Source organism: Phocoena phocoena, chromosome 15 (assembly GCF_963924675.1).
Source record: "Phocoena phocoena chromosome 15, mPhoPho1.1, whole genome shotgun sequence".
Lineage (NCBI taxonomy): Eukaryota > Metazoa > Chordata > Mammalia > Artiodactyla > Phocoenidae > Phocoena > Phocoena phocoena.
The window spans coordinates 55,314,377-55,386,465 of NC_089233.1; positions in this window are offsets into that span (position 1 = coordinate 55,314,377).

Sequence of the window (72,089 nt, forward strand, 5' to 3'; positions counted from 1 at the left end):
AGATAATAAAACCCATCTTCTCCAAGGCCTTAGGGCAATGTGGTAAACATATCCTCCTTTTGCTATCAAAGTGATTGTTATGGCTCCCTCACTGCTCTCTGAAAAAAAGAGAAGCTCTTACCTTCTGTTCCCTGATAATGTCCAGTTATAAATACCCATTATCAGGAAGTCCTTTGAGCAGACTGAAATCCATTAACCTCCAAAGAAGACAATGAGTCAGTTGTTCCTAAAGTTCCAAAGGGCAAAACCAACCTCTCAGGAGGGTGAAATGGGAGGCTACCTATTAGGTCATTTGAACAGCTCAAGGTAGAACATTCTGCCTCACAGTATCTTTCATCATTTTGTAAGTGAAGTTCCACCTTTAGAAATGCATTCCTTTGAAACATGTGGAGCCCTCCTTAGAATGAGAGTACTTTCCCATCAACTCTCCACACTGGCAGTCAGTTCGAAGTTGAATCACTAGGAATAATGCCTAGAAGGCCCCTGGTCCTCGAGTCCAGAGGTGTGAGGGGCCTGCCCAGGAGAGAGACATAGACCATCTTGCCTTGGGCCACCCTAGGATCCCAAGGGCTCTAGACCTTCCAGGTCAGCGTGTGCCTACATAAACAAGGACAGGCTGACAAGCTGCTTTCCAACTGCACGGAAACCTCCAGCTTTGGCTGGGTTCCCCTGAAGTCTCCTCCCTCCCCACCTGGGAACAGCAGTTTCCCAGCACAGAACTGGACTCGGGCAGTGCTTAGATGTAGACCTGAGCTTCCCAGCCAGGACACTTAGAGGCTTTTCCTTCCTTTGAACCCCAGAAGACTGTTTTTATTTTGTTTTGTTTTTCTTCTTTGAAATTATACTGTTACTACAGATTTCCTAATCCTTTCCACAGAGAATGGGTCAATATTCTGCTCTAATTAAGGATCATTAAGTCCTCAATAAGCATACCTTTTCCCCTGTACAAAAAGAACTCACTACATCCACATTCTTTCTCTGGACATATAGCCTACCATCCCCTAAGCTCCAACACTGCCAAACTAAGGGCCATTCCCCCCACCCCGGGTGAGAAAAGGTTTTCATAACAGAAAAACATGAATGCACATTTAATCTATAGAACGCATGGGGCTGGGGGACGGGCAAGGCGGGAACTAGCAAACTGCAGATGTTTATTTAGATGTTTACTGCCCCACAGTCAGTCATCCAGCCAGTTGAGAGGCAGACACACCCCATGTACCAGCCCCTTCAGAAAATCATCTCGGAGATTAATAGCATTAGGAAGAATTAGGACTTTGAGCTCTGGACAAGGATTTTCTCAGCCAGCCATGTCACAAAAGGCAGTGAGCTCTAGTAGTTTTCTGGTAGCATCTTTAGGATTCTCTATGTATAGTATCAAGTCATCTGCAAACAGTGACAGCTTTACTTCTCCTTTACCGATTTGGATTCCTTTTATTTCCTTTTCTTCTGTGATTGCTGTGGCTAAAACTTCCAAAACTATGTTGAATAAGAGTGATGAGAGTGGGCAACCTTGTCTTGTTCCTGATCTTAGTGGAAATGCTTTCAGTTTTTCACCATTGAGGACGATGTTGGCTGTGGGTTTGTCATATATGGCCTTTATTATGTTGAGGAAAGTTCCCTCTATGCCTACTTTCTGCAGGGTTTTTATCATAAATGGCTGTTGAATTTTGTTGAAAGCTTTCTCTGCATCTATTGAGATGATCATATGGTTTTTCTCCTTCAATTTGTTAATATGGTGTATCACATTGATTGATTTATATATATTGAATCCTTGCATTCCCAGAATAAACCCCACTTGATCATGGTGTATGATCCTTTTAATGTGCTGTTGGATTCTGTTTGCTAGTATTTTGTTGAGGATTTTTGCATCTATGTTCATCAGTGATATTGGCTTGTAGTTTTGTTTCTTTGTGACTGGTTTTGGTATCAGGGTGATGGTGGCCTCGTAGAATGAGTTTGGGAGTGTTCCTCCCTCTGCTATATTTTGGAAGAGTTTGAGAATGATAAGTGTTAGCTCTTCTCTAAATGTTTGATATAATTTGCCTGTGAAGCCATAATTCAAAGAGTCATGTTCATTTTGAATGAATATTTTGAATGAACATTGAATTCAAAATGTTCATTGCAGCTCTGTTTACAACAGCCAGGACATGGAAGCAACCTAAGTGTCCATCATTGGATGAATGGATAAAGAAGATGTGGCATGTATATATAATGGAATGTTACTCAGCCATAAAAAGAAACAAGGGCTTCTCTGATGGCACAGTTGTTGAGAGTCCACCTGCTGATGCAGGGGACGCGGGTTTTTGCCCCAGTCCAGGAAGATCCCACATGCCACGAAGCAGCTGGGCCCATGAGCCTGCGTGTCTGGAGCCTGTGCTCCGCAACGGGAGAGGCCACAACAGTGGGAGGCCCGTGTACTGCAAGAAAAAAAAAAAAAAAAAAAAGAAACGAAATTGAGATATTTTGTAGTGAGGTGGATGGACCTAGAGTCTGTCAAACAGAGTGAAGTAAGTCAGAATGTGAAAAACAAATACCATATGCTAACACATATATATGGAATCTAAGAAAAAGAAAAGGTCATGAAGAACATAGGGCTAAGTCGGGAATAAAGACACAGACCTACTAGAGAATGGACTTAAGGATATGGGGAGGGGGAAGGGTAAGCTGTGACAAAGTGAGAGAGTGGCACGGACATATATACACTACCAAACATAAAATAGATAGCTAGTGGGAAGCAGCCGCATAGCACAGGGAGATCAGCTTGGTGCTTTGTGACCACCTAGAAGGGTGGGATAGGCAGGGTGGGAGGGAGGGAGATGCAAGAGGGAAGAGACATGGGAACATATGTATATGTATAACTGATTCACTTTATTATAAAGGAGAAACTAACACACCATTGTAAAGCAATTATACTCCATAAAGATGTTAAAAAAAAAAAGAATAAAGTTGACCATACACAAAAATAAAAAAGGCAGTGAGAGCCTGCTCTGATTTAAAAGTGATAAGATAAACTTATTGCTAGTCTTCTAACAGTTGTCCCTAACATTCCTCCCAGGATCTTCTTTCTCTGCCTCTCTCTGTGGCTGATATTGCTCACCTGTTTTACTGGGGAAATTTAATGAATTGGACATAATATTTTTCATGTAAATTAACTGCTTCCTGCTGACTGGTACTTCTTTTCCTCCCTCCTTCTGGTTCTCCAGGAAAAAAGTTCTTATTTATTTATTTTTTTTGGCCATGGGGTCTTAGTTCCCTGACCAGGGATCGAATCCGGCCCTGGCAGTGAAAGGGCTGAGTCCTAACCACTGGACCACCGGGAAATTCCAGAAAAACGTTTCTCACAAAGATGGAGTTGAATTAGAAAGAACTTCTTTTCCCTGAGGAGACAACAGAAAGTCAAATAACTCAGTTTTCAAGGACTGCCAGGGAAAGTCACTCATGGAGTACAATGGCTCCTTTGTAAATTCACCCTCAACAACTGCACTCACCCAACAAGGTGTGGTCTTTCCTTGCATTTCTCTGGTCAGTGCAGGCTCCTCCCCTTCATTTCAAATTTCTCTCCTCTCCCTCTCAGCTGCTAACTTGCTTCCTAATGCTATTAAACCTCCAATACCATCAAGATCCAGACCACCTTCTCCTCTTTCCCTCCATTTAACACAGAAGTTGCTAACAGTCCCTTTTTATCTTTCTTTGCCCTGTCCTCTCTCCCACAGTTTCACAGGACGTTGGTCACCCTAGCGATCTTCTTTCCCTGCTCCCTTTCTCTGGCCAATTGCTCCCTGTCAACTGATCCTTCACATCTACGTCTATATATCCATTCCTTTACCTGTAATACACATAATATATATAATATGTGTTGCAAATGTTTTCTCCAAGTTTGTCATTAGTCTTTTGACTTTGTTTATAGTTTTTTTGTTTGTTTGCTTGCGTATTGTTTTAGCCATGCAAAAGTTTCTTCTTTTTAAATAATTCTGTTTATCAATCTTTTCTTTTATTGCATCTAGATTTTGAGTTGCAAATACCTTTTCCTGCCCTGAAAATATAAAGGAATTCACACACGTTTTCTTCTAGAACTTACATACTTTCCTTTTTACATCCAGTCCATTTGGAATTTATTCTTGTATATAATATGAGATGTGGATCCAGTTTTATAATTTCCACATGGCTATTTAGGCATCCCAACACCATTTATTAAAAGATATTTTAATATCTTTATATTAAAAAGATTTGAGAGATTTGAGACGCCACCTTTATCATATTCTAAATTTCCATTTGTATGAGTCTATTTATGGATTTTCTGTTTGCTCTGTCTATTCATGTCTGCCATAATAACAAAACAAAACAAAACAAAACCAACCATCCCTCAGCCTTACATGCTTCTCTAGATTTTGCCTTAACTCTCCGTCCCCTTCATAAACTTTTCAAAAGAATTTTCTATACTCTGCTTCCATTTTCTTACCATTCACTCCTCAGTTCCCTCCAATCTGGCTTTCACCCTCATCACTCCATCAAAAGATCTGAGCTTGAGTCATCGCTATAGGCAGATTTCGGCCTCACCTTATTTGACATTGTTGAATACTATTTCTTTGAAATGCTCTCCTGATTGGCTTTCAAGTCTCTACCAGCTCTTGGTTTTCTTCCTTTTTCCCTGGCCAGTCTGGCACACTTTCCTCTGCAAGTTCATGCTACCCTACCAGGCCATTCAGGATTGGTGAATTGAAAACTCACTTCTTACCCCTTTCTACACATTCTCTCTAGGTGATCTCCTTCCTGCCCACAGCTCCAGTTCTTTTATTTATTATATAGCAGGTTTTTATTAATTATCTATTTTATATATGTTAGTGAATATATGTCAATCCCAATCTACCAACTCACCCCCCACCCAGGTTTCCCACCTTGGTGCCCATACATTTGTTCACTACATCTGTGTCTCTATTTCTGCCTTGCAAACTGGTTCATTTGTACCATTTTTCTATATTCCACATACATGTGTTAATATGCAATATTTGTTTTTCTCTTTCTGACTTACTTCACTCTGTATGACAGTCTCTAGATCTATCCATGTCTCTAAAAATGACCCAATTTCATTTCTTTTTATGGCTGAGTAATATTCCATTGAATATATGTACCACATCTTCTGTATCCAGTCATCTGTTGATGGGCCTTTAGGTTACTTCCATGACCTGGGTATTGTAAATAGTGCTGCAATGAACATTAGGATGCATGTGTCTTTTTCAATTATGGTTTTCTCTGGGTATATGCCTAGTAGTGGGATTGCTGGGTCATATGGTAATTCTATTTTTAGTGTTTAAAGGAACCTCCATACTGTTCTCCATAGTGACTGTATCAATTTACATTCCTACCAACAGTGCAAGAGGGTTCCCTTTTCTCCACACCCTCTCCAGCATTTATTGTTTGTAGATTTTCTGATGATGCCCATTATAACAGGTGTCAGGTGATACCTCATTGTAGTTTTGATTTGCATTTCTCTAATAATTAGTGATGTTGAGCAGCTTCTAATATGTTTGCTGGCCATCTGTATGTCTTCTTTGGAGAAATGTCTGTTTAGGTCCTCTGCCCATTTTTGGATTGGGTTGTTTGTTATTTTAATATTGAGCTGCATGGGCTGTTTATATATTTTGGAGATTAATCCTTTGTCCATTTGCAAATATTTTCTCCCCTTCTGAGGGGGTCTTTTCATCTTGTTTATGGTTTCCTTTGTTGTGCAAAAGCTTTGAAGTTTCATTAGGTCCCATTTGTTTAGTTTTGTTTTTATTTTCATTACTCTAAGAGGTGGATTGAAAAAGAACTTGCTGTGATTTATGTCAAAGAGTGTTCTTCCTATGTTTTCTTCTAAGAGTTTTATTTTTGTGTATGGTGTTAGGGAGTGTTCTAATTTCATTCTTTTACATGTAGCTGTCCAGTTTTCCCAGCACCACTTATTGAGGAGACTGTCTTTTCTCCATTGTATATCCTTGCCTCCTTTGTCATAGATTAGTTGACCATAGATTAGTTGACCCTTATCTCTGGGCTTTCTATCCTGTTCCATTGACCTATATTTCTGTTTTTGTGCTAGTACCATATTGTCTTGATTACTGAAGCTTTGTAGTATAGTCTGAAGTCAGGGAGTCTGATTCCTCCAGCTCCATTTTTTTTTTTTTTTGCAATACGCGGGCCTCTCACTGTTGTGGCCTCTCCCGTTGCGGAGCACAGGCTCCGGACACACAGGCTCAGTGGCCATGGCTCACGGGCCAGGTTGCTCCACAGCACGTGGGATCTTCCCGGACCGGGGCATGAACCCGCATCCCCTGCATCAGCAGGCAGACTCTCAACCACTGTGCCACCAGGGAAGCCCTCCGGCTCCATTTTTTTTCCCTCAAGACTGCTTTGGCTATTCAGGGTCTCTTTGGTCTCCATACAAATGTTAAGAATTTTTGTTCTAGTTCTGTAAAAAATGCCATTGATAATTTGATAAGGATTGCATTGAATCTGTAGATTGCTTTGGGTAGTATAGTCATTTTCACAATATAGATTCTTCCAATCCAAGATCACAGAATATCTCTCCATCTGTTTGTGTCATCTTTGAATTCTTTCATCAGTGTCTTATAGTTTTCTGAGCATAGGTCTTTTACCTCCTTGGGTAGGTTTATTCCTAGGTATTTTATTCTTTTTGTTGCAATGGTGAATGGATTTTTTCCTTAATTTCTCTTTCTTATCTTTCGTTGTTAGTGCATAGGAATGCAGGAGATTTTTTGTGCATTAATTTTGTATGCTGCAGCTTTACCAAATTCATTGATTAGCTCTAGTAGTTTTCTGGTGGCATCTTTAGGATTCTCTATGTATAGTATCATGTCATGTGCAAACAGTGACAGTTTTACTTCTTCTTTTCCAATTTGTATTCTTTTTATTTCATTTTCTTCTCTGATTTCTGTGGCAAGGACTTCCAAAACTATGTTGAAAAATAGTGGCGAGGTGGACATCCTTGTCTTGTTCCTGATCTTAGAGGAAATTGCTTTCAGTTTTTCACCATTGAGAATGATGTTTCCTGTGGATTTGTCATATATGGCCTTTTTTATGTTAAGGTAGGTCTTCTCTATGCACACTTTCTGAAGAGTTTTTATCATAAATGGGTGTTGAATTTTGTCAAAAGCTTTTTTTGCATCTATTGAGATGATCATACGGTTTTTCTTTTTAAATTTGTTAATATGGTATATCACATTGATTGATTTGAGTATATTGAAGAATTCTTGCATCCCTGGGATAAATTCCACTTGATCATGGTGTATGATCCTTTTAATGTGTTGTTAGATTCTGTTTTCTAGTATTTTGTTGAGGATTTTTGCATCTATATTCATCAGTGATATTGGTTTGTAATTTTCTTTTTTTGTAGTATCTGTCTGGTTTTGGTATCAGGGTGATGGTGACCTCATAGAATGAGTTTGGGAGTGTTCCATCCTCTGCAATTTTTTGGAAGAGTTTGAGAAGAATGGGCGTTAACTCTTCTCTAAATGTTTGATAGAATTCACCTTTGAAGCCATCTGGTCCTGGACTTTTGTTTGTTGGAAGATTTTTAATCACAGTTTCAATTTCATTACTTGTGATTGGTCTATTCACATTTTCTATTTCTTCCTGGCTCAGTCTTAGAAGGTTATACCTTTCTAAGAATTTTTCCATTTCTTCCAGGTTGTCCATTTCATTGGCATAGTGTTGCTTGTAGTAGTCTCTTATGATGTTTTGTATTTCTGCAGTGTGTTGTAAGTTCTCCTTTTTCATTTCTAATTTTATTGATTTGAGTCCTCTCCCTCTTTTTCTTGATGAGTCTGGCTAATCGTTTATCAATTTTATTTATCTTCTCAAAGAATGAGCTTTTAGTTTTATTGGTCTTTGCTATTGTTTTCTTTGTTTCTATTTCATTTATTTCTGCTCTGATCTTTATGATTTCTTTCCTTCTGCTAACTTTAGGTTTTATTTGCTCTTCTTTTTCTAGTTCCTTTAGGTGTAAGGTTAGATTGTTTATTTGAGGTTTTTCTTGTTTCTGGAGGTAGGATCGTACTGCTATAAACTTCCCTCTTAGTTTTTTTGTTGATCCCAGAGGTTTTGGATCTTTTTTGTGCTTTCATTATCAATTGTCTCTAGGTATTTTTTGATTTCCTCTTTGATTTCTTCAGTGATTTCTTGGTTATTTAGTAACTTATTGTTTAGCCTGCATGTGTTTGTATTTTTTACCTTTGTTTCCCTGTAACTGATCTCATAGCATTGTGGCCAGAAAAGATGTGTGGTATGATTTCAATTTTCTTAAATTTACCAAGGCTTGATTTGTGACCCAAAATATAATCTATCCTGGAAATGTTCCACGCTAGAGAAAAGAGTGTAATCTGCTGTTTTTGGATGGACTGTCCTTTAAAAGTCAATTAAATCCACCTGGTCTATTGTGTCATTTAAAGCTTGTGTTTCCTTATTAATTTTCTGTCTGCATGATCTGTCCATTGTTGTATGTGAGGTGTTAAAGTCCCCCACTATTATTGTGTTACTGTGAATTTCCTCTTTTATAGCTGTTAGCAGTTGCCTTATGTATTGAGGTGCTCCTTTGTTGGGTGCATATATGTTTATAATTGTTATATCTTCTTCTTGGATTGATCACTTGATCATAATGTAGTGTCCTTCCTTGTGTCTTGTAATGTTCTTTACTTTAATGTCTATTTTATCTGATATGAGTATTGCTCCTCCAGCTTTTTTTTGATTTCCATTTTCATGGAATATCTTTTTCCATCCCCTCACTTTTGGTCTGTGTGTGTCCCTAGGTCTGAACTGTGCCTCTTGTGGACAGCATATATATGGGTCTTGTTTTTGTATCCATTCAGTGAGCCTGTGTCTTCTGCACCACCCTCTGACTCCCTTCCCCAGCCCCTTCCGTGCTTGCCTGAACTAGAATCAATGCTCCCATCATATCCTCTCTGGGTACCATGTACCTCACCTTGGAAATGTTATAATCACAGTTAGAATTTTATGTTTACATGGGAGATTTATTTTTAATATCTGTGAAGACAGGACCACATCAGTCGTTTTTGTCAATTTATCCCAACATGTACCTCTGGGCCTGACATATGGTAAATAAGTGAATGAACATAAATAGACTCTAATTCTTTCAAACTTTATTTTCTTTACTTTAAACTTTTAAAGTGGGAGTTCCTTGGCGGTCCAATGATTAGGACTCATTGCTTTCACTAAGATCCTGCAAGCTGTGTGGTGCAGCAAAACAGCAACAACCAAAAAAACAAAAACAAAAAAACAAAAAACCCAACCAAACAAACAAACAAACAAGAAAAAAAAACAAGAAACTTTTAAATAAATAAGATTTTATTTTTTGAGATGTTGTTATGAAACATGGGATAGCAGCCAAGTGTGGAATTTGTTATTATGGCTAGGATATTGGGAATCAGGAAACTCAACTTCTAATTCCAGTCTTATAAACTTCAGTGGTGAATTCAGAAAAAAAATTTTAAATATTGCATACTTACACAAAGCATACAAAATATGGCATCCTTGCTTCTCTTTTTATTATGTTAATTGCTTTATATTCCTCTCTCCCACTGGATTGTCAATTTCTTAATGGAATACTCCATGTTTTACTGATTTTTGTGTCTCCCTGGTGTCCACCACTAAAGAGTACATAGAAGGTGCTAAATCAATGTTGTATAATTTAATTAATAAAATGTAACATATGATGGCATGGTTATGAATAGCACTGTGAAAATAATGCTGTGTTAAAAATAGTTGAGGAAGGATCAAGGGACTTTCCATTACAATTTAATCAGAAGTAAAATATAAGCAGAATTGCACCAAATATAATAAACCATTAGTCAGAGATTTGAATAAGCAGAGCTGATGTCAGGTCAAACCATGGGTATCTGTTAAAAAAGACATTAGAATAAGCTTAAACAGGAGGTTGAGGAATACAGATGCATCTGGAATTGACAGTATATAAATGTAGGTGAGGCTCTTCAAGAGAGCAGTAAGTATGCACAGTCTAGTATTAGCTTCAGCTATATATAACAGAAAATTTATTTAAAAATAATAGAAGAGTTTTCTTCATGTAAATGAAGTCCAGAGGCAGGTGGTCCAGTGATTGTCTGGGACTAAAACTCCTTTTATCTTGTTGCTTTGTCATCTAAACATATAGGCTTCTCCCTCCTTATCCAGAATGGTTGCTTGGGTTCAAGCCATTGTATCTGCATTCCATCCAGAGAGAAACAAGAAGAGAGAAAGATAGCCATACCCAATCCTTAAAGGACACTTACTGGCATGCATATTCCATTAGTCACATGGTCACATCTAGTTGCAAAGGAAGCATGGAAATGTAATCTTTGCTCAACAAAGCCACATGCCCAGTTAAAAGTTAGGGAGAATGAATAATGGAGGTCAAACAACAGTCTCTTCCCCAGCATGTAATCAGAAGAACTAAAAGAGGGGTTTGTATTGCTGAGAATGAAATTAGGAGAAACTTCATGGATTGAGCCAATATTCACATTTCTGGTCCCTACACACCGACTGCCAGGTGCTACACAGCTGCACAGGTAGTAGCCAAATGAGTGTTCAAGGAGACTTAGGTGGATCTCAGCACCCCAGTTAATCCTTCACTGGGGCCTGGTCAGCTCCCTCCTTCACTCCCATAGAGGCTGTTCCAAACCTTCACCATTCTTCTGAAGCCACTGTTCTCCCACCTCTCTGACCTCTGTCAACCCAGAAAAAGTGAACGCTTTCAAGTATGGGTACCTCAGCATTCCATCCCCATATTTACAGCTTTATCTCTATCATTCACCCCGAAAACACCTATCCTCTAGGTTTTTTGCTTGTTTTCTTTCTTTCTTTGTTTTATGATGCCCTCTCTCCTGGTCAAGATAATTCCTGCCCCTCAGGAACCACTCTCTATATTGAAAAGATCTTGAGATGGAGAGATTATCTTAGTGGGACCAATGTAATCACAAGGTTCTTATAATAGGGAGGTAGGAGGGTCAGAGTTAGAGAAGGAGATGTGAGAAGGGAAGCAGAGGTGAGAGAGTGAGAGAGAAAGAGAGTTAGTTGAAGATGCTACCCTGCTGGCTTCGGAGATGGAGCAAGGGGTTACAAACCAAAAAATGCAGGCAGCCCCTTGAAGCTGAAAAAGGGAAAGAAAGAGATTCTTTCCTAGAACTTCTAGAAAGAGTCCAGTCTTGCTGACCCATTTTAGACTTTTGACATCCAACACTGAAAGGTACTAAATTTCTGTTATCTTAAACCACTAAATTTGTGGTAATTTGTTACAGCAGCAATTGATAAAAACCACTTATTTTTGTTGTTTGTTTCAGAAACTAAACAAGACTTTTGGTAAAAGCATTTGGGGAAGAATTCTTTTACAAATATTTACAGATTAAGATTGGGTCAATGTGACAGGGAGTTTAAATGAAGCCCTGGACAGTGACTTTTGGAAGCAACACATGAAGTTATTGAGAAGAACAACAGTCTGATATCACTGTTGGAAAATCAACTATCCTTCTGCTTAGGACACAAATACTTACGTGGCATGTAACGTAAATATACAACATTTGAAACATGAACTGGTTAAGCTTGTTGTGACGGGCCTGGATTATATTTATGTAAATCAAAATAAGCTTTAAATTTGTCCGGGAATTTATTCACACTTCTGACTCTGCGTGTATGAAACGGTGATGAATAACAAATCTCAATAGACTATTCAAATCTCTGGAGTAATACTGTGAAATTGGGCATGCCCAAATCCTACAATTCCCTACAACTAAAAAACGGAATAATTTACTTCTTCATATCTGTGCTGGGGTATGTGAATAACAAGATTCTCTTGAGAATCCCTCCCTTCCTAAAGCCTTCCTACATCCGGCTCCGGGTCTGTGAATTATGCTGATATAGGGTATAATATAGGTATAAATTCCCCCTTGTCTCTTAAGTTAGCTCAGGTAACTTCTGTAACATACTACAGATAGTCAATTAATCCAGAAAGTACCATAAAATTACACCCACACTCTCAGTGAACCAGAAAGTTCTGCTCCACTACACAGCCTGTGAGAATTTCTTTCTCACAGTCCTGAAAACACAATGATTGTTAATCTCTTCACAGGTAAATGAACAAGTTTTCAACTACCCTCTGGCATTCACAAAACCTGACCTGAAGACCTGGCCATCACATAGAGCAAGATGTTTGTGGTCTAAGGCAACCCAGCATGGAACAATTTATTCCCTAATTACTCTGGCTAGAGCAGTGCAAGCTCACCAAGCTGCCCAAGATTTAGTGATACGTGGCAGGAGGAGGAAGTCAGAGGAAGTCAAACATGCATGAGCAGGAACAGACTGATATCAATTCTGCAAGCTCCCCAACTCCTACCTGCTACCTGACAGGATTCTGAATCCTAACCTCTCTATCTCTACTACTGGGCCACCTGCATTTTGATGTCATAGGTAGCCCTCTATATAATGCTATTTTGGGAGAGGAGCAGTGTTCTGACCAAAAGTATCCTCTTTCTAGCAGCCTATCATGGTTCATAAAATTCTCATTATTGACTTGTGCTCTTGGTTAAGATATTATGTCTAGAATGTCACTGCTAAAGTATGGATATACTATAAAAGTACAGAAAAAGTCTGGAAGCATAGTCATTACCGATTGAGCTCTGCCATTCTGGATAGGCCATGGAGCAGCTTGGTGACCCCAGGCTTATTGGCTGAGATCCTCACTACCACTCCATCCTCCATAGATGTCCATCCACACAAATCTGTCCCATTGAGGTCCTGCCACCTCTTGGGAAATCTCGCATGGACAGGGGCTGGCTCCACCTCCTCTTCTTCTCCCAATGGGAAGGTGGAGTTTAATGTGGTCAGAGTGGGAAATCCAACATCATCCTCCATCTTATCCTGGAAAAAGAAAATCTCTTTCTCTTCCCTCTCTGGGACAATCGATATAATGCCCCAATGGACCACCCCTTCTAAACAAAAGTTGGAGACTGGGGAATGTCTTCAACCTCTATGTTCCTGGTCAAAGGAAACTTGACCAGCATGTCCTTGCTGTTCAGGGTAGGGTGGCAGCAGATATATTTCTTTTCATACTTTTTGGTGATCAAGAAAGGGATTGCACAAAAGGAGAAGCATTAAAGTGTCTTAAACTCGGTTGGAATTAGATTCATTCATTTGTTGAGTGCCTACAGTAGACAATGGGAATACAAGAAACAGGCTCCGCTTTTGTGAAACTTAGAGATTAAAGGAGACGGATATAGATCAAATAGTCACTCCAAGATAGTGTTTCCAACGAGGGGCAATTTTGCCTTCCAGGGGACATTTGAGAATGTCTGGAGACATTTTTGTCACAACTGGAGGAGTTGCTACTGGCATCCAGTAAGTAGAGGCCAGGAATGCTGTTAAATGTCCTCTAATACACAGAACAACCTCTCCATAGTAAAGAATTATCTGGCTCAAAATATCAATTGAAAGAAGGATGAGAAACCCTGTACTAAGACAGTGGTTCTCAAGTTCTCAGCATCAGCTGGGAACTTGTTAGAAATGCAAATTCTTCGGCCCTACCCTAAATCTACTGAATCAGAAATTCTGGGGTGGAAGCCAGCATTCTGTGTTTTAACAAGCCCTCCAGAGGATTTTGAGGGACACTAATGTTTGAGAACCACTGAATTAAGGAATGAAAGAATCTGGGGCTTCCCTGGTGGCACAACAGCTAAGACTCTCAGCTCCCAATGCAGGGGGCCTGGGTTCAATCTCTGGTCAGGGAACTAGATCCCACATGCATGTCGCAACTAAGAGTTTGCACACCACAACTAAGGAGCCAGCAAGCTGCAACTAAGGAGCTGGTGAGCCACAACTAAGGAGCCCACCGGCTGCAATTAAGGAGCACACGTGCCACAACTAAGGAGCAGATGAGCCACAACTAAGGAGCCCACCTGCCACAACTAAGACCTAGTGCAACTAAATAAATAAATTAATTAATTAAAAATACACTTTTAAAAAAGAATCTATCATTACAAAATGAAGTAAATGCTCTGAAGGAAAAGTACCCTGCACCAGTGCTACTCAAAAAGTGGTTTGTCTACTACTGGCAACATCAGCATCATCAGAGAGCTTGTTAGAAATACAAAGCCTTGGGCCTCAGCCTAGACTGCCTGAGTCATGGGGAGATATGTAGGGGCCAGATCAAAAAAATCACTGGAGGCCATTCTAGGTAATTAAGACTTTACATGATGGGAAATTGGGGATCTCTGAATGATTCAAGTTCTGGCAATAAACAGGAATAGGTTGGAGAAAAGATTAGAGGCAGGGAAGCCAGTAGGGAGGTTAATGAGGTGGCTCCATAGGCGTGTGATCTAAGGCAGAGATAGCAGGGATAGAATGAAGTATATGAGAGAAAACCTTGGGAGGTAGAGTGCAGAGGATGTGATGACTGATTGGATTAGGGTATGAAGGTGTGTCAGGAATTCTTTTGATTGCAAGTAACATGGCTTTACAAAAGAGTTTATTTTTCTTTTATAACAAGAAGTCTACACTGAGGCCACTGCCACCTTTAATTCAACAATATCAATTTGGTGATTCAGCAATACCACGGTTGGTGTCCTTGTGATTCTCTTGGCCTTTCCTTAATATTTGTCACCTCATAGTCACAAGATGGTTGCTGCCTCTCCAGATATCTTTTCTGTGTTCAGGGACAGAAGGAGGAAATAAGAAAGACAGGGTGTGTTCCTTTGTTTTTTTTTAAAGATTGTTTTATCACTTTATTATTTTTTACATGTTTTCTTGGCTGCAGGCTTTCTCTAGTTGCAAAAAGCAGGGACTACTCTTTTCTGCAGTGCATGTGCTTCTCATTGTGGTGGCTTCTCTTGTTGCAGAGCACAGGCTGTAGGCATGTGGGCTCAGTAGTTGCAGCTCATGGGCTCTAGAGTTCAGGCTCAGTAGTTGTGGCACATGGGCTTCATTGCTCCATGGCATGTCGGATCTTCCTGGACCAGGGATCAAACCTTTGTCCCTTGCATTGGAAGGCAGATTCTTAACCACTGCACCACCAGGGAAGTCCCTGGGGTGTGTCCCTTTTAATAAGAAAGCCAAAGTTTTTGCAAAACCACTTGTGGATTTCTATTTATTGGAGTGTTAGAAAGTGTTTCTCTCCATAGAAGAGAAAGTTTTTGGGAATTAAGCCATTCACCTATAGTACTTGTAAGGGAGGAAAGAGTAAACTAGAATGACTCTGGCTTGAGTGAATGGGGAGACACTGGCACCATTCCCTAGGCTAAGAAAGACATGAGAAGGAAGAAGGTTGGAACAGGAAGAGTCACCCCTGCAAATTCCCTTTGCCAGGTAAGGGAACATATTCAGAGGTCTCAGGGATAAGGACATAGATATCTTGGAGGGCCATAATTCCACCCACCACATTGTTATTGGGGTTATTCCCTTGATATCACAATTTATAAACATCTCAAATTAATTTAGAAGGAGGAGCTCTGTCACTGTACACATTTTCAGGTGATTGTAGGAACCCCTATAGTGTTCACATTTACCAGCAGAAATTTACAGGAAATGCAGTGGGCTGAGAAAGCACTATCACCCAGCAACTCACCAGAGGTGCTTGCCCCTTTGGAGTTGAGAATGAATTTGGAATAGAGTTGGGTGCCAGAGAAAGCAGGAGGAGCAGGAGAAATAGGGGCAGAAAACTCTCTTTCAGCCAGCTGCAAAGAGTTGTTGCACGGAGCCTCTAAACAGGTAGAAAATTTGGTTCTGGGAGGGAAAAAAGGATATTAGGCATTAGTGCTGCATTTAACCTAAGGATTCATTTGTTAGTTTGGGAGTGATTCTTCAGAGAGACTTCCTGCTTCAGTGATTCTTGGCTTTGCCAAATTTTGTTTTACCCAAGCTTCTCCCCAAGTCTGCTGTTATTCTGACCAAGTTTCCCATCCCACTCACTCTAACCGCTCTCAGTTTAGGTTTAATATATTTCCAGGTTTAAAGGATACTTTTTATTATCAAAGTATGTGTACCAGTCATTCTCACTTTATCTTGTCTCTTTATCAATAAGCAAAGGGTTATATTTTTCCCTTCACCAGTCTATAGGAAAAAAAATATTAATTATTTTTGTTTAAACTAAGCAAACAGATTCATAGGCCAGAGATATTCTTAGTCTCTACACTACCATATGAGAAAAATTAAGATACATTTTATGCCCAGTATGGCACCTTGTATTTTCCTATTTTCCAAACATGGTCATAATTAACATCTCCCTTCTCCCTCATTCTTATGATGTAACTGACACTCCTTCCCTCAAGAGATGTAGCCTGTGTTCCCTGCCCTTCAATCTGGGTGAGCATGTGACTGTGGTGGAACTAACTCTGTGTGACCTCTAAGGCTAGATCATAAAGAATAGCACAGCTTTGCTCAGGTTCTCTTGGGATACTCACTCTTAGAACCCAGCCTCCTTGTTGTGAGGAAACCCAGAGACGAGGACAGACCATATGCTGGTGTCCCAGCCCAGCCCTGCCCAGCTGAGTTCTCAGCCAACAAGCACTGCCACGTATGTGAGTAAGAAAAGCCCCAAATAATGTCAACTTCAAAATGTCAAGTCACTCCCTTATGTTTGAATCTTCCCCGATGGGGCCCCAAGCCCTATGGAGCAGAAACAAGATATCCCTCTGTGCCATTTCTGAATTCCTGATCCCTTGGATTCATAATTATAAAAAATGGTGGTTGTTTTGTGCTATCAAACTTGGAGCAGTCTGTGAGCAGTGATAGCTACTGCAGCACTCAGGTTAGACACAAATGTAGAAAGATGCATTCTCACCAGCAAATGCAATAACCTTAACAAGATGCCCGAATCTTACCGTTTTTGCAACAGCTTATTTCTTAAAAATAACAAAAGTCTCAACCCCATTGATTGAATCTAGAGCTAGCCTTTCCTTCTTCCTCCAATGCAATTCATCTTTTCCAGAAAAGAAATTCATGTGGCCAGAGCTCAATGCTATAGAGATTTCATGAAACCTCACAGAACCCAGAAAGAAATCTTATTTGAAATGATACACTTAGTTTTTCTTAAAAATTATTTTTGTAAGATGTGGTCAGTGAGGCAACAAAGCATGAGGGAAACTCCTTTTCTGGGGGGTGAAGGGGAGAGGAATAGAACCAAAAGACAAAGACAGTGAGGTTACAAATGATGATAGCTATTCAGTGGAAATAAAATACTTATTTTCACTTTTCTGAGGTTTCCCCATGCTTAGAATATTAGTGATTACAGATCTGTTGGAATAGAGCCCTTTCCTGAGATAGTTTTTGGATCTATTTTGCTAGGTTAAATCTCCCTTCCACTCTGTCCACCCTTCAAGAATATCTGTAGGGGCTTCCCTGGTGGTGCAGTGGTTAAGAATCCGCCTACCAATGCTCAGGACACAGGTTCAAACCCTGGTCTGGGAAGATCCCACATGCCGCAGAGCAACTAAGCCCATGCACCAAAACTACTGAGCCTGCACTCTGGAGCCCACGAGCCACAACTACTGAGCCAGGGTGCCACAACTACTGAAGAATGCACACTTAGAGTCTGTGCTCTGTAACAAGAGAAGCCACTGCAATGAGAAGCTGACACCACAATGAAGAGTAGCCCCCGTTCGCCCCAACTAGAGAAAGCCTGTGCACAGCAATGAACATCCAACACAGCCAAAAATTAAAAAAAAAAAAAATCTGTAGACTCTGAGTTCAGGGAGTAATTGTTCCTGATAAAGTGTTTTGTGAGGTTAGTTATATGGAGGAAGCCATTCATTCTTTCATTCAACAAATATTTGTGTTAACTCTGTCCACAGGAGGGACGATGAGGAGAGATGATGGTTGAGATGTGCATTTTGGGTGAGCAGATGGATGATTTTATCAATCTTAAACAAAGTATGTGTGATTTAATTAAGTGCTCCTATGCTGACACTAAGGAATTTGCTCATTTCTCTGTAGAATCATTTAAACTTACCTTGTGTTCTTTGAAATTCTTTTAAAGAATGTGAAGTAGAGAATTGGCTTATTTAATAAAGCCTCTTGAATAATTATATCAGATACTTATTCTTTTTAATGTCAGCTACTTATTCTTTTGAATGTAGCTACTTTTTTTGATGGATAGCTCAAGAAAGCCAAAGCTGGCTTACGTGTGTGTGGGTTGATGGATACAGACTGTGATTTCATAACAGTTTATTAATGCTTGATTTCACTCAAAAACACAGCTTATGGGAAGAGGAAACTGAGAAAGTTGATGACTGAAATCCTCTGACATTCCCTAAACCACAGTATTGACACTGTCCACCTCTTCCCCCTAGCCTTATATAGCAGATAGCGATTTGCAGATAGGCTGAGAACTGTTCCACTACCCTCCTTTCCCTGAGCTGCTGCTGCTGCTGTCAATCAGGAATAAAAAAGGTGACAGTCTTTTTTTTTTCAATATCTATGTAATATCTTTAAATTTATTTATTTATTTATTTATGGCTGTGTTGGGTCTTCGTTGCTGCCCGCGGGTTTTCTAGTTGCGGCGAGCAGGGACTACTCTTCGTTGTATTGTGCAGGCTTCTCATTGTGGTGGTTTCTTTTGTTGCGGAGCATGGGCTCTAGGTGTGTGGGCTTCAGTAGTGGTGGTGCACAGGCTCAATAGCTGTGGCTTTCAGGCCCTAGACTGCAGGATCAGTAGTTGTGGCACACAGGCTTAGTTGCTCCACGGCATGAGGGATCTTCCTGGACCAGGGCTTGAACCCGTGTCCCCTGCATTGACAGGCAGATTCTTAACCACTGCGCCACCAGGGAAGTCCTGGTGATAGTCTTTTTGATGATACTTAGGGACACAAATAATCGTTCTCATGACACACCAGCATCTCTAAGAAGGCTTCAGATTGTTGCTCATTGGTTCTATCCCAACCAGGGCTCAGAACTTCAGAAATATTAACTCATTTAGTCCAAGTAACAATTATAAGGGATAGATTACATTATTGCATCCCATTTAAAGATAAGAACATGGAGGCACAGATAGGCTAACTAACTTGTCTGAGGTCACAGTGAGTGGAAAAGTCAGGATTTGAACCCTGAACTCTGGCTCCACAGTCCATGATCTTAGTCATTACACAATGATTCTATTGAGAGTTCATGTCCCTCTTTATTTAAAAACAAACAAACAAACAAAACATACCCCCAAGCAAAAATTCTAAGAGGCCAAATTGCTGATGCATTTGGTATTTGTTCTAGATTCATCTATCCAGTAATTGATGGAAACAACAATTCTACTCTTTTGTAGTTATTTTTAACCAAAGAGCATTAAAACCTACTGTTTTGGAGGGCCCATTCTTGGAAAGAACACATTTATGACTAGCAGACAGCAGGATCTCATTTGTACAACATTTTCCAATGAAACAGTTGGTTTTCAGAAGCTGCCAGGGCTTCTAAAACAAAACCTGGGGCAATGTTCATAATGGAAATACGCAGAGACCAGGAAATGGCTAACTAACCTTTCACAACCATCTGAGGCAAACTGGGAGGACTCAACTGGTCATTTACATACATGATCTCATTCCATTGTATCTCTATAACTTTACATACCCCCATCATTGTGGTTGTGCATTTATTGCTAAGGCCAAGTGGAAGTTTCAAAATAGTTATAGGGAATTCGGTTCATTTATATTATCAACATTAGCTGGCTTGTCTGCAGCATTCCCCTTGAAAATCTCTACCATCACCTCACCCCATCACCCCCCCACCCCACCTACACACACACACACACACAATGATTTACTGGGAAAAAAACAGTCTCAGTGTACTGTAACTTTTCCCATCAAGAGATGGAGTCATTTTTTTTGTGTGTTTTGAATCTGGACTTGGCTATGTAACTTTCTTTGTTCAATGTTATATTGCAAATAGGATGCAAACAGAGGCTTGAAAAGTACATTGCAATGGGGCTTACCTCTGGTGCTGGGAGCCTCTTCTACCATCAAGTAAAACAAGCCCAGGCTAACCTGTTGGATGATGAATGACATATGACCAAGTCATCTTGTCACCCCAGCTGATATCAAAACAAGTACCAGATGTGTGAGTGAACTGCCTCCCACTACTCCTCCCCCAACCCCGAAACCAATCAGCTTACCAACCAGCAGAAAACTGAGTGAGGTCATCCTAGACTATCCAGGCCCAACTTAGCAGGCCCAGGCAGACAAAATGTCCATTTGACCAGCAGAATTGTGAGCAAATAAAACGGTTGCTGTTTGGGGATGGTTTCTAAAATAACAAAAGTTAACTGATACCCATCTTTACCTCTCCACATGGCTATTTGAGAACCTGTATTTTCTTACATGATTTGCTAATCCTCCCTCCCTTTCTTCACTCAGCCACAGCTGATTGGCTCAAGGATAGTGATTGACCTAAGCTTGGCCAATCAGATTCTAGCCCTGAGATTTTTCAAACTGCACCTAAGAAAAAGAAGTAGTCTTCCTCTAATAGTAGAATTTTTAAGTGTGAAATCGGGGATTTGTTCATAGTCCTGTTTCCTACCATGTAGACCATGTTTCCTACCGTGCTAGTCTGTGGTGAATAGGAATAAAGCCAGCACAGAGAAGAAAGTAGAACTGAGAGATGGAGAGAAAATTTATTTAAATACTTAAACATCATTCCTGATATTCCCACAGTTGGATGAGTTAACCCTTCTTTGGGTTTCATTAGCCAAAAATTTCCACATTTTCCCTAAACAGTTTGACTTGGGCTTCTATCACTAGCTCCCAAAAGAATCCTGATCGATATATCCTGTTCATTTACATATATAACCATTATTTATGCAATAAACAGATCAATGGTTATTTCCATCCTTATGTTTAGTAGGACTTCAGGGACTGTTTTTATTATCAATTACTATTAAACAAATCACCCCAGAATTAGCAGCTGAAAACAACCACCATTTTATTAGCTCTCATGGATCTGTTGGTTGACTGGGATCAGCTGGGTGGTTCTTCCATTGGTTTCATTTGGGGATTTGAATGTGGTGTAGTCAGATGTGACTGGGGTGGAGTCATCTGGAGGCTGAAGCCTCAGTTGGCTGAAACATACAAAATGGCTTCTTCACTTACACATCTGGGATCTCAGGGCTGCTCCACATGGCCTTTATCTCCTCATGGCAACTAATCATCTAGGACCTGTTCACAGTTTCTCTCTTTCCAGTAGGATAGCTAGACTACTCATACAATTTCCAGTTCTCTATATTTCAGAGGAGGGAATTAGACTCTACCTCTTGATGATGAGTGGCAAAGAAATTGCAGCCATTTTAACCTACCACAGTAACTTTCTGATTTTAACAGATGTTAGTTAAATTTCAGCTTCAAGGTGTATGGTATTTGGAGATTCAAAGTAAAGAAAACCTAAACTTTAAAAAATGTTAATGGTCAATAAAAATTCCCCTTACAGCCTCATATTTCTATGTCTATGTATTTTATTCTAGACTGGCACCAGCTTCAAAAAGACTTTAACAGATCTGTTAAATATAACTTTTCCCCCAAAGTGAGTTATTTGTGTATTTATATGTTTAATGTTAGCCTCCCTCTCTAGCCTAGGAATTTTGAGAAAGTACCACATTCCATTGGTACACAGTGTCTCCCTGTCACATGATGAATGTTCCTTAAATGTTTCTTGAATGAATGAATGCACTGATTCTAAACCAAAAGTGATTTTGCCCCCAGGAGACAGTTGGAAAAGTCTGGAAACATTTTTGGTTGTCACAACTGGGTGGGTTGTTGCTATTGGCATCTTGAGGGTAGAGGCTAGGGGTGCTGCTAAACATCTTACAAAGCACAGAACAGCTCCCCACAACAAATAATTGTCTGACTCAAAATGTCAGTAGTGCTGAGTTTAAGAAACCGTGGATGAATGAATATATTAACGAGTGAATAGGATGTGAAACTGATTGTGTTGTCATAGCCTAGTCTATTTGGAGTCTACCAAGCCATGGATTTCTCAGTCTTGTCTGCATTATCCCAGTTGATTACCCCTGGTTTTCCGGATAACATTGGTTCCACAGTGGGAGAGGAGCCAGGACTGGAATCCCATGCCAGCCCTTACCAGCCACCTCCTTCTGGGGTCCTCATTGTCCTCCTTCCGCTCCAGCCTCAAATATATCTTATATCTGCGCAATTGTCCAATCTCAACATTTCTCCATTCTGCTCTATGCCCTAGAAAGTTGGGCTTTGTGGACTGCTTCAGTGGACCCCTTCTCTCTGGCTTCCCTTTGGGTTCAGCCAAGAAAAGTGATAGCAGAAGGAGAGTAAGACTGGAGAACTTATTTTCCTGGACTCCTCCCTAGGGGTTGCTGTAGATTGGCTGTATCCTTCTGCTGAAAGCCAAAGCTTCTACTAAGAGGCTGCTGCTCTCTAACTGTAACTGCTACTGCCTATTGACCCTTCAGGTTTAGGGCTGCGAGTGTCTCCCCACTCTTGCTAGCCTCATTACAATGCCCCATCCATTTTGATTTCCGTTGATCTGTCCACATCTTTGTAAACAGTCTGTGAAATTATTCTCAGTTACCCAATTTGTGTGTGCCACCCATTTCCTTCTGGGAAATACACTGGAAATTGCAAGACTGCCAGATGCTTTATTTCAAGGAAGATTTTCCATCTATAAAGACCCACTGCCTTGTCTTATCTGTTGGTTTTTATCACCTTGGATACTAACAAGGAACCTAAGTGAGCCGAGCATGCTATGCTCCTTTGGATAATGAATAGGCTGTGGTGTTTCTCCACCTTGAGTTGAATCCTGCAGTCAATCCCCCTTCCTTCCCTTACTACCCACCATTGCATCTTAACATGCCAGGTCCCAGGACTAAATAAAACTAGGTCCTTCCCTTTACCCAAGTGCATTATGCTGCTGAGGCTGGCAAGCACCAGGGACCTGTTTCCTGTTGAGTTGTGATGTGTTGGCCTTGAATGACCCATCCTTTCCTTACCCTTTGCCCAGTTCTGAACTCTTGGCACCTGCCTGCTGACATGAAAGCTGCTGTGGCTTTTTCAAAGATGACTGTCTCTCTGCCCCTGCTCCCTTGCCTCTCTCTGTGGTATATATATATGATGTAATACTTGTTACAATTACTTCCACATCTGTTGTCCTTATAGATTCCCAACATTATCAGATGCTTTCTCTGGCATCTTAATAAGTTTTTCAGAGTAATCTCAGAAAGAGAAGAAGAACTAATTTCTGTAGCTTCGTGTCATATTTGCTTTAGCAATTATTATGGCTGTGTAAAAAAGTATCTCAATATTCAGCAGTTTAAAACAACCACTTTATTCTGTTCACAGATTCAATGGGTCAGGATTTCAGATAGAATGGGAGTGATTTGTCTCTGCTCTATGATATATGGAGTCTTAGCTGTGAAGACTTGAAGGCCAGTGATGACTTGACAGCTGGGCCTGAAATGATCTGGAGTTCCATTCGCTCATCTGTCTGACTCTTGGGCCAGGATAATGAAAGACTGGAATTGCCAACTGGAGGGTTTACATGTGGCCTCACTATGTGTCACATATGGCAGACTTCTTACATGGCAGCCCAGGGCTCCAGGAGTGAATGTTCCAATGAACAAGGCAGAAACTGCATGGCCCCTTATGAAACAGTCTCAAAAGCCAAACCACATCACTTCTGTTTGTTGTTGGTTGAAGCTATCACAAACCTGCCCAGATTCACAGGGGGAGGAATTAGACTGCACCTCTTGGTGAGGGAATGGTGAGGTCACGTTGTAGAAAAATAAATGAGACAGAAGATACTGTTCAGGGACTTCCCTGGTGGTGCAGTGATTAAGAATCCACCTGCCAATGCAGGGGACATGGGTTCGAGCCTTGGTCTGGGAAGATCCCACATTCCGTGGAGCAGCTAAGCCCGTGCGCCACAACTACTGAGCCTGCACTCTAGGGCCTGTGAGCCACACTGAAGCCCGCATGCCTAGAGCCCTGTGCTCCGTGATAAGAGAAGCCACCGCAATGAGAAGCCCGCACACAGCAACAGAGTAGGCCCTGCTCACCACAACTAGAGAAAGTCCGTGCGCAGCAACGGAGACCCAGTGCGGCCAGAAAGAAAGAAAGAAAGGAAGGAAAGAAAGAAAGAAAGAAAGAAAAAGAAAGAAGGTATTGTTCAGCCATCTTTGGAAAGTGCAATCTGCTCCCAAAACCTTCAAAGTAATTGTTCTTTTAATCTCAACAACTCTGAGAAGTAAGTGGTGTTTCTCACATTTTACAGATAAGGAAACAGAGGCAAAGACGTTGAGGAACTTGCCCAAAGGGAACGTGGCAGACAGGAAGTAATGCTGATCATTGAATTATAAAGCCCACTCTTTTAATATATCAGAACTATATATTATATATGATATTTGTTTAAATTAGGATGTTTCCTTTAAAGGAGAAGCACCTAATAATATTGAAATCACATATATTTAAGCCTTTTCCCCCTTCAAATATAGTATTAAAGATCTGGATTTCTAGGTTTCCCCTGGCTTCCTGTAGAACATTATAGCAATTTGTATTTTCTCAAAATGGCCAGAACCATATTGCCAGTCCCACAAGTTCTTCCAGAACTTGCAACTCTGCTATCAAGAGGTAGATTCCATTTCTTTTCCTCTTGAAGCTGGGAGGGCTTGCAACTCTTCCAACCAGTTGAGTACAGCAGAAGTCGTGCTGCTGTGTGACTGCCAAAGCTAGGTCATGAAAACCTCTGCCTGGCTCTCTCTTTGTGGGATGCTTACTCTGGGGAATCCAGCCACCATGCTACGAGAAGCCTAAACTAGCTCAATGCAGAAGACCGCATGGAGAAGCCTGAGTAGAAGGAACCAAGATCCTCCAGTCCTCCAGCCCATAGCCAGCATCACCCTTCAGAGATGTGAGCGAAGGAGCCTTCAGATGATCCCACTCCAGACTTTGACTCTTTCAGCTGAGGCCCCAGACACTGTGGAGCCATCACATTCCTGTTTGAATTCTAGAGTGTAATAATCTGTGAGCATAAGAAATAGTTGCTTAATACTACTGAGCTTTGGGGTAATTTGCTATGCAACCATGATAACTGGAACACTATTTAGAGCATATATTTTTAAAAAATAAATAAATTTATTTATTGGCTGCATTGGGTCTTCGTTGCTGCCCATGGGCTTTCTCTAGTTGCGGCAGGCAGGGCTACTCTTCGTTGTGGTGCGCGGACTTCTCATTGGGGTGGCTTCCCTTGCTGCAGAGCATGGGCCCTAGGCATGTGGGCTTCAGTAGTTGTGGCTTGTGGGCTCTAGAGAGCAGGCTCAGTAGTTGTAGCGCTTGGGCTTAGTTGTTCCGTGGCATGTGAGATCTTCCCAGACCAGGGTTTGAACCTGTGTCCCATGCATTGGCAGGCGGATTCTTAACCACTGTGCCACCAGGGAAGTCCCAACTGGAACACTATTTAATCTCCTTATGATTTGTTTTGCTTTATTGGTTTTGGTTTTGCCTCTTCATAACCAAATAATTCTCCCCAAATTATTAATAAAATGATTCTTAACTCTGACGTTAATATAGGATTACAGGTTATAGAAGATTGAGAGTTGAGATTCATGGCTAATATCAGGAAATCCCTGAAGCTTCTTTTTTTAAACATTGGGATATAGTTGACACTTAACATTATATTAGTTTCAGGTGTACAATATAACGATTCAATATTTGTATATATTGAGAAATGATCATCATGAAATGTCTAGATAACATCCATCACCACACATAGTTACAACATTTATTTTTCTTGTAATGAGATCTTTTAAGATACAGGGACTTCCCTAGTGGTCCAGTGTTTAAGACTTGCACTCCCAATGCAGGGGCCCTGAGTTTGATCCCTGGTTGGGGAACTAGATCCCACATGCTGCACCTAAAGATCCCGCATGCTGCAACTGAGACCCGACAAGCCAAATAAATAAATAAATAAATAAATCTTAAAAAAAAAAGATCCACTCTCTGAGTAACTTGCAAATACAATACAGTATTATTAGCTGTAATCACCAGGCTGTACGTTCCATCTCCAAGACTTATTATTTTGACCACCTTCACCCGTTTCACCTAGCCCTCCAACCCCGTCTCTGGCAACCACCAATCTATTCTCTGTATCACTCTGTATCTATGAATTCTTTTTATTTTATTTTTTTGTGATTCCACCTATAAATGAGATCGTACAGTATTTGTTTTTCTCTGTCTGACTCATTTCACTTAGCATAATGACACATTGTCACAAAAGTCAGGATTTTCTTCTTTTCATGGCTGATTAATATTCCACTGCATGTGTGTGTAAAAAAAAACATTTCTTTATCCATTCATCCATCAATGGACATGAATTGTTTTCATGTCTTGGCCATTGTAAATAATGCTGCAATGAACATGCGGGTGCAGATATACGTTTGAGTAGTGTTTTCATTTCTTTTGGTTAAATATCCAGAAGTGTAATTACTGGATCATATGGTAGTTCTATTTTTTAATTTTTGCAGAACCTCTATACTGGTTTTCATAGTAGCTGTGTCAATTAACATTCTCACTAACAGTACAAAAGTTTTCTCTTTTCTTCCCATGCTCGAGAACATCTATCTCTTGTCTTTTTGATAATAACCATTCTAACAGGTGTGAATGATATCTCATTGTGGTTTTTTGCATTTCCCTGATGATTAGTGATGATGAGCATCTTTTCATGTGCCTGTCGGCCATTTGTAAGTCTTCTTTGCAAAAATCTCTATTCAGGTCTTCTGCCAGTATTTTTAATTGGGTTGTTTGTTTTTCTGTTATTGAGTTGTACATGTTCTTTATATATTTTGGATATTAACCTTTTGTCAGATATATAATTTGCAAAATGAAAAGATTGCATTTTCATTTGGTTGATGGTTTCTTTTGCTGTGCAGAAGTTTTTTAGTTTCCCTGAAGCTTCTTTATGATTGAAGGACAGAAATATCTAAGTGGCAAGGTTGATTAAGAAGGTGGAAACAAATAGCAGAATTAACCAGCAAGTAATATTCAACTGCTTCTTACCCCAGAAGTTCAGGCACATACATAGCATGAGAATTTTTCAAAGGTGATAGTATAAATATAGACAGTTATCCATGATTATAAGAGGTGAGAAGAATCTAAGAAACTGAAACCTAAAGGTATAAAAAAACAAATATTTTAGAGTCACTGGCACAGGAATTCTCTCTCCTTGAGTAAGAAATCAGATCAGATAGGAGGGATTTGAAGAACTGTAACTGCACTCATTTCCCATAGAAATCAGAATTTCTGGTAATGTTTAAACATGTGGAAAATCACAATATTTCTTTGCATGGTGTATTTTATTTGGATTATTTATATTTCTTTTCCTTGATGTGAAAGATGAAAAAAACAAAAATTTCAAGATTTACCTTTGTAATCAATTTTGTATTGCTTTTAGTAGGCTTCTTAATAGATGGTTGGTATACATGCAACAACATGGATGAATCTTACAAGCATCATTTTGAGCAAAAGAAGCCAGGCACAAAATGATGCCAGACTGAATTATTTCATTCATATAAAGTTTAAAAACAGGCACAATCAATAGTGATAAAAATCAGAACAGCCTTTGTTGTTATCCTCTAAATTTAACTTTCCAACAACAATTTGCCAGAGAGAACATATTTTGAAATTTCAAACTTGGCCTTGTTTCAGATGCTTCTTAGTAATTGTGTTCAACTCATCTCTGGGGATGCTCTGGGGTTCCATGGGAGACTGGAATCCTGTCTGTTGTCTCTGATGTGCTTGGTGGATATGATATTTCCTCTCATGGACTGGCTCCCAGCACTTGCCTCACCTCTTCTCCAGGGCAGACCTATTCCAGAGTCTCTCCAACTCCAGTCTGCCCCACGCTGCAGTAGGAGATGCCCTGGCCAGGAACCAGAATATAACAACTACCACAGGACTAGGAATACAGAACAACCTGCAGGCCTAAATACCTGTCGGCATAACTTTAGACTCAAATCAATGATTATTAGAAACATTGTCTCATTCTGAGTGCTCCCAAAAGCAGACCTTGAGACAAGGTGTTGGGTGCAGGTCATTTATTTGGGAGGTGACTCCAGGAAGATCAGTGCGAGGGGAGGGAAAAAAGCCATGCAAGGGTAGATTAACAAGCGAGTCACAATTTAGGGCAATTTGGGCTCAATTCCCCTGGGGACCTTCTGAGAAACTGTGTAGAACATGCCTCAGACACATCACTCTGAGAAGGTGTGTGGGGGCGTATGTACTGTTATAGACTGAATCTCTGTGTCCTCCTCGAAATTAAAAAAGCTGAGTTAAGGGACTTCACTGGTGGTCCAGTGGGTAAGACTCCATGCTCCCAATGCAGAGAGCCTGGCTTCAACCCATGGTTGGGGAACTAGATCCCACATGCATGTTGCAACTAAGAGTTTCAATGCCTCAACTAAGAAACCCACATGCTGTAACTAAGAAACCCACATGCTGCAGTGAAGATCCTGAGTGCCGCAACTAAGACCCAGTGCAGCGTAAATAAATATATAAATACAGAAAGCTGAGTTTAAAAGAGTTAACTCTGGGTGTGGCTGTATTTGGAGATGGGGCTTTTAAGGAAATAATTAAGGTTAAATGAGGTCATAAATGTGGGGCCCTGACATAATAGGATTAGTGTCCTCATAAGAAGAGACACCAGAGCTTGCTCTCACGAGCTCTTTCTCTCCCTCTCCCTCTGCCCACACTTGCTGAGGAAAGCCCATGGGAGTACATGGTAAGAAGGCAGCCATCCGCAACTTAGAAAGCAAGCCCTCACCAGAAACTGAGTTGGCCAGACCCTTGACCTTGGACTTCTGTCATCCAGAACTGCAAGGAAATTAATTTCTGTGTTTTAAGGCATGCACTCCTTTTTTTTTTTTTTTTTTTTTTTTTTGCAGTACGCGGGCCTCTCACTGTTGTGGCCTCTCCCGTTGCGGAGCACAGTCTCCGGATGTGCAGGCTCAGCAGCCATGGCTCACAGGCCTAGCCGCTCCATGGCATGTGGGATCTTCCAGGACTGGGGCATGAACCCGTGTCCCCTGCATCGGCAGGCAGACTCTCAACCACTGCGCCACCAGGGAAGCCCAAGGCATGCACTCTTTTGTTACTATTTTATTCCATTCTTAGTGACTGAGGGTTGTCCTTGAGGGCATTTCAATTGGTTTGAGGTGGAAAGTTTGTCAGAACATACAAAACTTTCCACCTTGGCTGCAAGTGAACTCAGAGGTGAACCATGGGAATATGGCAAGTCAAGACAGTGTCTGCTGTACCATTGTTTCCAGTCTTCGACTTGCACAAAGCACTGCTACACTGACTTTCCTTGTACATATGCCATTTTACACGTGTTGAAGAATAAACTACGACTAAGTTTGCTCACTCAAATGGTATGGGCATTATAAATTGCTATAGATATGACAAAAATTTTTCTCCTAGAGGATTGTATTATTTTACATTCCATCTGCAATGTCTGTTTCTTCAGGACCTTTCTAACACAGCCAGCCTCATAGGTACAACATAGTGTCTCACTGTAATTTTCATGTGTAAATTTATTTTGAATCAGTGTAAGGAGTATGAGACAAAGGTGGGGGAAGGAAGCATTCCTGCTTCATTGTTAACCTCAGATCATACATCTATTTTTCACTGAGGGTGTGGATATACCAGCAAACTCAAAAGTTGTAGTGTCTTTGTCCTGGCTGGGGCAGGAAGGAAATCCCCTTAAGTATAATCTGGTCTAGGTATCACTTGACATTAGTGGTCGCCATGGTAACAGTAGCAGTAGTAACAAAGGCCACAGAATTAGTTTCAAACCATCAAAGACCTTGGAGAAGATTAAAGCCCAGGAAACCACAGTGAGGGTAAGGTTGGGAGGTAGTAGTGCATACTGCTTGGTAGCTATGTTTGTGAGCTTACCAGAGTTATTCCTGCCCTCTCCCAGCAGAGGTAGGATCAGAGACAGAGAAAAGCCATGTGTGGTCTTACAGTGTTCCTGTATTTTTATCTCTGCATTGGGTCCACGGTTATTTTGCTGGGCTTCATCAAAGCCACTATATTCCTCTAGAAGGAAAAAGGATCATAACATTCAGGCAGTTGAAAACATTATTTGTTGTCACCTCCACTGTTCCTGTACACAAATCAGAGATGGAGTGACTGTGGGGAACGCTGGAGAGAAGTCATAAAGCCACACTGGCCGGCATTCCCTTCTTTCCTCTAGATGCCAGTTCTTCATTGTATTCCAAAGATTGGAACTCATTTCCCCATATTAATTAAAGGGATTCTATTCAATTTCTGTTCAGAAACTTGTGCTTTATAAGAGTCTGTTTTTAATGACACAAGAAAAGCAGTAGAGAACCAAGGAACACCGGGGCCTTTGGGGAGAGCTCAGACACCAGATATCAGTGGCATTTCCGAACCTGCTGCCTGCTTATTCCTGGAAGTCTCTGCAGGGTTGCCAGCCAGAGGTATCTTTTTCTCTCTGTCATCCCGTCTTTGATGCATGGTATTTGTTCCACGCTGATCGCATTACTGGGTGTTCTATTTTAGGCTAACCTTGAATGACTTGGGTTGTTTTGCTAATACAGAATCAAATAATTGGATTACTTACAACAGGCCTTCTGATTTATTTGCTCCATCAATGGGGCAGACTATCAAAAGGACACCTACAGCATATGGTGAGAAAGCCAAAAAGACCCCTCTGTTTTCAGGAAAGAGAGCTACATCCCAGCCTGTGCACAACAGATGCTTGTGCCCCTAAAATCTGCATGTTCTGTAATTAAAAATGCACACTTCCTTTTTCTCTGTACTGAGCTGATTCCAGGCAAATATCATCTGATACAGAGAAAGGAACGAGCTATTCTTGCAGCTCAGCCGCATAAGAGAATAGTAGCCTCCAATTCCCAAGCCTTCTGGAGCTTACCTTGAGAACTGTAGGACAGTTGACCTCACAGCCTTTTTCTCCTTTGCCTTTTCACCACTTTCACCATCCCCTGACACCCCTGTTTTTCTAGACACAAGTTCTAACACTTAAGTTTAGGGATCCCTGTGAAACTGCCGCTAGAGAAGATGTGGCAAGGTGATTTATTCAGCAACATTTCCTGTGTTGTTCCCTTTTCCCACATAAGTCCTTTAAAATTTTTCTAGTGGGGAAAATATTTAGTCCCAAACTCTGGTCAAGATGAGGTCAACACACAGGGTGGAGAGGGGAATCTGGGATGACATGAAGGAGTAGCATTGACATATATACACTACCAAATGGAAAATGGATGGCTAGTGGGAAGCTGCCGCATAGCACAGCGAGATCAGCTCGATACTTTGTGACAATCTAGAGGGGTGGGATAGGGAGGGTAGGAGGGAGGCTTAAGAGGGAGGGGATATGGGGATATATGTATACATACAGCTGATTCACTTTGCTGTACAGCAGAAACTACCACAACATTATAAAGCAACTATACTCCTAAATATATATATATATAAATGAGGTCAACGATTTTTAGAAAAATAGTGAAAATATTTTTTGCAAAATAAAATTTCTTTTTATTAGTTATCAATTTTATACACATCAGTGTATGCACGTCAATCCCAATCGCCCAATTCAGCACACCACCATCCCCACCCCCCTGCCTCTTTTCCCACTTGGTGTCCACACGTTTGTTCTCTACATCTGTGTCTCAATTTCTACCCTGCAAACCAGTTCATCTGTACCATTTCTCTAGGTTCCACATATATGCGTTAATATATGATATTTGTTTTTCTCTTTCTGACTTAACTTCACTCTGTATGACAGTCTCAAGGTCCATTCACATCTCTACAAATGACCCAATTTCATTCCTTTTTATGGCTGAGTAATATTCCTTTGTATATATGTACCACATCTTCTGTATCCATTCGTCTATTGATGGGCATTTAGGTTGCTTCCATGACTGGCTATTGTAAACAGTGCTGCAATGAACATTGGGGTGCACGTGTCTTTTTGAATTATGGTTTTCTCTGGGTATATGCCCAGTAGTGGGATTGCTGGGTCATATGGTAATTCTATTTTTAGTTTTTTAAGGAACCTTCATACTGTTCTCCAGAGTGGCTGTATCAATTTACATTCCCACCAACAGGGCAAGAGGGTTCCCTTTTCTCCACACCCTCTCCAGCATTTGTTGTTTGTAGATTTTCTGATGATGCCCATTCTAACTGGTGTCAGGTGATACCTCATTGTAGTTTTGATTTGCATTTCTCTAATAATTAGTGATGTTGAGCAGCTTTGCATGTGCTTCTTGCCCATCTGTATGTCTCCTTTGGAGAAATGTCTATTTAGGTCTTCTGAACATTTTTTGATTGGGTTGTTTGTTTTTTTAATATTGAGCTGCATGAGCTGTTTATACATTTTGGAGATTAGTCCTTTGTCCGTTGATTCATTTGCAAATATTTTCTCCCATTCTGAGGGCTGTCTTTTCATCTTGTTTGTGGTTTCGTTTGCTGTGCAAAAGCTTTGAAGTTTCATTAGGTCCCATTTGTTTATTTTTATTTCCATTTCTCTAGGAGCTGGGTCCAAAAATATCTTGCTGTGATTTATGTCAAAGAGTGTTCTGCCTATGTTTTCCTCAAGAGGTTGATAGTTTCTGGCCTTACATTTAGGTCTTTAATCCATTTTGAGTTTATTTTTGTGTATGGTGTTAGGGAGTGTTCTAATTTCATTCTTTTACATGTAGCTGTCCAGTTTTCCCAGCACCACTTATTGAAGAGACTGTCTTTTCTCCATTGTATATCCTTGCCTCCTTTGTCATAGATTAGTTGACCATAGGTGCGTGGGTTTATCTCTGGGCTTTCTATCTTTTTCCATTGATCTATGTTTCTGTTTTTGTGCCAGTACCATATTGTCTTGATTACTGTAGCTTTGTAGTATAGTCTGAAGTCATTGAGTCTGATTCCTCCAGCTCTGTTTTTTTCCCTCAAGACTGCTTTTGCTATTCAGAGTCTTTTGTGTCTCCATACAATTTTAAGATATTTTGTTCTAGCTCTGTAAAAAATGCCATTGGTAATTTGATGGGGATTGCATTGAATCTGTAGATTGCTTTGGGTAGTATAGCCATTTTCACAATATTGATTCTTCAAATCCAGGAGCATGGTATAACTCTCCATCTGTTTGTATCATCTTTAATTTCTTTCATCAGTGTCTTATAGATTTCCGAGTACAGGTCTTTTGTCTCCCTAGGTAGGTTTATTCCTAGGTATTTTATTCTTTTTGTTGCAATGGTAAATGGGAATGTTTCCTTAATTTCTTTTTCAGATTTTTCATCATTAGTGTATAGGAATGCAAGCAATTTCTGTGCATTCATTTTTTTATCTTGCAACTTCACCAAATTCATTGATTAGCTCTAGTCGATTCCTGGTGGCATCTTTAGGATTCTCTATGTATAGTATCATGTCATCTGCAAACAGTGACAGTTGTACTTCTTCTTTTCCAATTTGTATTCCTTTTATTTCTTTTTCTTCTCTGATTGCCTTGACTAGGACTTCCAAAACTATGTTGAATAATAGTGGTGAGAGTGGACATCCTAGTGAAAGATATTTTTACTTAATTCAGGATAAAGTTAGATTTGTTCATCTTTTCTAGCGTAATTTATTGAATTAATTACAATGTACAAATTACTTTTGTGATTAACAGATTTTGTTATTAAAAGAAGTCAAGAAGAGTTTGGCCAGGTAATGTGGCATTGACTTTATGTCCCTTTGTTGTCACACTGTGTTGTGCTGCTATTACCAACAGCACATTATCATTAACAATGATAATTTAATTCAACCATACTCTGAATACAGTTTGTATTATAATTTTTTGATAAATGCTGTGCAACCACACATGGTATCAGTAATATAATATTTAGTATTATATATAATACAATATAAATATAATATAAAGTTGTTATGGTAGATTCAATGCCCATAGGTTATAAGCCAATAATTGAAGAGAAAGCCAGAATTAAGGGATGAAGGAGAGAGAAAGCCATTAATATGTCAATTTTTTAAACCTTCATATTTTTTAGCCTTCTTGAAATGGTGCAGGAGGTAGTTAACCCACCAAATTAGTGGTGGATTAACCTGGTGCAGACCATTCTGCAGGTTTTCCAGCAAGGATGCAGTCGACTACTGTAACATCATCTTTGTTTCACTGATCAGGTAACTGATAGAGAGGTTAAGCAGATCACCTAAGGTTCTACACCGTGAGTCAGTAACAAAACCAGCATTCAAACCAAGCAGCATCTGACACTCAGTGGGATGTGTCAGTTACATCTTCTGTGAAGCGGCAGCCTTGCAGTATTCTGAATGCGACCTTTCTTTATCTCATATTCTGAATGTTAATGTAACCCTTTGTTTTCAGAATTTTCTTCTCCAGAGAATAAAGAGTTTGAACACACACAAAAAAACAAATAAACCCCACAAGGCAAAGGCTTTTTCTGAAGGAACCGTTCTTAGGAATGGAAAGACTTCAGCAAAATCAGTCTTGACTTCCCACATTAATTTTTTTCCTGATGAAATCAGATTTAAAATGATGTCAGTTTCAGCCCTACAGGGTTAAAGAGAGAGAGAGAGAGCTTGAGAGAGAAACAGCCCATCTATTTCTTTTTTTTTTTTCTTTTTCTCCCATATGCAGGCAGTTTATGGGCTGAAAGCCACACTCTAGGAGAGCTACCTTTTAGTGGAGCCACGTTCCAGGAAAGTTGTCTCCACAACTTGAGTCACAGGTCCACGTCCTGATTTGTCCTACCTTAGGCACATGCATGTATTGATAAAGTACATGTGTGTACATATTTTTGTAAGCCAGTCCCTTGCACTATGTCCTGCAGCTGAATTTAAAGTCCATTAAATAATAACACAAGTTCAGCTACTCCCACCTGACCCATGACCCTGTATGTGACACCCAAGTGTGCTCAGGGTGCAACAGGCTGCTGCAGCCTGAGATGCACAACATCCCAACCCCATAGGGTCACTGATGGATGAGTTTCAGTCTCCACCCACCTCTTGGGAATCTTCTCTTCTTCCAAACTGAGAACTTGAAAAAAGACAACTTCTAGCTTGATTACATCCTGGGTCAATCATCTCCCCCAGATACAATGTGCAACAAGCCAGCTAAGAGAAGCAATCAGGCACATAAGCTTTACTGTTAGATCTGAGTTCAAATCCTGCCGCTGTCACTTAGTAGCTATGGGACATTGGGCAAGTTACTTAATTGCTCCAATGTCCTGTTTTGTGTTCACTGGAAGCAGACACTGAGGCCAAAATTCAAGTGCAAGGAATTTATCCGGCTGATGATCCAAGTAACACTAACAAGTGAGTAGGGGAAATGAGAGCAGAAAGGGAAGGCAGACAAAATAGGAGAGGCTGTTGTTGGAAAGGAAGATATTTTCCTCTACCTTCTAGGTTCTCCTGGCTCATCTAAGGATTTAATTGACATGAGACAGATTAACAGGAGAAAGTCAAACAAAAGTTTAATAATATGTATACCTAGGAGAGACCCAGGAAAACTGAGTAACTCATCAAAATGGCTGAAGCCCTCACCTTAAATACCATCTTCAGCTAAAGATGAAGAGAATGTTTAGGCAGTGGTTTGGGACTTCAAAGTGGAGGAAGGCAATTCATGGAGATGGAAAAGCAAACATTTGGTAAACAAATGTTTGCTCGGCCAGGAAGAGACAATGGGACACAGAGTGGACTCTGATCTCTAGGCCCTGCTCCCCCCACCACACCCAGGCTGTATTCTTTTCAGAGATCTCCAGAGATAGTTCTAGTCTGGGAACAGGCCCTCTATCAAAAAATTTTTAAGGCAATTAGAGGGAAAGTTTCTTCTCCAGCCTTTTGGGTCTTGTTGATTGTTTTCAGTTTGAAAGAATCCCACACCTAAGAGACATTGAGGGTGGCAAGCTGTGCTCACCTAGAGTGTGTTATCCACATGTTACCACTTGAGACAACTGGAGCTCGACTCCACTGGGGCCTCCAGGAGACTGTGCAGGACACGCCCCTAAGAGTTTTCCCAACCAGAGGGCGAGGGGGTGGGGTCTTTATCAGGCCTTGGCTGAGGTCTGCTTGGGGACAAGGGGAACATTGATTCCTTGGCACTTGTAGCCTCTCACCCTCCCTCCACATGGGCAGGACAGACTCTGGCAGCCAGACAACACCCTCGGGCAGATAACTGTGTGGGCAGTTGGAACTCTGGCCCAGATATGATAAGTGTGAGGCCATGTGGGCCGAGCACAGACAGCATCTACTACACCCAGCTGTATTTTCTGTTATCTCTAAAACCCACCTTACAGGGCCCACACGTAGTGCCCTTTAAGCCATGGAAGCCGCTATCACTACAGCCAGAATCAAGTGGGGAAGCTGAGGGAAGGTGTGGTAAACTGAGTAAAGTCCTCTCCCCCAATATATCCACATCCTAATGCTCAGAAACGTGAGTATGTTACCTTACATGGGAAAAAAAAATCACATACAGATGTGATTAAACTAAAAATCTTGAAATAGAAAGCTTATCCTTCATTATCCACGTGGATCCAATGTCATCACAAGGGTCTTTGTAAAAGGAAAGCAGGAGAGTCAGAATCAGAAAAGGAGATGTCATGATGGAAATAGAGAATCGAGTGATGTGGGGCCATGAGCCAAGGAATGCAGGCAGCCTCTAGAACCTAAAAAACGTAAGGAAATGTAACGTCCCTCAGGACCTCCAGAAGGAAGGAATGCAGCCCTGCTGACCCATTTTAAACTTCTGTTTAATTAAGCAAAGAGGTCATTATACGGGCTACCTCTAATACTTTAGCAGGCAACGTAAGTTAACCAAAACTTTAGGCTGTAAATGATTCCTGGTAAGAAATCAATATCTAAGGACAACCCATCACAAACAGCCAGCTAGACTTTCCCAACTGAGTCAACCACTTAAGCTACAGCCAATTGCTTAATTGCCTTGCTTTACTTCCACCTTTTCTCTATAAGACTATAGAGAAAGATATAAAAGTCTATAAGACTGAAAGACTATAAAAATCTTTCTCTGAGCTCCTGTCAGTGGAGCGCTCTTAACCACTTCCGGTTTGGTGCTGCCCAGTTCGAATTTATTTTTGCTCAAATAAACTACTAAAATTTCTAACTTGCCTCAGTTTATCTTTTAACAGTTCTGACCTGCAGCACTCTAAGATAATAAATTTGTGTTGTAAGCCACTAAACTGGTAGTTATCTGTCACAGCAGCCATAGGAGACTAATACAGAAGGGCGCACTAGAGATAAGAATAGTTAACACATAATATTTCCTATGAGTTGGCACTAAGCCCTTGAAGTTTAACTCCTTTAATCCTTAAGCTAGCTGTAGGTATATTTGCTACATGGACTTTAACTCATTTTACTGTACTGAACATCCTTTCGTACCCATTATTTTCTATAGCTTAATGATAAAAAGCTTTAAATTAATTTTATCATTATGGTTTCCTGAGACATACAACCAATTCTCTTCTGGAAAAATATCTGATGGCAAAAACTTCTTCTCCCTGCTGATAAAAGAGTGAAGGTTGACACAGTTCCACTTGGCAAAGGTAGAATAAAAACTGGCCTAGGATCTTTTAAATCCACCTGATTACAAGTGGATATTTCTTACCCTTTGCAGTTGCTTCTGATTTAGTAAAGTCATTTAATTATTAAGAGGAAGGCTCCAAGGTATTTTCACTGTAGAAGTTGCAGCTTGGAGGATATTGGTTCAAGATGGCAGAGTAGAAGGATGTGCACTCACTCCCTCTTGCAAGAGCACCAGAATCACAACTAAATGCTGAATAATCATCAACAGGAAGACACTGGAACTCACCAAATAAGATACCCCACATCCAAAGACAAAGGAGAAGCCACAGTGAGACAGTAGATGGGGTGCAATCACAATAAAATCACTTCACATAACTGCTGGGTTGGTGATTCACAGACTGGAGAACACTTATACCACAGAAATCCACCCACTGGAGTGAAGGTCCTGAGCCCCACGTCAGGCTTCCCAACCTGGGAGTCCAGCAACGGGAGGAGGAATTCCTAGAGAATCAGACTTTGAAGCCTAGGGGGATTTGATTGCAGGACTTTGACAAGACTGGGGAAAACAGAGACTCCACTCCTGGAGGGCACACACAAAGTAGTGTGAACATCTGGACCCAAGGGAAGGAGCAGTGACCCCAGGGGAGACTGAACCAGACCTACAGCTAGTGTTGGAGGGTCTCCTGCAGAGGCATGGGGTGGCTGTGGCTCACTGTGGGGACAAGGACACTGTCAACAAAAGTTCTGGGAGGCAATCTTTGGTGTGAGCCTTCCCAGAGTCTGCCATTAACCTCACCAAAGAGCTGGGTAGTTTCCAGTGTTGGGTCACTTCAGGCCAAACAACCAACAGGGAGGGAACACAGCCCCACCCATCATCAGAGAAGTGGATTAAAGTTTTACTGAGCTCTGACCACCAGAGCAACATCCAGCTCTACCCACCACCAGTACCTCCCATCAGGCATCAGGAAACTTGCACAAGCCTCTTAGATAGCCTCATCCACCAGATGGCAGAAGCAAGAAGAGCTACAATTTTGCAGCCATTGGAGCGAAAACCACATTCACGGAAAGACAGACAAAATGAAAAAGCAGAGGACTATGTACTAGATGAAGGAACAAGATAGAACCCCAGAAAAACAACTGAATGAAGTGGAGATTGGCAACCTTCCAGAAAAATAATTCAGAATAATGATAGTGAAGATGATCCAGGACCTTGGAAAAAGATGGAGGCAAAGATCAAGAAGATGCAGGAAATGTTTAACAAAGACCTAGAATAATTAAAGAACAAACACCTAGAAGAATTAAAGAACAAACAAACAGAGATGAACATACAATAACTGAAATGAAAAATACATAAGAAGGAATCAATAGCAGAATAACTGAGGCAGAAGAATGGATAAGTGACCTGGAAGACAGAATGGTGGAGTTCATTGCCACTGAACAGAATAAAGAAAAAAGAATGAAAAGCAAAGAAGACAGGCTAAGAGACTTCTGGGACAACATTAAACGCACCAAAATTTGCATCATAGTGGTCCTAGAAGGAGAAGAGAGAGAGAAAGGACCCCAGAAAATATTTGAAAAGATTATAGTCAAAAACTTCCCTAACATGGGAAAGGAAATAGCCACCCAAGTCCAGGAAGTGCAGAGTCCCAGGAAGGATAAACCCAAGGAGAAACACTCCAAGACACATAGTAATCAAATTGACAAAAATTAAAGACAAAGAAAAATTATTAAAAGCAACAAGGGAAAAATGACAAATAACATACAAGGGAACTCCCATAAAGTTAACAGCTGATTTCCCAGCAGAAACTCTGCAAGCCAGAAGGGAATTGCACGATATAGTTAAAGTGATGAAAGGAAAGAACCTAAAAGCAAGATTACTCTACTCAGCAAGGACTTCATTCAGATTTGACAGAGAAATCAAAAACTTTACAGACAATCAAAAGCTAAGAGAATTCAGCAACACCAAACGAGTTCTACAACAAATGCTAAAGGAACTTCTCTGAGTGGGAAACACAAAGAAAGAAAAGGACCTACAAAAACAAACACATAATAATTAAGAAAGTGGTAATAGGAACATACATATCGATAATTATCTTAAATGTGAATGGATTAAATGCTCCAACCAAAAGACACAGGCTCACGGAATGGATACCAAGACCCATATATAGGCTGTCTACAAGAGACACACTTCAGACCTAGGGACACACACAGACTGAAAGTGAGGGGGTGGAAAAGATATTCCATGCAAATGGAAATCAAAAGAGAGCTGGAGGAACAATACTCGTATCAGATAAAATAGATTTTAAAATAAAGAATGTTACAAGAGACAAGGAAGGACACTACCTAACGATCAAGGGATCAGTCCAAGAAGAAGATATAACAATCATAAACATATATGCACCCAACATAGGAGCACCTCAATATATAAGTCAACTGTTAACAGCTATGAAAGAGGAAATCAGTAACACAATAATATTGGGGGACTTTAACACCTCACTTACACCAATGGACAGATCATCCAAACAGAAAATTAATAAGGAAACACAAGCTTTAAATGACACAATAGACCAGATAGATATAACTGATATTTATAGGACATTCCATCAAAAAACAGCAGATTACACTTTCTTCTCAAGTACACACATTGGAACATTCCAATCCTGGAATTGGAACATTCTCCCGAATAGATTACATCTTGGCTCGCAAATCAAGCCTCAGTAAATTTAAGAAAATTGAAATCATATAAAGCATCTTTTCTGACCACAATGCTGTGAGATTAGAAATCAATTACAGGGAGGGCTTCCCTGGTGGCTCAATGGTTGAGGGTCCGCCTGCCGATGCAGGAGATGCAGGTTCATGCCCCGGTCCAGGAGGATCCCATGTGCCACAGAGCAGCAGGGCCCGTGGGCCATGGCCACTGAGCCTGTGCATCCAGAGCCTGTGCTCCATAACAGGAGAGGCCACAGCAGTGAGAGGCCCGCATACCGCAAAAAAAAAAAAAAAAAGAAAAGAAATCAATTACAGGGAAAAAAAGTAAAAAACACAAACACGTGGAGGCTAAAAAATACGTTACTAAATAACCAAGAGATCACTGAAGAAGTCAAGGAGGAAATCAAAAAATACCTAGAGACAAATGATAATGAAAACACAATGAATCAAAACCTCTGGGATACAGCAAAAACAGTCCTAAAGAGGGAAGTTTAGAGCAATATGATCCTACCTCAATAAACAAGAAAAATAAACAATCTAGCCTTACACCTAAAGGAAAGAAGAGCAAACAAAACCTAAAGTTAGTAGAAGGAAAGAAATCATAAAGATCAGAGCAGAAATAAATGAAATAGAAACAAAGAAAACAATAGCAAAGATCAATAAAACTAAAAGCTCGTTCTTTGAGAAGATAAACAAAATTGATAAACCTTTAGCCAGACTCATCAAGAAAAAGAGGGAGAGGACTCAGATCAATAAAATTAGAAATGAAAAGGAGATGTTACAGCAGACACCACAGAAATACGAAGCATCCTAAGAGATGACTTCAAGCAACTCTATGTCAATAAAATGGACAACCTGGAAGAAATGAACAAAGTCTTAGAAAGGTATAACTTTCTAAGACTGAACCAGGAAGAAATAGAAACTATGAACAGACCAATCACAAGTAATGAAATTGAAACGTGATTAAAAATCTTCCAACAAACAAAAGTCCAGGACCAGATAGCTTCACAGGTGAATTCTACCAAACATTTAGAGAAGAGCTAACACCCATCCTTCTCAAACTGTTCCAAAAAATTGCAGATGAAGGAACACTCCCAAACTCATTCTATGAGGCCACCATCACCCTAATACCAAAACCAGACAAAGATGCTACAAAAAAAGAAAATTACAGACCAATATCACTGATGAATATAGATGCAAATATCCTAAACAAAATACTAACAAACAGAATTCAACAACACATTGGAAGAATCATACACCATGATCAAATGGGATTTATCCCAGAGATACAAGGATTCTTCAATATAGGCAAATCAATCAATGTGATATACCATATTAACAAATTGAAGAATAAAAACCATATGATCATCTCAATAGATGCAGAAAAAGCTTTTGAAAAAATTCAACAACCATTTATGATAAAAACTCTTCAGAAAGTGGGCATAGAGAGAACCTGCCTTAACATAAAAAAAGGCCATATATGACAAACCCACAACAGACATCATTCTCAATAGTGAAAAACTGAAAGCATTTACTCTAAGATCAGGAACAAGACAAGGATGTCCACTCTCACCACTACTGTTCAACATAATTTTGGAAGTCCTAGCCACGGTCATCAGAGAAGAAAATGAAATAAATAAAAGGAATACAAATTGGAAAAGAAGAAGTAAAACTGTCACTGTTTGCAGATGACATGATACTATGCTTAGAGAATCCTAAAGATGCCACCAGAAAACTACTAGAGCTTATCAGTGAATTTGGTAAAGTTGCAGGATACAAAATTAATGTACAGAAATCTCTTGTATTCCTACACATTAATGATGAAAAATCTGATAGAGAAATTAAGGAAACACTCCCATTTAGCACTGCAACAAAAAGAATAAAATACCTGGGAAGAAACCTACCTAGGGAGACAAAAGACCTGTACTCAGAAAACTATAAGACACTGATGAAAGAAATTAAAGATGATACAAACAGATGGAGAGATATACCATGTTCTTGTAGTGGAAGAATCAATATTGTGAAAATGGCTATACTACCCAAAGCAATCTACAGATTCAATGCAATCACTATCAAATTACCAATGGCATTTTTTACAGAACTAGAACAAAATAACTTAAAATTTTTATGGAGACAGAAAAGACCCCGAATAGCCCAAGCAGTCTTGAGGGAAAAAAACAGAGCTGGAGGAATCAGACTCAATGACTTCAGACTATACTACAAAGCTACAGTAATCAAGACAATATGGTACTGGCACAAAAACAGAAATATAGATCAATGGAACAGGATAGAAAGCCAAGAGATAAACCCACACACTTATGCTCGACTAATCTATGACAAAGGAGGCAAGGATGTACAGTGTAGAAAAGAGTCTCTTCAATAAGTGGTGCTGGGAAATCTGGACAGCTACAGGTAAAAGAACGAAACTAGAACACTCCCTAACTCCATACACAAAAGTAAACTCAAAATGGATTAGAGACCTAAATGTAAGACTGGACACTATAAAACTCTTGAGGAAAACATAGGAAGAACACTCTTTGACATAAATCACAGCAAGATCTTTTCTGATCCACCTCCTAAAGTAATGGAAATAAAAACAAAAATAAACAAATGAGACCTAATGAAACTTAAAAGCTTTTGCAAAGCAAAGGAAACTATCAACAAGACAAAAAGACAACCCTCAGAATGGGAGAAAATATTTGCCAATGAATCAACGGACAAAGGATTAATCTCCAAAATATATAAACAGCTCACGCAGCTCAATATTAAAAAAAAAAAAAACAACCCAATCAAAAAATGGGCAGAGGACCTAAATAGACATTTCTCCAAAGAAGACATACAGATGGCCAAGAAGCACATGCAAAGCTGCTCAACATCACTAATTATTAGAGAAATGCAAATCAAAACTACAATGAGGTATCACCTGACACCAGTTAGAATGGGCATCATCAGAAAATCTACAAACAACAGATGCTGGAGAGGGTGTGTAGAAAAGGGAATCCTCTTACACTGTTGGTGGGATTGTAAATTGATACAGTCACTATGGAGGTTCCTTAAAAAGCTAAAAATAGAATTACCATATGACACAGCAATCCCACTACCGAGCATATGCCCAGATAAAACCATAATTCAAAGAGACACATGCACCCCAATGTTCATTGCAGCGCTCTTTACTATAGCCAGGTCATGGAAGGAACCTAAATGCCCATCAACAGACGAATGGATACAGAAGATGTGGTACATATATACAATGGAATATTACTCAACCATAAAAAAGAATGAAATTGGGTCATTTGTAGAGATGTGGATGGATCTAGAGACTGTCATACAGAGTGAAGTAAGTCAGAAAGAGAAAAACAAATATCGTATATTACCGCATATATGTGGAACCTAGAAAAATTGTATAGATGAACTGGTTTGCAGGGCAGAAATAGAGACACAGATGTAGAGAACAAACGTATGGACACCATGGGGGGTAAGTGTTGGGGGTGGTGGTGATGTGATGAATTGGCAGATTGGGATTGACATATATACACTAATATATATAAAATGGATAACTAATAAGAACCTGCTGTATAAAAAAATAAATAAAATAAAATTCAAAAAAAAAAGTTGCAGCTTGGACAAAAATCTTACTTCATCATCTTCAGTTGTGAAGTTTCCAGATTGAAGTAATGGAAATGTCAGTGATGTGATATTCCTGGAATCCATTCTCTTTGTTCTGCAAGGAAAGTTAGAGTTGGATTTTAGATTGTTAAAGAATGAAGATCCTCACTCATTAAAGCTGCATCAGCAGAAAAATCCACAAAAGACTCTAGGCAATGAACATATTGATATGATAAAATTACCATGAAGACAACAATGAAACTTTTTGTATTCTGGGAAATTTCTTGGAGTTTGGAGAAAGAATCTCTATTAACTTGCCTGTCAGTATGCTGTTGTATTAGTCGCTCTCTCTCTCTCTCTCTCTCTCTGTCTCTCTCTCTCTCTTCCTTTGTGTTTCACCTGTTTTCAAATAATCCTAACTATAACGGGGAAAGGCAACTGTACTATCACTTCATTAAGAAAGGAAGAATGATGACTTATTAACAGGAAAGTCATCTAACCAAGACTTTTAGAAACAGATTAGTAACACCATAAAAAGGGAAACAAAGGTTTATTTGACTTTGAATCTTCCTTGGGTTTTATGGAATATTCAGTCTCTTACTGCAGCAGCTTCCTACCTGTTACTTTATCTGTCTTCTCTTTTTGGCTGTATATTCCTCAGGATGATCTTATTTATCTTTGTTTCTCCAAATCCCAGGTAGTTCTGGACACAAAGATGTTTACTGAACAGAATGACAAGTTGACTGACTGTATACATTCATGCACGAATACATAGAAGTTCATATTTATCATTGTTGAATCATTCCACGTTGTAGATGAATGCCCAGTGCAGAGCCTGACAGAGAGCCCAGTCAGTGATCACTTGTCAAATATCAATAAAGGTAGGGACTTTGTTCGTGGTGCAATGGTTAAGAATTTGCTTGCCAATGCAGGGGACACGGGTTCGACCCCTGGTCCGGGAAGAACCCACATGCTGTGGAGCATCTAAGCCCGTGTGCCACAACTACTGAGCCTGTGCTCTGGAGCCCTTGAGCCACAACTACTGAGTCCTCATGCCACACTCACTGAAGCCTGGGAGCCTAGAGTCCATGCTCCACAACAAGAGAAGCCACCACAATGAGAAGCCCACGTGCCGCAACGAAGAGTAGCCCCCGTTCGCCACAACTAGAGAATGCCCACACGCAGCAACGAAGACCCAGTGCAGCCAAAAATAAATAAATAACCAATAATAATTTGTATGATGGTTTGAAAACATCATTAAATATATATATATATATATATATATATATATATATATATATATATATATATATATAAATGAAGGTAAAGCCCTGAAACCCGAGCCTTACCCACCCCCACCCCTCCTCTAGGACTCTCAAAATAGCTTGTCCTACTTTGGTGACTAAGTGACATGGGTAAGTGAGCCCATGTGTTACCGAATTGAACTCCTCGGGTCTGCTTGCCCGACAAGCAGAAAAGCCAATCTACTGATGGGGGCTGTGGTGAAGGAAAGTACAGAGTTTATTTCCAGGGCACAAAGCAAGGGAGTAGGAAGCAAGCCTCAGATCCACTCCAACTTGGTCTCTGAGTTAGGGGGTTTTTTAAAGAAGAAGAACAAAGAGGCTGGAATTAATCATTGTCTTGACATTTCTTAATCAAGTTTTGGGAGTCAGGATGTCTCTGGTTTACAATTCTCAGGCCATGTGGTCAATGGCTTGGCAGTCTATTCACTCATCTTGCCCTGGAGAAACAACCTGAGTTTGTACGTTAGTGATGGTGTCTATAATAGCAACTTTAGTACATTAATGATGTTATCAACAACAGCAATTTTAGTCATCTGACTGGTTCATTGGCATTCAGTTAATGCAGAATTGAGGTTAGAGGGGATGAGAGAGAATAAAGTTTTGGATAGAGAGATTAACCATAAAGTCAGTAAGGGAACTGGGCTTTAGGCGGACTCGGTTTCACAGGCTTAGTCATTGCAGTGCAATTCAACAACTATTCATTGTGCTCTGACAGAGATGTGAAGAAAGGGTAGGGATACTTGCACATTTCTATGTGGTTCACAACCTTCACAAAATAGTTCAACTCCAAGAACCAAATGCCTTTGCAGTTGTGTTCTGGTCCACCTCATGTACGCCTGCCTTCACAGGTAGACCACCCTCAGGACAAGTAAAACACTCTCTAAAATACTCTCAGAAGAAAAGATAGATAGAGGTATAACAAAGAAACAAAGACAGGCTTTTAAAAGGAAGAGAGCAAAACAATGGAATGAGGACCCCTGTGAGGAAATCCTACAGTGCAAGGGATTAACTTGGAATTGAAAGGGGAAGAGAAAATGTGCTTTCTCCTGAAACCCAGAGTAAGAAAATATTTTGAAAAACAGAACTACAGAAAAGATTGTACATCTCCAATTTGGGAATGGAAAGAGAAGAGGCTTCTTGGGTTTTAGAGTCCAGGGGTCTCTAATATCCTTGGGTCTAGTTCTGAGGTGCTTCTAGATATGGTCATGATTTCTCAAGTGACCATGGAGGTGCCTCTTGGCTGGGTGACCTTGGGTGAGTTATTTGAACTCTATATGCCTCCAATTTTGCATCTATATATACCATGGAGTTGTGATGAATCAGTATCTGTTTGTTAGAAAAACTCAGCAAAGTAAAATTCCAGCAAATTGTTGGACAACATCGTTTCACACACACATCAAACAAGCTAAACAAATAAATGAAAAAGGCAGAAAATAAGAAACTTTCATCACTGGCCTTTTTAACCACCTTATACAAATCTTATACTAATAGTTTAGCTAAATACATTGTAGGGGAGGAAAAACTTCTACCCTCTTAGGTTCAATACCTGGAGACTGAATGAAACTGATGAAAACTAGATTACAGGATGAAAAAGTTTATCTTATGTGGATACAGGAGCTAACAAAAGAAGCAGCTGACTTGTCAAATGGTTAAAATTAAAGGCTTATATACCTAACTTAGTAGGGGAAAGGGAGAGTGGAGAAACGGCTTCTATGGGAAGAACAAATGGGTTTCTTTATAAAAGACACATGGATTTTTAGAAGAAGAGATGGGAGATAATTTGTGATAATGTTTGTCTATACAGGTATGAAAGGTTTCTCTGTCTTCTTCAAAGCCATAGCCCTCTCCCCCTCCCCAAGGGGATTTATGGTAGCTTCATTTCCCAGACATTGCTGCTTTTAGTCAGAAAAGGGAAGCTTGAAGAGGCTTTTTTTCTGCATTTGTTGACTCTTAAATGTCTTCAGCTCAAACTAATCTTTATACTAACTCTGGGGTTCCAAGTGGGTCCCCACAACATACACACAAAAAAAAGGTAATGGATGCTCAGAATAAGATTGTTTTTTCTTCTTTGAGATTACAACGAACCTGGTCACACCACAAGTAAGGTGGGAAGTAAGACAGAGAATGCTTTGAAGCCTTGTTTGGTAATCCAAGATCATTAAACAAAGCTGACCCCTAACACAAATATAAAGTGTAATTTTAAAATACAAAAAAAATCCACAAAACCTTTTCAAACTACTTTTAAGGAAAAAAGCAGAGCCTTGGAACTTTTTGTTCTTTCTTCCTCCCTTGCTGCATATTTACGTTGTGGCTCTGGTTGGGTGGTGGACATCATGTGTCACCTGCAGGTGGCCCTGCCAACAGTGGTCAGACAGGCGGAAAATTACTCCAAGGTGATGTTGGGGCTCAGGGCAGCCACCCCTAAATATGCCACAATGGCATAACTAATTATTTTGCATCAAAATTGCTTGAGAAGCAGTCGTTGCAAGAAGGAAACACTGAACCTCCTCTATTTCCCTGAAAAGCAGGAAATAAATCTCACGTGAAAGGTGCACTCCATGCATCTGGAGGTAGAAGGACACCCTTATGATCAGAGATGGGGATTCAGGGCTGATAGCCTATATCAACAAACCTTGTTACTTCTTTCATTTACTACCCCAAGCCCAAACTCTGATTAGATTCTTCACTAATTAAGCACACAAAACCTAAGTTTCTCTGTCCTATCAATTCCTCACATATTCATTGTTTTTTTTTTTTTTGTCTGAAAAGTATAAAAACTGTCTGCTTTGGTCACTTCTTAGGTTCCATTCCTATGGGACCTCCATGCACATGAATTAAAATGTACTTCTTTTTCTCCTGTTTATCTATCTTGTGTGGATTTTATTATTAGTCCAGCCACAAGAACTCAAGAGGACTAGAGGAGGAAACCGCCTCCTCCCTGACAGTTACCACCTTTAGATTCTGAGACACAGGTGGAAAGTGACCAGGTGGATAGGTCACAGTGGCCTTACTCTCTTGTCTCTCTGTCTCTGTCTCTGTCTCTCTTTCCTTTGTTTCCATCTAATTATTTTCATTGGTGTCAATATCATCACCCGGTTGCCATAGCTGCCCCAGATTCCTCACCTTCATCTCCATCCTGGTCCTCATAATGGCTGTCTTCCTCTTCCTCTTCTTCCCGTTCATCTCCTGCTACGTTTGACGCCTTAGCATTCCATTAGCAGGGGTGTCTCATTCTTTGCCTCCTCTACAACTCCTTCTCCTTTCAGTCCTGGGCAGTGACCTTGGAGATAGTGGGGTACGCAGGGGATCCCATGCATGTTGGAGACTCCAGTGACAAGAGGCATGCAGAGGTGGCCTTCTCAAAGGCCACTCAAAAAACGTCTCAAAGATGACTTTTCAGAGTGGCCAGTCTAATACAACTCTTTTTAAGGGACACACAGGCTGACATAATCCCCAGACAAAATCGTTCAGAACATCCATATATGGACTTCTTATGTAGGGTTTTTAGTTTAGAGTTTCACCTTAAAGGCCCAGCCCACAACATCCAAGAAAGAATATCCAGTGGCTCCCCCATTCTGCTCTCTTAACCCCTTCGAAGATCTTACATTCACCTCGTTCTCCCGACACCTGATTCTCCCAGCACCATCTGCCTCTCAGGTGAAGAAAGGGAGGACAGGCACCTGGACCCAAGCTCCCTACACAAGTCCTGCCAGGATTCCTGCTCCCAAATGGCATCATCTCTCTCAGCACTGCCCCCAACCGGGTTTCTGATGATAATGCCCTCCAGGTGCAGGGTGCAGAGAGGATGCAGAAGATGGAGAACACCCAATGAATATATGCTCTGCTTTGTTAAGAAGCAAGTTGAGAAGCAGGCTGTTTCTACCCGTTCTTCTTCTTGACCTTCCTGCCCTGTCCTTCCCTGGTGTCCCCTCCAAAGACCTCCCTGCTGTCCCAGAGGAAAAGGATCTTGTACCATAGCTGCAATTGGCATCCTTCTTCCTTCCTGGGGTATTTGGATCTAAACGGGGCCTTTAGAAAGCTCTCCTCTTTATAAAGAAACTGTTTCCTAAACTGCCATTCTTTCTAGCATTCCCGAAGTAAGGCCAGGACTATTGGCCACCCCTCCTCCCACCACAAGTGTCTGTGGGACAACCCAAGGTATGTTATTCTCTGCAGGGTAGAAACAAGACTAATGGAAGTCAGAAGGCTTGGGCTCTAGGCTTTGCTCCTCTCTTAGCCATTTAGGCATTTACCTTCTCCTGACCTCAGCTTTTTCATCTGTAAAATGGGAAATATTCCACCCTATTTAATGTTAATTATTAATGTTAACATTGATGTGGGACTTCCCTGGTGGTCCAATGGTTCAGACTCCGTGTTCCCAATGCAGGGGTCATGGGTTTAATCTCTGGTGGGGGAACTAAGGTCCTACATGCCACAAGGCGCTGCTAACATTAATGCAAAGATCAAATAAAACCATGTCTGCAAAAGTGTTTTCAAGGCTCTAAAGTACTCCACTCACGGGCCAGGGTAACTTATTGAAATGCAAATTTGTTTTTTACTTTCCATTTTTAGCCAGCCCTCACCATCTCTAAAGTAAAAGCAACTATTTCTATTTCCAGGGAAGGTTGAAGGTCACTTAAGATGGGGGTGGGGATGTGAGCACCTTGGAGAGACAAGGGGGGCAGTAGTACGGGGTGATTGTAATGCACATCTGGGGCTTTACCAAGATCCCCTCTTCAGGATCAAGGCAATCACCTCAGCTGCCAGGAGGGTTGGCCTCTGGCAGATGCCTTAACCAAGGCTACATGCCCCTCCTGGGGGTAGCATGTGTCCAAAAACTAGTTACCTCAATTCAGGACAGCTCTAAAGGGCCACCCCAGCTCCAGAGTGCCTGACATTGTAACCAACTTCCCCATCTGCCCAAGCCTCTCACCAGTACTCCCTTAAATGTATTGTCCGTGAAACACCCCACAATAAACTTCCTACATGCAGCCCTTCAGCTCAGAGTCTGCTTCCTGACACTGGGAAGGGGGCTGCCAGGGGTACTAAGAGCTAGACCCCATTCTCAGCTCTGCCAGTGCCTGGGGGAGGGGGCAGGATTACAAATGAGAAAGGCTGCATCTTGGGGGACTGCGGGTACTGTACTTCAGTGAGGTGGTAAAAGTCTTCTTGCCGTCTGTGTCTTCACTTTCTCCCGGATCTCTCTCTAATGCGTAGGTTAAATCACATCCACAACAGTTGACAAAGAATGCATGAACTTCCTTGCAAGTCACCAGGCATTTCTTGTGTCTTCTGTGAGGCCCTGCTTCTTCCTCTGGGCTCACACCTGCTGTCTTCTGTGCCTTGGAGCACAGTCTTTCTGGAGTCCACTGCCTTCATGTTTCCCTTGGCACCTAAATAAATTCCCAGGGTTATTGCCAGAATTCAAATAAACAACACTGACCTCAGCCTAAACTGAAAGAAAAAAAGAGATAACCTCAGATAACCTTTTCTCCCCATTTTCGGAACACAGACCTTTCAGCACATGGCCCAATAGAATTTCATCTTAAGCTATTTATATTTCCTACCCACATGTCTTGAACTGGAACCTCATAACCAGCCAAGAAGGACATGTCAGGGATGGTCATTTATGTCATGATGTTGACATGGACCTCATTAGTGGGAGATGACCTGGGTGGCATAGGCACCAACCAACCAAATGGATGCCAGCCAGTCAAAACAGATGCCTGTAAACAAGCTGTACTGGTTTGTACTGGCAGGGTTCTACCCTGCACAAACCTGTATCACTAACCCTCCATAAAACATCAGTGATAAGTGTTGCCTTAGTTGGGTTTCCCCCAAAAAGCAAAATCTGAGAGAAGGACATATGTGCAGGTAGTCTTTCTGGGAGGTAATCCCTGGAAGCAGAAGTGAGGGAGTGGGGAGAATGAGACAGAGAGGGAGAAAAGACAGCACGGGGATGTTAATAAGCCAGTTGTCACTGTGGGCAACTGAGGCTCAGTCTTGCTGGGACCTTCTGAAGAACCATGGTGAAAGCACATCTGAAGTGATCCACCGGAAGATGGAGGCTGTGGCCTTTAACCATTGACCCCCATCCCCCACTAGATGAACATCATCTCTCCCAGGGCTCTTAATTCCCTTGCACTTTCGAGTTACCTGAATTGGTCTAAGTGACCTTCCACCGTCTTAGAGAAAGCAGAAAGCTTTATGCTTTATTAAGGATGCTGGCAAAGTGCGAACTGACTAACAAATGTGCACTGAAATCAGATAATTTGAGGGAATGTGACATAGGACGTCACAAACATCTGCTACAAATGCTTAATAAAAATGTAAATGAAGTGCACTGGTATGGATTCCCACAAACCCTTAAATCTTAAATTATGGTAAAGGACATATGTTTTTTGTCTGCCCAGCATTCCTTCCTTTGGGGAACTACCTTTCTCTTCATTTCATTGTAATTGTGTTTGTTCTATGCTGTATGTAGAAAAATAGACCCCCAAAATATCCATGTCATAATCCCTGGAACCTGTAAATATGTTAGATTATACAGCAAAGGGAAATTAAGATTATAGAAGGAATAAAGATCGCCAGTCAGCTGACTTTGACATGGGAGATTATCCTAGATTATTCAGTGGGCCCAATGTAATCACAGGGGTCTTTATTATTGGAAGAGGGAGACAGAAAAATGTGAACCAGAAAGAAGACATGGCACAGACGTTACTGGCTTTGAAAATGGAGGAATTGGGCAGGAGCCGAGCTGTGCACGTGGTCTCTATAAAGTGGAAAAGGCAAGGAAATGGAGTCTCCTCTAAAGCCTCAGAAAGGAAGGCAACCTGGCCAACACCCTGATTTTAGCCTAGTGGTTCCCCTTTTAGGCTTCTGACCTCCAGAACTGTAGGAAAATAAATCTGTGTTATTTCAAGCCAGTAAGAGTGTGGAAAATTGTTACAGCAGCGATGAAAAACTACTTTACTCCATATGCTTTGATAAAGCTGACTGGACCAGTTCCTCACCCCAGGGGTAGAACCGCCACCCAGTCATCCATCACCTGGTCCACAGTGATTCATTCAAGAACAAGCACGTAACCCAGGCAGGCCCAGGACTTTCCCAGTCCTAATGGGAAAGATACATCCTCTTTAACTGGGATATATTATGACCTCTATTGTCCTTCCATTTATAAGGACCCTTGTGATTACATCAGTCCCACCAAGATCACAGCAAAAGAGGTAAAAGCATGGAGGGTGGATGCTTGTGGAAAGTCTTCCAAAGTCTAGCCTGGAAATGACACACTTTACATCCACTAACCTTCCTTTAACCAGAACACAGTCCCAAGGCTCTGCCCAACTGCAAGGGAGTCTGGTAAATGTGGTCTCTAGGCTCCAGGAGGAAGAGGAAAGGGATTTCAAGAACAGTAGTGCATCTCTGCCTCATAGGCTTGGCTGTGAAGTCCTTCCTTTTTAATCTAACTGGAATTCATATTCATGCCAATAGATTGACAAGAAACATAATCTATTATTCAAATAATAAAGTCTGTTCAGCTTTCCTGGAAAGAACCCATGGTGACCACCTTCTCTTGAGCTCCTAGACCTAGAATATGTATGGTGTATCAATATTTTTTTCACACTGCTTATATAGGAGGAAGAGAGAAGGGTAGCCACTGAGGGTGAAGAGAGTGCTAGCCGAAAACCTGAGGGAAATTTCCCACCCACATATGTGTTCCCCCACAGATAGTGTATCTCTCGCCAAGGAAGCCTGGCTCCCACTCCCTGAGGCTCAGTGCCAGGGTGAGCCACAGCTTTTGGGGCAGGGGGGTGGACTGAGGACCACTGATGTACATTTTTCACCCCAGCATGCAAATCTGGTCAGAACCCTTACTTGAAGGAATTTATTATTAGATAAATACATTTAATGCTACAAATCAAATCACGACCCCTAGACTGAAGCCACATGAAATAAAGCCAACTGTAACTGCAACTGAAGGTGTCAGATTTTATTTGTTTGTGTCCATTTTTTTTTTTTTTTTGCATGGACCCATTGACAGTCTGGTGGACCTCCTTCTTAGAATAATGTTTTTGAATTCATAAAATAAAATACATAGGGATTCAAAAGAAACCAATTATATTGAAGAGCATTTATCAAAATATTTAAAACTTAACAAATGTTTGACATGAATGTTTCTTTATTAATGCATTAAATATCAAAATCTAACTGCAGATCTAAAAACCAAGATTTTGAAGGAGAATGATTCTGCAGTCTGGAAATATGTGTGTATTTTACTGTGACAAAGTCACAATTCTTGCTGATAGCACTGTGGTTTGTTACCCACATCCATCATTGAAAGCAAAAGTTCATGAACCTCCTGAATTTTATCCATGGATGCCTTAGGAACCATGGACCCCAAGATTCAGAAGTCCTTGATTATGGTTCCATATTCCCCCCAAATAAGTCCACTTTTTTTTTTTTTTTTTGCAGTACGCGGGCCTCTCACTGTTGTGGCCTCTCTTGTTGTGGAGCACAGGCTCCGGACGCGCAGGCTCAGCGGCCATAGCTCACAGGCTCAGCCGCTCCGCGGCATGTGGGATCTTCCCGGACCGGGGCACGAATGCGCGTCCCCTCCATCGGCAGGTGGACTCTCAATCACTGTGCCACCAGGGAAGCCACATTTTTAAACACAGAATACAAAGGTAACTCTTACCTGCTACCCACCTTTCTAGCCTGATGCCCTCAGTGGCCCCCCGATCCCCATGCACCCTCCTCTTAGACAGAGCCAGCTAATCAACATTGGCCACGTATGGCACAATGCTAGTATTTGTCATTATTGAGGGCTGACCAGGAACAAAATCCTTTTGTTTTAATTCCTCTTTTTCTTTCAATTTTTTTTATTGCAGTAAAATACACATAATATAAAATTTACCACCTTAACGATTTTTAAGTGTACAGTTCAGTGGTATTAAGTACATTCATATCATTGTGCAACCATCACCAACCATACATCTCCATAGATTTTTCATCTTATAAAACTGAAACTTTGTACCTATTAAACTATAACTCTCCATTCCTCCTGCTCCCAGCACCTGGCAAGCACCATTTTACCTTCTGTCTCTATGATTTTGACTATTCCAGGCACCCCATATAAGTGAAATCATATAGTATTTGTCCTTTTGTGACTGGCTTACTTCACTTGGCATAATGACCTCAAGGTTTGTTCATATTGTGTCAGAATTTCCTTCCTTTTTAAGGCTGAATAATATTCCACTGTGTGTATATACCACAATTTACTTATCCATTCATCTCTCAATTTCTTTCACCTTTTGGCTGTTGCAAAAAATACTGCTATGATATGGGTGTACAGACACCTCTTTCAGACTCTGCTTTCAATTCTTTGGGGTATATACCCAGAAGCATAATTGCTGGATCATATGGGAAATTTATTTTTAATTTTTTGAGGAACTGCCATGCTATTTTCCACAGTGGCTGTACCATTTTACATTCCCACTAACAGTGCATAAGGATTCCAATTTCTCCACATGCTCAACAAATCTTATTTTCTGTTTTTGTTTTTGTTTTATAATAGCCATCCTAAATGGGTGTGAGGTGGTATCTCATTGCAGTTTTGGTTTGCATTTCCCTAATGATCAGTGATGTTGAGCATCTTTTCGTGTACTTATTGGCCATTCATATTTCTTCTTTGAGAAATGTCTATTCAAGTCCTTTACCCATTTTGAATTGGATTATTTTTGTTGTTGTGCTGAATTTCAGGAGCTTCTCTATATATTTGGAATATTAATCCCTTATCAGATATATGGTTTGCAGATATTTTGTTCCATTCTGTATGTTGCCTTTCCACTCTGTTGATATTTTATGCACAATAGCTTTTAAGGTTTATGAAGTCCAATTTGTCTAATTTTGTTTATGTTACCTGTGCCTTTGGTGTCATATCCGAGAAATTATTACCAAATCCAATGTTGTGAAGACTTTGCCCTATGTTTTCTTTGACAAGTTTTTATAGTTTTAGCTCTTACATTTAGATCTTTGATCCATGTTGAGTTAATTTTTACATAGGGTGTTAGGTAAGGGTCCATACCCTTTTAAAACATTAATTTAATTTATTAATTTAATTAATCCTTGTGACAACTCAATGAGGTAGATAATATATATACCCATTGTACAGAGATAACAAGAAGAGCAGTGAAGTAACTTGCCCAAGAAGACACAACTAGTGAGAAGGTGGAATCAGGATTCAAACCTTTGTCTGACTCTAGACCCAACTCCACTAAGCTCTTTACAACTCTTTTTTTTTAAAAAAATAAATTTATTTATTTATTTTTGGCTGTGTTGGGTCTTTGTTGCTACACGCAGGCTTTCTCTAGTTGCAGCGAGCGGAGGCTACTCTTCATTGCTATGCGCGGGCTTCTCATTGTGGTTGCTTCTCTTGTTGCAGAGCATGGGCTCTAGGCACACGGGCTTCAGAAGTTGTGGCATGTGGGCTCAGTGGTTGTGGCTCCCGGGCTCTAGAGTGCAGGCTCAGTAGTTGTGGTGCAGGCGCTTAGTTGCTCCCCAGCATGTGGGATCTTCCCGGACCAGGGCTTGGAACCCGTGTCCCCTGCGTTGGCAGGCGGATTCTTAACCACTGTGCCACCAGGGAAGCCCCTCTTTACAAATTCTTTTGCTTGTGTCTTTGTGTGCATACCTCTGACTGGAAAAATTCTTCTGATCTTTGCCTGGTAAACCCTCTCCCCTTGCAGCAGACTTTATAGGTGTCCCCTTGCCCCATTGGTTCAGTTCACACTAGCCAGACTTCCAACTACCAACACCTGCAACTTTTTGCCTGAGAGTTTTTGTTTAGTTGCTGGCACCTGCTCCCCACATACATGTAACAGGTTGGAAGTGCCAAGGAATTGATGTCCCCCAGGAGAAGCTCTCGACCAACAATGAAGGGAGTTTATCATCTCCCTGCCCTTTTGTCCCTTGAATATGATGTTTCTCAGCATCCCCCAGAAGGATTAAGCTGCATCTGCCTACAATTGTTAGCTTGCTTGATAATTCATTTTTATTGACTTCTTTCCTTTCCCTGTCTCACTTTCTCACTCCTCTGCTTGTATTTCCTAATTATCACTTAAAACAACTAAATAGTTTCTCTCAAATTTCTGTCTCAGGGTTGAATCTGACCTAAGATAGTGCTCCTTCAAAGCCCAGCTCAAATTCCTCCTTCTCCAGGAAGTCTTCTCTGCTTTCCTCTGCAGTTGGCTGACTCCTGCTCTGCCCATTGCTTGGGGCACACTCCTTGATTGTCACATCACTCACATTGCAGTGGTCAGTTTACACGACAGGTACAGGTTTTCTATTGCTGCTGTGACAAATCACCACAGCATTTATAAACAAAACAACAACAATTTATAATCTCCCAATTCTGTAGGTCAGAAGTTTCAGTACAGCATGGCTCAGCTGAGTCCTCTGCTCAAAGTCTCACAAAGCTACAAAGTGATGGAAGGGCTTCACTTCCTTCTGGAGGGTCTGGGGACCGATCACCTTCCAAGGCCATTCAGGTTGTTGGCTGAATTCAGGTTTTGTGGTTGTAAAACTGGGGTCCCAGTTTCCTTTCTTATGTCAGTCAAGGGCCAGTCTTTGCTCCTTCAAGACTTCCTGCATTAATTCTCGTGCTTTCCATGTGGTCCCCTCTAGCAAAAACAGGTCAAGTTTTTCTTATAGTTCAAACCTCTCTGACTTTTCCTTCTGCTGCACTCTCTGACTTCAGCTGGAGAAAGTTCTCTGTTTATAATGGTTTATATGATTAGATTGGGTCCAGATAATCCAGGATAACCTCTCTACTTTAAGGTCTTTAACCTTAGTTCCAACTGCAAAGTCCCTTTTGTTATGTAATATAACATATTTATAGGTTCCAGGATTAGGACATGGACATCTTTGGGGGCCATTCTGCTTACCACATGAATTTTCCCTGCTATATCAGTTACTCATTTCTTCATAAAGAAACCACCCCAAAATGCAGTGGCTTAAACCAAAAACCATTTTGTGTTCTCAGGATTCCACATTTGGAGCTGGGCTCAGCTCAGCATTTCTTCTGTTGAAGTCCCCAGTGGAACCCAGTCTCAGTTGCCTACACCAGGAAGCCACGCTTGATAGCTTTCCTCTCTTCTCTCTCTCACCTTCCTCACATCCTCGTTTGGGCTTTCTGTGATCATCTCCCAAAGAAAGGGCTTGGACCCAAGGTCTTTACTGTAGGACTGTTACTATCGCAGATTTAATATTCTCCTTTTTATTCCTGTAACTTCCTGGGGTTGTCTTCTTAGGGGGTTTCAACCTGGTCTCAATCCATCTGTATGTATGTTACCTCTCAAAAATGTGTTCTGCTGTTACTAAAAATATAACCAGACCCCACTTCTGCCTCACTTGGTGGTCAACATTCCAGGTCTTCTTATAATAAGAAATCAATCTTTCTAACTAGATTTGTCCTATTCCAGCCCTTTGTTGCCTCACTGTTTGAGAAAAATTGTCCAATAATCTAAATAGACTTCATGCTAAGGCTATAGATTTTCATTTCTTAATTTTCTCTACTACTTTTGTAACTTCCTATTTTTTTCTAAACTCCTGGTCTGAACTTGAAAGCACTGGTTGGTTACCAATTTCCGTTCCTTGATGAAGAAAGCCTTGTTTACATTTAGAGTTTCCTATTCTGTTACTTAAGGGTCCAAGAATCATTTCCTTCTTATGCTGTAAAACTAGTTTATATCAAGCTGCATCTATACACAGCAACAGAACAATTGCAGAAATCTTAGGATCATAGTCCTTCTGCAGAGCCAGTCTAAACATAGAATATTCTCAGTTATATGTGAAATCTAAAAAACAAAACCCAAACTTATAGAAAAAGAGATAAGATTTGTGGTTTCAAGAGGTGGAGGTGGAGAGTGGGGTAATTGGAAGAAGGTGGTCAAAAAGTATAAATTTCCAGTTATAAGATGAATAAGTGCTAGAGAAGTAATATATAAAATGATGACCATAGTTAACACTGTTGTATGGTATATATGAAAGTTGTTAAAAGATAAATCCTAAAAGTTCTCATCACAAGGAAATAACCCATTTTCTTCTTTTTTTTTTTTTTGTATCTATATGAGTTGATGGAGGATAACTAAACTTTTGTGGTAATCATTTCACAATACATTTAAGTCAATCTTTATGGTGTGCATCTTAAACGTATACAGAGCTGTGTGTCAATTATATCTCAATAAACCTGGGGAAAAATGAACATGTTAGGTTTTGACAGGACACAATTTACCCTATATTTTCAAAGAAAATATCCTTGAATGGTGGAATTATAGGTAATTTAACTTTTTTCTTTTTTTTTTTTTGCGGTACTCAGGCCTCTCACTGTTGTGGCCTCTCCCATTGCAGAGCACAGGCTCCAGACACACAGGCTCAGAGGCCATGGCTCACGGGCGTAGCCGCTCCGCTGCATGTGGGATTTTCCCCGACCGGGGCATGAACCCGTGTCCCCTGCATCGGCAGGCGGACTCTCAACCACTGCGCCACCAGGGAAGCCCCTAATTTAACTTTTTTCTGTTCAATTTTCTATGTTTTCCAAAATGTTATAATCATCATGTTTTATCTTTTTAGCCAGATAGAAAAAAAGGGGTTTTCTTAAAAACAATTTTTAATTATCCAGTCAGTCTTTCTAACACTTTATCTTAAAAAAAAATCCTCCCTTAGACCGATTGACCTCCTCCTTTTCCATACAGAAACTGAGGTCCTAAGTGATTAACCTGAGGCCAGGAGGTCACTTAGTGGCTGACTAGGGCTACTAATTCCTGGAATGACTCTACACCTAGGTCTTGTCTTAATGTGGAAACTCCTAGAAGCTGACTCTGAGTCAGGACAGAGTAGTAGTTTATGTGGGAGGTGATCCCAGGAAATCCAAGTAGGAGGAGGGGTTGAGGGTGAAGAGGCCAGATGGAGGAGGGAAGGCAGCCAGCCCATCCAGGTGTCTTATCAACTGGGCTACCACTCAGAGGATGGGAGGTCCCACAGAGGGCTTCTGGGAGCCAGTGCAGAGCACACCTCAGAGTGTCCCACTGCAGGGAGAGGGAGTTGACCTCCCATCAGTCAGACATCAAGGGCCACTCCCAAGGTGCTGGCAATTCCTGGGCACTCTGGCCTATTATGTGGGCTCTGGCAGCAGAGGAAACCCAGACAGCTAGAAGCAGGGCCCCACCCCCACAAAGGAGTCATGTTTGTGGGCAATAGCTTCTGCCACAGGTGTCATAGGGAGGAAATGAAATCATGAGCTTGAAAGGGCATCTCAATCCCTAACTAGCAAAACCATAAGCCTGCATTGGCTCAGTCACAGGGCCCCAAAGTCAGCACCTTGGGAACCTCATTTGGGTTAACACGTCACCTCCAGTAAATTATTTGTGAGAGCCTACACTTTAATTCATGGCACTCAATAACATCTATGTCAGGGCTTCCCTGGTGGTGCAGTGGTTGAAAGTCCACCTGCCGATGCAGGGGACACAGGTTCATGTCCCGGTCTGGGAAGATTCCACATGCCACGGAGCAGCTGGGCCCGTGAGCCATGGCCACTAAGCCTGCGTGTCCAGAGCCTGTGCTCCATAACGGGAGAGGCCACAACAGTGAGAGGACAGTGTACCGCAAAATAATTAATTAATTAAATAACATCTATGTCAGAATTCTTTGGTTGCAAATGACAAAACCCAATTCTGATCAGTGTAGACACTAAAGTGGGGGTGAGAGATGTTACTCCTTGTGTAAGCAGGAAGCACAGGGTGCAAACTTTTTGCAATTCATCCACACAGAGTGAACATTAATAGCACTAATATGTCCTTCATGATAATTTTCTTGTCCTGATTTCAATGTAACTGTTGGAGATTATAAGGCATAGGAATGTAAACAGTGCTCTTTAGCAGGGAGGTGGAAATTATAATAACAATGATCTCTGATTTCTGAGCCTTTACACTGGCAAAGTTTTCAAGTCTGGAAACATTGTCTGTGGTGAGAGTGGAAAATCAGAAACAGGGCTTTCATACTCTGCCAATGGGAGTGAAAACTGGAATAATTGCAACAGGGAGCAATTTTACAATACTTAATAAAGTTAATGTGTGCATAATATCAACTCAACAAATATATATGTGTATAACCAAGTGTAACAGGGAAGAACAAAATCTGACTCCATGTTGGACCTGTTTCTTTTAATTTAACCTCTGCTCTCCATTGCTTTTTGTTAATATAATCTCTAAAAGGATGTTGTATATAGCTATTAGCCTACATAATGGCCTCCCTCGGGGAAACCTGCCCCTCTGCCTAAATGTTAAAGTGCCTTTGTTCAGCTCACAGGGAAACATTCTGACCCTGCCCACCTGTGAATGGCTGCAAGAAAGAAGAAATGAACATATCCACTTCCAGAGCCTGGCCAAACCAGGAGATATTTGGCAAGACTTACGGCCTTTTTATTTTACTTCCTCACCTCCTCCCCCTCTCTGTTCTATAAAAGAAACTAGCATCCAGACCCCAATAAGATGGTACTCTGGGACGTTAGTCCACCATCTTCTTGGATGCCCAGCTTTCCAAATAAAGTCGCTATTCCTTGCCTCAACACCTCATCTCCCGATTTACTGGCCTGTCGTGAGGCAAGCTGAGTAAGCCTGGACTTGGTAACAAATTTGGCAAGCCAGCCAGGAGCCTTGCTGCTTGAAGCTAGCCGTCCCCAGTCAGGGAATTTGGAGGCAAGGCCCTACAAGCTGCCAGGACCATTTGTCCTGAGGATCTTCCCTTCAAAAAACTCCTTGAAATGGCACTGGCTACCTCAGCACTTGGCAGTTGGAGCAATGAAGTGACAAACTTCTGAGAGGTGATGAACTCAATCTTTGTAGGGTAAGTCGCTCCAGTGTGTACAACGGGAAACAAATTCCCCCCTCAATTTGTTTTGCATTTGGTTGGAGTACCCTGTTGGGGAGGGGAATTGTTTTTGGACTCTACGCCATTTGGGAACTGGTTCATTTGCTTTTGTTTTGTGTGCACTGATATTGGAATTTGTGCTTTTTGTGTTGGAATTTGTGTCTTTTGTGTTTTGGTGTTATCAAACTTATAAAAATGGGAAATACTCCATCAATCCTGAAGGAGAGCCCTTTAGGTGGTATATTAGATAAATGGGCAAAACATAGCCATGAGCCTAGGACTAAGAAAGAGATGAGATTCCATATATAAAAGCATTTATGCTATTGCATCAGGAGGAAAAGAAGTCAGAGGGCTGCCACCTTATGGTGCAGTGGTCTGAAAGGAAACTCAAGGGGGAAAATGTTCTACAAGGGGAAGAGGGAGAAAATGAGAGTGGTGACATGTTACTTCAAAACTTAACCCCCCCTCCAGCCTATCCAGTCCCCAATGGCCAAACAGGCTGCACCGACAGTTGTTCCAACTGCCCCCCACCCCCACTTGCTGCCAACATATTCACTCATTTCACTGCCTCCTGTTTCCCCTACCCATGGGGATCAAATAGAAGTTTCTATGTTAATCCCCAGGACAGAGGGACCTTGTTTAGTATCACCATCTAAGACCCAACGGGCACCCAATTTGGACCAGGAGCCACTTCTGCAGCAGGGCAATTTCCCTTGTGCTGATATCCTGTAGGAGGCCTTAATGCAAATGGCCAACCAACTGGGTTCCTATGGATGCATGATTCATTCTCAACTTCGGATTTGCTTAACTGGAAAAATCATAAACCTGCTCACTGAGAGGACCCGCTCCATGTGACCAAACTTTTCACTTCTATCTTTGCCACTCACCATCACTCTTAGGTGGACATTCACACTCATGAATATAATGCTTACTGGGGATGAAAGGAGGAAGGGCATTGGGAAAAAGATTGCCCTAGACTAAAGAATAAGAATAAGAAGAATAGAAGGAAGACAGGAGACTCTCATATGACAGAAAGAGAAGAACACTCTGATAATAAATGGAGAGGCCAGGGGATTCCCTTAGACTTGAGGCGTCTGATTCTAATTTCCCCACAGGAGCTCCGGGTAACTTTGACAGTGGAGAAAAAATTGACTGACTTTCTAATAGATATGGGTGCCACATATTCTGTGGTAAATACCAAGGCGGCACAGAAAACATCTCAGTCTATCCCAGTCATGGGAGTTTCTGGAGAACTACAAAACCGTTCATTCTTACAACCTCTAGAATGCCAACTAGGAGACCTTACCCTGAAACATATCTTCTTATATATGCCAGAGTGTCCAATCCGCCTTTTGGGATGAGATCTCCTTTGTAAATTAAATGCTCAAGTAACATTTTTGCCAGAACAGTTTGACATCAGGGTCCCACCAGAGGACACTTTAAGCCTACAAATGGCACTCATGGGAACCCCAGAAAAGGAGACAGAGCTCTTTCACCCTGAGGTCTACAAACAGGTAAAGCCAGAAGTGTGGGCTGATGGCACTCCTGGGAAGACCAAAAACACAAGACCAATATAAATCCCATTAAAAAAGGACACTGGAACACCTAATCTAAAACGATATCCTCTGAGACAAGAGGCCCCAAAGGGAATTCAGGCAACTCTGGAAAAGTTTTTGAAAACAGGACTGATTAAACCTTGCAGATCCCCATATAACACCCCTATCCTCCTGGTCAAAAGGCCAAACTCAGCAGAGTGTCACTTTGTCCAAGATTTGAGGGCTATTAATGAAGTAGCCCAAGACTTACACACTGGGTATGTCAGTCCTTCACTATCATTGAGGTAGCCACTGAATTCTTTGAAAAAAAGAAAAAACTGTCCTTGTTTTACAAATCTACTCTTTACAGGACCAGAAGTGTAGCTCCAAAAATAATCCAAAGCCCGTCAATCTTTTTACCACTCCCAAAACCTACCTTATTTATCTTAAGAGGCTTGTAAGTATTAAATAAAAGGGAAACAAAGTCATCCTAGGAGAAACTTGCCTGTATCTTTTAGATGCAAATGTCCTACCTGGTCTTCTCAGGAACCCTTATCTCTGCCATCTCTTTAAAATGCAAATTTTGAAAGAGGGTAAAGTAATTTAGAACTAGACTTGTCAAGGATAAATAAAAATCCTAAGTGCCTTTTCTTGAAATATTGGTAAAAAAGATTTAGCTATCTAGACAAGTGAGCTTGATTTGTTCCCTCTGCGAGAAACCCATTTCCAATCCTACCTCTTTTGTAAACTGATGGGTTTTACATTGCTGTACCTGACTTAGGGCTGAAATTTTGAAATGAGAACTGTGAGGTCTCTCTGTTTGTATGTCTGTATGTGTCTATATGTGTTGCAGATGTATTGTATTACCAAAATTAATTCATAAAAGAGCTCTACTTAATTAACTTAAAAAAAAATGTAAGTGCTTATATAAATACTCAGGAACATAAAACTGGCCAGAATGAATTTTGGGTTCATGTCACGTGATCTAGAAAATATTCAACATTAAACTGATATCTGGTATTGAACGTGGTTTAAACTTGTTGATCTAATTAATATAGACATATCTTTAGAGTCATTAATATTAAGCATAATACTTACTGTACCTAGGAATCAAATAAGACCTTATTACATCTGTTGGAAGGAAAATAACTTAATAGGATGAAACTTTAAAGTAAATGTAAACGAGATAAGAGCTTTTAGGTAAACTCTATAGGAATAATATGTTCTGAAAACTATCTAAAATAGTCTCTCCATATTTCAGTAACTATTACTTATGTCTTGGTTTTCACTAGAAATTAGGGTTTTTAAGAGTTGGGGACTCTAATTTAAATGTGTAATTAAAGCTACTAAAAATAATAAAACATTTCACTATATAACAGGAAAGTGGGATATATGTTTTGAGTAAAAGGAGTTTATGCATAGTCAGGCTGAGATTAGATTAAACTTAATTGGGTAAATGGATTTTGTTTTTAAAAGTAGACTGGTGCAGGACCTGACTTGGTTTCTCTTTGTTAAGGGAACAAGTTTACTTAGAATGCTGCTTTTGAAAACAGATCGTGTGAACTATCTTGCCTTTAACTGAGATGTATTTGTTCTATTTTATTTTATTTTATTTTTATTGGAGTATAGTTACTTTAAAATGTTGTGTTAGTTTCTGCTGTAGAACAAAATGAATCAACTATACGTATATATATATCACCTCCCTCTTTAGCCTCCCTCCTACTCCCCACCATATCTCACACCTCTAGGTCATCAGAGAGCACCAAGCTTAGCTCCCTGTGCTGTAATGCAGGTTCCCACTAGCTATCTATTTTACACATGGTAGTGTATATATGTCAGTGTTACTCTCTCAACTTGTTCCACGCTTCCCTTCCTCCCAACGTGTCCACAAGTCTGTTCTTGATGTCTGCGTCTCCTTTCCTGCCCTGCAAATAGATTAATCAGTACCATTTTTCTATATTCCATATGTATGCGCTAATATACGATATTTGTTTTTCTCTTTCTGACTTACTTCACTCTGTATGACAGACTCTAGGTTCATACACATAACTACAAATGACCCAATTTTGTTACTTTTTATGGCTGAGTAATATTCCATTGTAAATATGTATAATATCTTCTTTATCTATTAATCTGTTGATGGACATTTAGGTTGCTTCCATGTCCTGGCAATTGTAAACAGTGCTGCAAAGAACATTGTGGTACATGTCTCTTTTTGAATTATGGTTTTCTCAGGGTATATGCCCAGTAGTGGGATTGTTGGGTCACATGGTAGTTTTATTTTTAGTTTTTTAAGGAACCTCCATACTGTTTTCCAAAGTGGCTGTACCAATTTACCTTCCCCCAGCAGTGCAGAAGGGTTGCCTTTCCTCCACATCCTCTCCAGCATTTATTGTTTGTAGATTTTTTGATGATGACCATTCTGACTGGTGTGAGGTGATACCTCACTGTAGTGTTGATCTCCATTTCTCTAATAATTAGTGATGTTGAGCATGTTTTCATGTGCTTGTTGGCCATCTGTATGTCTTTGGAGAAATGCCTATTTAGGTCTTCTGCCCATTTTTTTAATTGGGTTGTTTGTTTTTTTGATATTGAGCTACATGAGTTGTTTGTATATTTTGGAGATTAATCCTTTGTTGATTCATTTGCAAATATTTTTTCCCATTCTCAGGGTTGTCATTTTGTCTTGATGTAGTTTCCTTTGCTTTGCAAAAGCTCTTAAGTTTCATTAGGTCCCATTTGTTTATTTTTGTTTTTATTTCCATTTCTCTAGGAGCTGGGTCAAAAAAGATCTTGCTGTGATTTATGTCAAAGAGTGTCCTGCCTACGTTTTCCTCTAAGAGTTTTATAGTGTCTGGCCTTATGGTTAGGTATTTAATCCATTTTGAGTTTATGTTTGTGTATGGTGTTAGGGAGTGTTCTAATTTCATTCTTTTACATGTAGCTGTCTAGTTTTCCCAGCACCATTTATTGAAGACACTGTCTTTTCTCTATTGTTTACTTGTGGCTCCTTTGTCATGGATTAGGTGACCATAGGTGCATGGGTTTATCTCCGAGCTTTATCTCTGATCTATATTTCTGTTTTTGTGCCAGTACCATACCGTCTTAATTACTGCAGCTTTCTAGTATAGTCTGAAGTTAGGGAGCCTGATTCTTCCAGCTCCATTTTTCTTTCTCAAGATTACTTTGGCTCTTTGGGGTCTTTTATGTTTCCATACAAGTTGTGAAATTTTTGGTGTAATTATGTGAAAAATGCCCTGGGTAACTTGATAGGGATTGAACTGAATCTGTAGATTGCTTTGGGTAGTATAGTCATTTTCACAATATTGATTCTTCCAATCCAAGAACATGGTACACCTCTCCATTGGTTTCTGTCGTCTTTAATTTCTTTTGTCAGTATCTTATAGTTTTCTGAATACAGGTCTTTTGCCTCCTTTGGTAGGTTTATTCCTAGGTATTTTATTCTTTTTTTGCAATGATAAATGGGATTGTTTCCTTAATTTCTCTTTCTGATCTTTTGTTGTTAATGTATAGGAATGCAAGAGATTTCTGTGCATTACTTTTGTATCCTGCTATTTTACCAAATTCCTTGATTAGCTCTAGCAGCTTTTTGGTGGCATCTTTAGGATTTTCTATGTATAGTGTCATGTCATCTTCAAACAGTGACAGTTTTACTTCTTCTTTTCCAAGTTGGATTCCTTTATTTCTTTTTCTTCTCTGATTGCCATGGCTAGGACTTCCAAAACTATGTTGAATAAAAGTGGCCAGAGTGGACATCCTTGTCTTGTTCCTGGTTAGAGGAAATTCTTTCACCATTGAGAATGACATTTGCTGTGGGTTTGTCATATATAGCCTTTATTATGTTGAGGTAGGTTCCCTCTATGCCCACTTTCTGGAGAGATTTTATCATAAATGGGTGTTGAATTTTGTCAAAACTTTTCTTGCATCTATTGAAATGATCATATGGTTTTTATTCTTCAGTTTGTTAATATTGTATATCACATTGATTGATTTGTGTATATTGAAGAATCCTTGTATCCCTGGGATAAATCTGACTTGATCATGGTGTATGAACATTTTAATGTGTTGTTGGGTTCAGTTTGCTACTATTTTGTTGAGGATTTTTGCATCTATGTTCATCAATGATATTGGCCTGTACTTTTCTTTCTTTCTTTTTTTTGTGATATCTTTGTCTAGTTTTGGTATGAGGGTGATGGTGGCCTTGTAGAATGAGTTTGGAAGTGTTCTTCCCTCTGCAAGTTTTTGGAAAAGTTTGAGAAGGATAGTTGTTAGCTCTTCTCTAAATGTTTGGTAGAATTCTCCTGTGAAGCCATCTGGCCCTGGGCTTTTGTTTGTTGGAAGATTTTTAATCACAGCTTCAATTTCAATGCTCATGATTGGTCTGTTCATATTTTCTGTTTCTTCCTGGTTCAGTCTTGGAATGCTGAACATTTCTAAGAATTTGTCCATTTCTTCCAGGTTATCCATTTTATTGGCATATAGTTGCTTGTAGTAGTCTCCTATGATCCTTTTTATTTCTGTAGTGTCAGTTGTAACTTCTCCTTTTCATTTTAATTTTATTGATTTGAGTCTTCTCCCTTTTTTTCTTGATGAGTCTGACTAATGGTTTATCAATTTCGTTTATCTTCTTGAAAAACCAACTTTTAGTTTTATTGATCTTTGCTATTGTTTTCTTCATTTCTTTTTCATTCATTTTTGCTCTGGTCTTTATGATTTCTTTCCTTCTACTATCTTTGGGTTTTGTTCTTCTTTCTCTAGTTTATTTAGGTGTAAGGTTAGGTTGTTTTAGCTGAGATTTTTCTTGTTTCTTGAAGTAGGCTTGTATTGCTATAAAGTTCCCTCTTAGAACTGCTTTTGCTGCATCCCATAGGTTTGGGTCATTATTTTTCTGTTGTGATTTGTTTGTAGGTATTTTCTGATTTCTCCAGTGATCTCTTGGTTATTTAGTAATGTATTGTTTATCCTCTATGTGTTTGTGTTTTTTACCGTTTTTGTCCTGTAATTGATTTCTAATCTCATAGAGTTGCCATTGGAAAAGTTGCTTGGTATGATTTCTATTTTCTTAAATTTACCAAGGCTTGAATTGTGACCCAAGATGTGATCTATCCGGCAGAATGTGCTGTGTGTAATTGAGAAGAAAGTGTATTCTGATGCTTTAAAATTTTTTTTAAACATTTATTTATTTCATTTTTAAATTTTTGACTGCATTGTGTTTTCATTGCTGTGTGTGGGCTTTCTCTGTTTGCAGTGAGCAAGGTCTACTCTTCATTGTGGTTCATGGGCTTCTCATTGCAGTGGATTCTTTTGTTGCAGAGCACAGGGTCTAGGCATGCAGGCTTCAGTAGTATGGCATGCAGGCTCAGTAGTTGTGGCTCATGGGCTCTAGAGTGCCGGCTCAGGAGTTATGGTGCACAGGCTTAGTTGCTCCTCGGCATGTGAGATCTTTCTGGACCAGGGCTCAAACTCATGTCCTCTGCATTGGCAGGCAGATTTTTAACCACTGCACCAGCAGGGAAGTCCCTTTGCTGCTTTTGGATGGAATGTCCTGAAGATATCAATTAACTCTATCTGGTCTAATGTGTCATTTAAGGCTTGTGTTTTCTTATTAATTTTCTGTCTGGATGATCTGTCCATTGGTGTAAGTGCTGTGTTAAAGTCCCCCACTATTATTGTGTTACTGTTGCTTTTCCTTTTTTGGCTTTAGCATTGCCTTATGTATTGAGGTGGTCCTATTTTGGGTGCATAAATATTTACAATTGTTATAACTTCCTCTTGGATTGAGCCCTTAATCATTATGCAGTGCCCTTCCTTGTCTCTTGTAATAGTCATTATTTTATTTGTTTATTTTTGGCTGTGTTTGGTCTTCATTGCTGTTCGTGGGCTTTTTCTAGTTGCATTGAATGGGGGTTACTCTTCATTGCAGCACACAGGCTTCTCATTGCGGTGGCTTGTCTTGTTGTGGAGCATGGGCTCTAGACGTGAGGGCTTCCGTAGTTGTAGCATGTGGGCTTAGTTGCTCTGGGGCATGTGGGATCTTCCCAGACCAAGGATAAAACCCGTGTTCCCTGCATTGGCAGGCAGATTCTTAACCACTGCACCACCAATGAGGTCCAAATAGTCTTTATTTTAAAGTCTATTTTTTTCTGATATGAGTATTTTTCCTCTGGCTTTCTTTTGATTTCCATTTGCATGGAATATCTTTTTCCATCTCATCACTTTCAGTCTGTATGTGTCCCTAGGTCTGAAGTGGGTCTCTTGTAGACAGTATATATATGGGTCTTGTTTTTGTAACCATTCAGCCAGTCTGTGTCTTTTGACTGGAGCATTTAATCCATTTACATTTAAGGTAATTATTGATATGTATGTTCCTATTATCATATTCCTAATTGTTTTGTGTTTGTTAGTCTTTTACTTCTCTTGTGTTTCCTTTCTAGAGAAGTCCTTTTAGCATTTGTTGTAAAGCTGGTTTGGTGGTGCTGAATTCTCTTAGCTTTTGCTTGTCTGTAAAGCTTTTGATTTCTCCATCAAATCTGAATGAGATCCTTGCTGGGTAGAGTAATTTTGGCTGTAGGTTTTTCCCCTTTATCACATTAAATATATCCTGCCACTCCCTTCTGGCCTGCAGAGCTTTTGCTGAAAGATCACCTGTTAACCTTCTGGGGATTCCCTTGTATGTTGTTTGCTGCTTTCCCCTTGCTACTTTTAATATTTTTTCTTTGTATTTATTCTTTTGATAGTTTGATTAATATGTGTTTTGGCATGTTTCTCCTTGGGTTTATCCTGTATGGGACTCTCCATGCTTCTTGGACATGATTGACTACTTCCTCTCCCATGTTAGGAAAGTTTTTGACTATAATCTCCTCAAATATTTTCTCAGACATATTGTCTTTCTCTTCTTTTTCTGGGACCCCTATAATTTGAATGTTGGTGCACTTAATGTTGTCCCAGAGGTCTCTGAAACTTTCACTTCTTTTCATTCTTTTTTCTTTATTCTGCTCTGTGGCAGTTATTTCCACCATTCTATCTTCCAGCTCACTTATCCATTTTCCTGCCTCAGCTATTCTCCTATTGATTCTTCCTAGTTTATTTTTCATTTCAGTTATTGAGTTGTTCATCACTGATTGTTTGTTCTTTAGTTCTTCTAGGTCCTTGTTAAACATTTCTTTCATCCTCTTGATCCATGCCTCTATTCTATTTCCGAGATTTTGGATCATCTTTACTATCATTACTCTGAATTCTTTCTCAGGTAGATTGCCTATTTCCTCTTTATTTGGTCTTGTGGGTTTTTACCTTGTTCCTTCATCTGCGAGATATTTCTCTGTCTTCTCATTTTGTCTAACTTACTGTGTTTGAGGTCTCCTTTCCCCAGGCTGCAGGGTTTTAGTTCCTCTTGCTTCTGGTCTCTGCCCACAATGTGTGAGTTTGGTCCAGTGGCTTGTGTAGGCTTCATTGTAGGAGGGACTGCTGCCTGCGTTCTGGTGGGTGGACCTGAGTCTTTTCCCTCTGATGGGCAGGGTCATGTCAGGTGGTGTGTTTTGGGATGTTTATGAGCTTAGTACAACTGTAGGCAGCATGTCTACTGATAGGTGGGTTTGCGTTCCTCTATGTTATTGTTGGGTGTGAGACATCTAGTGATGGGGACTGCAGACATTTGGGTGGAGCTGGGTCTTGGATTCTGATGGAGGCCTCTGTGAGAGCTCTCACCGGTTAACATTCCCTGGGGCTGGGAATTCTCTGGCGGTCCAGTGTCTGGACTCAGTGCTCCCACCCCAGAGGCTCAGGCCCAACTTCCAGCTGGGGAGCCAAGACCCCACAGGCCACTTGTCATAGAAATAAAGGGGATTAAAGAAAAAAAAAACAGACAAGCAAAACCCCAGACAAATGTTAAAAGCAAAATCAAACAGGCAAGAACAAACACACACACACACACAAAAGAAACAAAAACAGAACCTAAGAAAACAAAAAACAAGAGGACAAACAGACCAAAAAAAGGAAAACCAAAACAAAATCAAACAATTATATAAAAAAAAGAAAACTAACAAAACACAACAAAACCAAAGCAGAGTGCCAACTGAAGAATAAATCCAAGAAAACAAAACAAACAGACAAAAATGATTAAAAGAAAAAGGAAAGAAAACATAGAACACCAGAAGAGTAAAGTAAAAGTAAAATATAAAAAATATATTTAAGGGGCTTCCCTGGTGGCGCAGTGGTTGAGAGTCCGCCTGCTGATGCAGGGGACACGGGTTCGTGCCCCGGTCTGGGAAGATCCCACATGTCACAGAGCAGCTAGGCCCGTGAGCCATGGCTGCTGAGCCTGCGTGTCCAGAGCCTGTGCTCCGCAATGGGAGAGGCCACAACAGTGAGAGGCCCGCGTACTGCAAAAAAAAAAAAATATATATATATATATATATATATTTAAAAAACATAGAACAACAGAAAAGCAAATAAAAATAGAAATATGAAAAGATAAAAAATGTGTTAAAAAAACTCCCAGAAGACTAAATAAAAATTTAAAAAATAATACAAAACAGCAACAACAACAAAGAAAAAAATCAGAACCAAGAAGAGAACAAATCAAAACATAATAAAAATAATAATAGTAGTGTTTCCTGGGGTCTCAGCTGTCAGTGTCCTTGCCCCTGCTGTGAGGCACAGCTCACCTCTGCCTCACTAGGAGGCCCTCCAACATCTCTATGTTGTTCTGGACCTGCTGTGGTTCCTGTGGTGACAGCTCAGACTGATCTGGCCCCACTCCCGCATGTTCTTGTCCCCAAAGTCCACAGCTGCCAGAGCTAGACTGTTTTCTTTTGTGGGAACACTCATTGTCTGAGCAGATATTCCTTAGATGCAGGGTCTACCCAGCTAATTGCAGTGATTTAATCTGCAGCTTATGCAAGTGATGGAAAGGTTTTTGATCTTCTTCCTTATTTGCCCTGCCCCTGGGACCCAACTGTGGTTTTATCCCCACCTCTCCATTTGGGCCACCCACAGAAATCTGTTCCCAAGGCTGCCCTGGAACACTTGGGTCTGTCCCAGTGAGGACAGGGCACAGAGGTGGCATGGCTGCTTGAATCACAGGAGCCCTGGTGACAGCAGGTGTGCAGGGAAGCCAGCAACCACAGGCACAAGAGATATGTTCCTAGTGGGAGCCTTTTCTAGCACCTGGCAGCAGATGCACGAATGCCAGCTCTGGGTGGGCTTTTTCTATTGCCCAGTGGCAGGCGCTGTCATGTGAGGAAAGAGAGGCTACAATGGTGGCTCCACCCTCTGCATGTGACTCAGCAGTAGAATCCTTCTTCCATGGCAGTCCAGTTTTCCTCCATAAGCATTCCCTGTTGTGGATTTCCTCCCTCCCATTCCCTCAAGCCATCTCCCCACAGCCAACAGCAGTCCTTGCTCCAGGTTTGCTCTCTAATCCCCGTGCT